Below are 72,089 nucleotides of genomic sequence, written 5' to 3' on the forward strand. Positions count from 1 at the left end.
AAGAATCACCTTCACAAATACAAAAGAAGTTCTGGACTTTTCTTCATGGCCGTCCGTCTTGGTCCATTTGAGCAGCTATAACAAAATGCCACAGACTGGAAGGCTTAACCAACAAACATTTATTCCTCACAGTTCAGGAGGCTAAGAAGTCCAAGATCAAGGTGCCGGCAGATTTGGTGTCTGGTGGGGGCTCGCTCGTTAGTTCTTAGATGGTCATCTTCTTGTTGTGTCCTCACACGGCAGAAGGAGTGCAAGAGCTCTCTGGGGTGTCCTCTATAAGGGCATTGAACCCATTCATGAGGTCTGCTCCCTCATGCCTAATCACTTCCCAAAGTCCCCACCCACCTAAAACCCTCACCTCAGGGAGTAGGGTTCAACATGCGAATTTTAGGGGAACACACACATTCAGTCCATTGCACCATCTAAGTTAATCTCTTGCAAACTAAGTCAAAAGTTCAGGAGGGAGACCAATATTGACCTTGATAAAGTCATAGGCAGGACCTTGGTTCTTGACCTGAGCTCTGGAGTCCTTAGAATAACATCTAAGTCCCTCTTCCTTATTAACTATGGTGTGATGTTAGGCAACTCTCTTCACTTCCTACACCCTCAAAATCTTGATCTTTAAAGTGAGGACAATATAATAATGACAGTAGCATCCACCTGTGTGGATCTCCTGAGGATGAAATGAGACCATAGGTGTAAACCCTGAACCTGTTAGAAGCCTCCAATAAATGTTGGGCATTAGATCTCTTTGCTATTTTTCTGATTCTCTTGTCTTCTCATAGTGATGAACACTGAAGGCCTTAGACAGTAAAATCATCTTATTCCAAGGCAATGAATACAAAGCTCCCCCCCCCCCCAACGACTGAGGGGAATAGGGACCCTGCGATGTAGAGTCAGTGGTGGCCACCCTGGAATGGAAAGAAAGCAGGCCAAGGGGCTGGGACTTGTGCCAAGACGAAGAAAGAAGAGCAGAGAAGCAGCCCTGAGGCCGAACAGTCACATACGAAAGGAAGGGACCTGATTGCCGCCAAAACAAACTTGTAAAACACGGCCACAAAATGCCACTGGGCTACCTGTGAAACGTTGGCCATACCTTCAGGGAAAAGTAGAAACAGCTATGCAATTTGGTTGCTTCATTTTTCTCTTGCGTGTCTGGTTTAGTTGTGCGGGTTTTTTTTTTTTTTTCCTTTTAACAGAACTTTGCTATTATCTGGGCCTACAAGTTTTTCGAGGATAGGCAGTCCTCTCCATTATTTACATTACACAAGACCTTGGCACGCAGGCCTGAAAAAAATGGGTACTTGCCATCTGTCAGGAGTCTTCAAGAGTGCGTATGGGGCAGTGGGTGATGAAGTCAGGGCTGGACTCCTGCATTTGTTTCCCGGGGCTGCCGTGACAAATTACTGCCAGCTGGGGACCTTACGACGAGAGCTGGCAGTGAACAGTCAGCAGGCTGTGCTCCTTTAGAAGGCTCTGGGGAGGGTCCTTCCTTGCCAGTTCTGGTGGCTTCTGGTGCTCCTGGGATCTTTTGACTTGTGGCCACATAACTTCAGTCTCTGCCGCCATCTTTACAAGGCCTCCTCCCTACGTGCGTCCTCTGTGTCCTCTCTTCTTTGATAAGGGTACCTTCGTTGGATACAGGGCCCATTCTTATCAAGTCAGATCTCATCTTAAGACCCTAGATGAATTACATCTGCAAAGACCCTGTTTTCAAATAAGGTCATATTCTGAGGTTTCAGGTGGACGTCAATGTGGGGGAACATCCATATTCAACACACTCCCACTTGGGAGCCTGCGGCAGAAGTTACTGAGGGGCATGGTGATGGGCTAAGGGAGGAACTGGTCACTCAGTAGGAAAAGAAACATTGAAATAGTAAGTGGAGCCCCTGGGTGCCCCTTGTGCTCACTGTGTTCATGTATTATCTCACTGCGGGCTCACGATAAACACGTGGGGTGAGTGTTGTTGCTACAGCTGCTCTGCAGGGGAGAGGGAGTGAGGGCTCGGCTGGATGATGCTGTGGGACTTGCCCCTGACCACCCATCTAATGAGTGGCTGTCAGCACTTGAGCACAGGTCCATGGGCCTTTGACACCCATGCTCTGTGACTTTGTGCAGAGAAAAGCCAGACACCACAGTTCTTTGTGGCCTGTTGCAAGTAACGCAGAAGACCCAATGCTAAATATTTGGTCGATGCTTGGTTAACTGTGTAAGACTGTGTAATGCTCACCTATAAAGCATTTTCTTTATGCTGCTCAAAAGCTCCCGCCCCTTCTTCCACACTATCGCCAACAAACATTTCCTCTACATCCTCCACAGGCCTAGCACAGAATTTATGTTTTCCAGAACATTGTCTAATTTGAGATGAGCCCTTGAAAGTCTGTGTGAGTAGCACCATGGCAAAAAAAAAAAAAGAAAAGGAAAAAAAGAAGGGAAGCAAACAAACAAAGAAGCAAATAGGCTGTTTTGGGACAGGCCGTCTGGGCCCCAGGCTTGGGGCGGTCACAGAGGTGTGATGCAAATTTTTCCAGGTGTCCGGGTCTCCATGTCCTCAGGTAAAAACCAGAGGCTTAGACAAGAGTTTTCCTGAGGTCTGGCCCAGCTCCAACCTGCTGTGGCTCCCCCCCACTCTCACGGCTGTGGTATCTCCAACAGGAAGCAATCTCATGTCTCAGAATGAAACTGGCTCCCAATTCTGTCTGGCCCTGCTGGCCACAGGCCTTTCTTCTTGGCTTTTCTCTTCCCTGTAGACATCTCAGCATCCAAAGAAACTCACGGTCATGTTGATAGAGAACTTTACTTTTCAGTAGGATATTGACTCTCTCTATATTTAAGATGATTCCGTATTACCGTGTACTCCCCCTTGCTGTCCCGCGCGTCACCTGCCTGGCCCTACCAGACCTCAGCAGGAGGCAGGAACCGGGGATGGAGCCGGCTACCAGCAACTGTCTCAGCCTTGATCGTGACGGTTTAGTGCACAGTGGATTCCATTCCAGATATTCTGCTAAGACTTTAGTCCACTTGTAGCTCCCCCGGTCTGAGCTCAGGTGCAGGTCTCTGAGCTGCTGTGAGGGAACTACAGCACATTCGTTCCTGGACCAAGCTCAGGGCTCTCTGACAGCTGACAAGTGATTCTTCCAGCAAGTGCCACATGCTGCCTCATCTCCACCTTGGACTTTCTATTTTGTTTTTAGTTGAAAAATGATTCGTACCCCCACTGCCTCCCCATCGCCTGTGGATCTGCTGCTCCTCAATCATTAGGAGTTGGTAGACTGTCCACTCTGTATACGGAATCGGCCACTCTAGAATAAGAGCAGTGATCCCGTGGAAGAAAGAAGGGCCCTGTGAAGGTGAAGGGCGAGTCTGGAAGGCAGTCACTGTAACTGTTCTTGCCATGCATGGTACCGCCCTCCTAGGCAAGGGACACTGGGAAGGCAAGGGCTGGGTGGGCAAGCTTGGGAAAAATGTCTTGGATGCCTGATTCCAGCTACCTCTTGATATTTGCTTGGAAAAGAAAATGGGGGAAAAGAAGCAGGTAACAGTAGCTGAGCCTCCTTGACATCCCTTTGGCCTGAGTGTTCTCTGCCATTTTGTGGACTGAAGCACAAGGGGCCAGGGTGACTAGAACTCTCATGGATTTGAGAAGACGGCATTTAGAGAAGACAGTCTGTCCTGCTAGTGACGGAGTCATAATCTATCCACTGATGGACTGACCCGTCTATCCAAAATACTTATTGTGTGTCTACTATTTGGCAGGTCATATGCTGGACTCTGAGGTCATTGTATAGGTCAGAGATCCGCAGACATTTTCTGTAAAAGTCTGGGAAATGAGTATTTTAGTCTGTGGGTCATAAGATCTCCATCACAACTCCTCAACTCTGCCATGTAGTGCAAAAGCATTCAGAAAGGATGTACAAACAGATGAAGGTGACTGTGTTCCAATAAAGCTTTATTTATAAGTATACATAGCAAATTGGATTTGGCCATGGGCCATAATTTGCAATCCCTGATGTACATGAGTAGGCTAGGGCCCATATTAATTGGGGAAGACATCCTATTTTCTGGCCATAATTTGTTGTGTGCCAAAGTGGGTAGAAAAATGAGGGAGTTAAGAAGCAAGAGGAGCAGTGACAGCTTCTCGAAAGAGGACATACTTTAGCTGGGTTTTAAAGAATGAATAGTAAATCACTAGGCTAAGAAAAGAATACATTTGAGACACAAAAAAACATTAAATGAGGGTCTAAATGTGAGAAAGAGCATGACCTCTTCTAGGGGCCAGAAGAAGCTCTTGATGCACTTAGAAAGATGGCAGAAAAGAAAGAGGTATTTCTGTAGCAAGTGCATTTCTATAACAAGACTGATGAAGTTCCTGTCTTTCCCCCTTGTGTCAAAAAGGATAAAACCATCCTAAATCCAGGGGTAGGAACCCCATGTTCAAGCTACCAGAACAAAGTTCTCAGCATTGATAATGATAATTTGATGCACAGTTCATTCTGATGGAGATACCATATAAGACTATAATCCATTTTTAACATTCAATCCCTTTGAGAACACTATGAAGATAGTATTATCAGACCCATTTTACAAGTAAGGAAACTGAGGCCCATATTGGTTATATAATTCATGAAAATTCACATAGGTCTTCAGTGGCAGAAGACGGGTTTGAATTCAAGTCTGAGTGACTTCAAAGGTTATGCTCTTATGAACTATCTCAGCTACTCTCAAACTTAAATATGCATAAGAACCTGGGGGCTGTCTATCAAATGCAAATTCTTAGACCAGCCTCCAGATGGTTTTGAACCATGGGTATGGAGCAGGGCCTGGGAATTTGCGTTTTAGCCAGCTCATCCAGGTGATCTCGATGCAAGTGGTTCTTGGGAAAGACACTCTATACCGTAAGTTACTCTACCTCCTAAGCTCACATCCAAGATAGGATGGCCAACTGTCTGGGTTTGCACATACAGAGTCCCTCACACCCCAGGAACTCAGGACAGCCGATGAGCCTACATGGCTCACTCAGTCCACACACATCATTCCTACCTCGATGCCTGGCACGTGGTTGACACTTGAAAAATATTTGTGGAGTGAATGAATGAACACAGCTCACAGCAAAAGCCCAGGGTTGATTGGCAGGGCTTTCCTGCAGCTGGGAATCTGAGGGAATCATCAAGGGCTAACTCAGAGGGACAGCTTCTCGCGCTCCCCTGAGGAGTTAGTCACAGCCCTGGAAAAAGTGATGCCTCATCATATTCCTATTTGTGCTTACGTGTTCAGGCGATGCTTGTCCTTAATGCGAGAAGAAAGGAGAAGGAGGCAGGAGTAAATCTTTTCTGTCATGACTACTCTTTCTGCCATTCTATTGTCTTCTCCCAAACTCACATGGTCCCTTTCCCCTTCTGAGAGAGACCTATCCACTGGGCTCTGGGGTCTGTAGGAGACACCTTGATGGTGAAAGACCAGATTCTGACATCTCGTCCAAGGTCTGCTTCCCATCTGTTGGTGGCACTCCTTGGCAAGTCGGTGACACTCTGAGGACCTGAGAAATGGCATATAAAGTTGGGGGTACCAAGCCCCTTTCTTGGGTATCTCATTGGGCTGGCCTGAGGTGCCTGCATGTGGACAGGGCTATGCAAAGCAGAGGCAGCAAGGCTCAGATAATAAAATATATTTTTATCATAAATATCTGCCCATTCATCACTCACCTACTTAATGGATGTCTCGCGCTCCTGTTCGGAGGCAAAGATGGTCACAGGCTTTGGGGATCTCACTAGTTTAGAACTTAAGCTGTGTGTTGGAGGGAGTCAGGCATGTATTGAAAAATCGCATTCACAAGGATAGAATTGCAGTCATTACAGTCATGAGAGAACTCACAAAGGAAAGAAGATCAGATAACAGATCCCATAACATGGGGATGTGGCCCAGTCTTGGGGTTCATGGAAGGTATCCCTGAAGGAACGGCACTAAAGCTGAGGTGCAAAGGTTGAGTCAGAGTTAGCCAGATGAAAAAAGGGAGGAATGGCATTCTAAAGCAAGAGAACAACATGGGCAAACACGTGTTTACAAAGGGCAGCAGAACTTTCTAGCATAACCTTTCTTGTCTTCCTTTTCTCACTCTCCTCCCTTCCTCCCCCGGTCTTTTTGTCCCCTTCTCCTTCATCTCCTTCTAATACTTGTCTGATTTTCCTTCTAATGTGGTTGCTGTGTGTATCGATCTATGTGCTGCTGTTGTAGAATAGGTATCATTCCCCAGGCTAGACACAGGCTCCCAAATCACCCAAGGGCTGTACGCTTTCCTTCCAGACTTCCGTCTCTAGCTGGCCCCACAAAAATGCGGGGGTTCCCTGGTGTGAAAGAAAAGCAAAAGCCCCCGGGGAACTCCTCACTCTGTTGCAAATCGCTCTAGAACAGGATTGATGGCCCCGCCCTTGCACAGCCCCAAGCCCTCGGTGGGCTCCTGGGGGGCCCTGGGGTCTCCACGTGGGCCTTGCAGCCACGGTGGATCGGGCTCGGGCTGCGCATTGGGTGAGGAGTTTGGAAGACGGCTCCCCGGATGGAGAAACAAGTGGCATCTTCAGGGAGAAGCCGAACTCTTTTCACATAGTTCGCTCTGATTTGTGCTACATTAAAGCAAACCTCCCGAGTCAGCTTCTGGTGCGAGCCCTAGGACTCTTCTAAATGTATTGTTTTCACAAAGACGTGTTCATTGTTAATCAACGGGGCGCCATGGATTTGACGCTCTGGAAGTGGAGGGCAGGTTTTGCAGCTATTTATTTACCGGGAGGGAAACAGAACAGCGGTTGCATTTGCCACTCCTGAATTTATTGTCAGTCCTTCTGTGTGGTGTAAAATTTGTCCTCGTCTTCAACAGCCCTCAGAAATAAGCATTCCAAATATATTCGCCTACTGTACAGAGATGTGCTGATGCCTCTCCTTGCGATTTTGCTAGAGAGGATGGGAAATAGTAGATCTAAGCGGTAGGAAATGATTCTTGGGAAGAAAACAAAAAACCTGGGGCCTTTGTAAAGCCCAGGAAAGGCCAGGAATCACAGAGCTGCCACCTGGGGTGGCCCCATCGGAAGGGCCTGGGTTAACACTGCCGGCCTGGGGGAGCAAGGAAGGAGGGTGTCCCACGACTGCAGTGAACCGGTCATAGGACACACTTTCTCTGCAGGATAATCACAACCGACGGTCAAGCCATGGGCCCATCAGGTCTTCCATCCACACCTACTACCTGGCAGCTCATGCCTCTCTCCCTCCTCGGCCAACATAAAGGGAAATATCGGGACTTAGGCTGGAGAATGAGGATTGTGTAAACTGAAGCAATCTGGAAGTCCCCAAACCTTCCTGCCCAGTTGCAAGAAGCTTCCTGAAAACAAACAGGAAATGAGTCTGTTTTCCAACCATTTTACCCCTGGGCCAAAGGTACACTGGAGCTGGAAGGCCCCGCCCCCCGGGGCTGGTGGAGCCCATCTCTTCCCAACTCCATGGGAAGTCAGCCATGGGGGGGGACATTTTCACCGGGAAAACTGCTCATTGCTCCAAATCAGGACTTCTTCTTCTTCTTCTTCTTCATTTTTCTTCAGTTTGTCAGCACACTGATGCCGAATGCCACACTATTATCCATTCTCTCTCCCCCAATTGCACACCCATTGATTTATTTATTCACCCAACCCATATTTATTGAGCTCTTATTATGTCCCAGAACTTCGGAGTAGGAGATCCAGTTTCCATTTTATCGGTGTGAAAACTGAAGGTCAGAGAAGGGAGCTGGTTCAGGCAGAAAGGCTCTGTACCAGCTCTCTGCCCAGCACTGGGAATGAGGGACCAACAGAGAGGCAAGTCCCTGCCCTTGCAGACTTCGTATTCCTTCCACTTTTTAATCTGTGTGTATTATATAATTACTCATTTGCCACTTTTATAAAAGACGTAAAGGCACGCGAAACTGTATCAAAGCTTCAGATCAGTGGAAAGCAGCAGTGCCGTTAGGATGAACTAATGGCTCCTCCCCCAAAGCAAAGGCATTCCGTATGACACTGGGAGGAGGAAGTGTCTTATTGTAGGTTTGCTTTCCACTCATATCACTGATTATCAGAAAGCATCATAAGTAAACGCCTGGAGTAGGAGTTCTGGCTCCCCTTCATGTAGGAGGAATCTGTAGAGGCGAACTGGAGGAGGCAAGGTTACTTCTTCAGGAAATGGGGGAAAAGTAGACATTGCCGCCCGGAACCCCAAATGGGACTACGTAGTCCCAGGTGCTTTGTAAATAGGGACGTGCTTTCCAAAAGCTGGCCTTAACGGCCATGATTGTTAGTCTTTAGTGTTCCTATTACTACTACATTTAAAAATGAAAGCATATGACCTTGAAATACCTAACACAATCCTGGACTTCCCTTTCTGGGAGAAAGAGCTCACGTAACCTTTCAGGTGTCCCCTTCCCTTCTCCGCCCTCTTGACAAGTCTCCCAGGGTAGCAGGGTGGGGCCAGAGGGGATTTCCTACTCCAGGGGGCTGGAGAGCCCGGGTGTGCAGCGAGTACCACCGCTAGGCAGCGGCTGGGATGATAAGCCAGAGAAGATTTCATTGGTTCCCCGAATCCAGCTTATTGGGCTTTAGCCAAATCAGAGCTATCACGGGACCCTGAACAAGAGATGAGGCACATCTGCTAGAAATCGAGGCTCCTCGCCCCGTCCACACAGTAAACCACTCTCCCTAGCAAAACAAAATGTTCCCGTTTATAATTATCTATTTTATTTATTTATTTTTATTTTTTTTTTTTTAAAGAAAGTCATGCGAGGCACTAGCATGGTCCTGAAGCTGGTTGTGTTCGAAAACTCCAAAAATGATAACAAATGTTTTTATGTTATTTTCCAAACCATATGGGCTTGCCAGCTCAATGCATCACTGCTTGTTGACTCGAGAGCAGCTGTCAGCACCCTGATAATGCTCTAGTATCGTTCGAGTGCAGACTGCCAAGCCACAGTATATGGAAGTCATCTCACAAATTGAAGGAAAGAAAAAATAATAAAACCCCACTTCAGATTCCAACGGTGAACTGCTGTGAGGAAGAGGGTCGGGTAAGGGGTGTGGAATCCTATAAATAGTCTCGAAACCCAGCATTGTTTTAACCAGCATTAAGTGTGACTCGTCTGGTTCCTCGCAGCTAGCATTTGACCTTTACAAAGGTACAATTTATGTTTCATTGCCAAGTGCGACTTGGTGTTTTCTTCTTTTAATGACTAAACTGTGATGCGAAAGTCAGCCGGCCGCAAGAACACAGTTTAGAAACTTGATTCCCTATAGGTTTTAGGCACTTTTTATGTATTTATTTGTTTTGACCATGAAAAAATAACCACTCATGACAGGGGTAGCCAGCCAAACACACACATCCTGGCCTTGTGTCCTAGGATCACCCGAAAGTTTTATTAGAGTCAGTTGACGGAGTCTGGGCCCTGTGTCCTACATAGAGACGAGTAAGTTGAGCAGAGAAGTCCTAACCCTCAGCTGGGAGGAAGTGGCTCTGCCAGAATGCATATGGTGGTGTGCCTCCATTTGTCCTGTGGACCCAAATTCCACCTACTAGAACTTCCTTCATCGTTCACATATGACACTGGAGGCAGCTGGGCTAGAAAGGAAGAGGAAGACAGGTCCTAGGTAAGCCTTGGGCATACAAGGCACTGAGCCTTATCTCACCTAATCCCCAGCAGACCTCAGTGAGATGGACAAGATTATCCCCCTTTTACAGATGCAGAAGCTGAGCCTCTAAGTCCAAGACTGTAGCGGGTTGCACTGTGTCTCCAAAAGGGATGTGGATGTCCTCACTCTGGGACCTGAGAATGTGACCTTATTTGGAAAAAGGATCTTTGCAGACGTAATTAAGATGCAGGTTAGGATGAAGTCACAATGGAGTAGAGTTGGCCCTTCCTCTAACATGACTGGTGTCCTCACAAGAAAAAGGAGAAGAGGCACAGAGACAGACACACAAACAAATGCCACCTGAAGACACAGACCCTCAGAGGGGAGACGACGTGAAGACCCGCAGGGAGAACGCCATGGGACCGCGGAGGCAGAAATGAACAAGGGAAACCAAGGAATGCCTTGCCAGCCACAGCAGAAGCCACGACAAAGGCACAGAACGGATCCTGCCCTCGAGCCTTCAGAGAGAGCAGGGCCCTGCCGGCACCTTGATTTCAGACTTCGAGCCCCCAGCACTGTGAGAGAATAGATTTCTGTTGTTTTAAGCCACTTTGTGGGAATTTGCTTTGGCAGCTTCGGGGTACAAATACGAAGAGTTAAGATGGTTTGGACACCTTCCCGTGGCTGGATATCCTTTACAGGAAGTGATAAAGAGGAATCCTCTGTGTGGGAGTCCCAGCACATTTCGAAGAATCCCAAAGATAAATGGGAAACACGAAATGGGGATGGGACAAGTGAGGAACTCCCTCCCTGCCTCCAATTCCTCCTGATGGACTGAATGTTTCCTCCACACCACGCATTCTACTAGATGCCCAGGATTCAGAGATGAGTCAGAGATGAGTCTGCCATGGTCCCTGCCTTGGGGAGCAATGATCCAACGATGTTAGCATGATTATCCCCAACGTACAGATGAGGTCCCTAAGAATGGAGATCGAATCGTGAAGGAGATCAATGGAATTTGGATGCCCAACATTTTTTTTTTAGAATAAGGCGGTGTTGAAAGCAGTGTGTGATGGCTACCTGCGGTTATATCAAGGAGAGGAAGGGGTGGCAACTGAGAAACAGCTCCAAATAAGGATCTCTGGCAGTGACGTCCACACTGGGGAAGTCAGAGGGCACTGACACCAGCTACAAAGGCTAGCTGGTGCAGAAGTCACGCATTGGCAAGAAGTTCAAGCCCTGAGCCTCCCTGCAGGAAGGCCTTGAACAGCAGTGTGAGTAGTTCTGAGGGGTTCTGGTAGTCCACCGCAGGCTTTGCAGAGAGGACAGACAGGCAGGGTGCCCTAGCTGGTTCTAAATGACTAACCCCACGGGAAAGGAGCTCGAGCAGCCCACAGCTGTGCCCAGACTCCCACGTGGGCAGTGGCTTTCTCAGATCAGTTAATTCCTCTAGAACCGGTCTAGACAGTCTGGGTCCTGGGTCTCCACTATCATGTAGCTAAGCCTGTGGGCCCCCAAGTCTTGATATATCTATTCTCTTATGGGACATGACACCACCTAAGCACCAACACAGATCATTTTGATCATGTGCTCCAATATCTCATTTGGCAAGAAAAATCCTGCTAAGGAGAAACCATACCCCTGCCTGTGGGGACCTCAGAGAACCTTTGAGGTTCTCTGAAGTCTTAATATTCTCTTAGCAAATAAAGCGCATTCCTCATTGTGTGTTGCAGTTCTGATTTATTCTGGATTTAAGTCTTGCACCAATTAGTGTAAATAGTTAAATCTCCGTGTTTTTCAACATGCTTATTAAGTGTCTGGTTTATGTCATTTTATGAAATATTTATTTTGTCAGACACTTAGACTTTTACATCATTTTGCACATTTGTATCTCATCTTGTCTAATCCTAGCAGCGTCCAGTATTATGATCCCCAGTTTGCAGATGAGGAAACTTAAGGCCCAGTGAAAGCAAAGGATTCCTGCAAAGTCAACTAACTGGTTGGTCTCCAATACCGGTCTCTTGATTCCAACCCCTGTTTTGTGACCCACTATGTTACTCTTCCAAAAATAAAAAAGGTGAATGATGTCCTTTTTTTCCAGGACCATAAAAGAACAGACCCACACTCAGTTCATTTGTTGGCTTAGAGAGGGAGAAATCCCCATCAAAATCCCCATCAAGACATCCTGGTCCTCTGACCCCCACTTTTGCCAAACACATATCTACACCCAAACACCCACAACTGAGCCCATAATAACATCCTCGCCCTTGAAAAGGGCCCGAGACACAGCTTGAAATGAAGATTGCCAGTCTCTCAATGCTTTGATCCAAGAACGTGTGGTGGGTAGAATCTTGGCAAGGCATTCCATGTAGCGACCCTGCAGGTAGCTCTTGCTCTAAGTAGTGATCACTTTGCTGAAAAGTTGCATTAATTGATTATTGGTAAATCCATATGATTTAAAATTCAGTTGCAGAACTTCTATTGAAAGTTGTTCTGGGGATGCCTGAGTGGCTCAGTTGGTTATATGTCTGCCTTTGGCTCAGATCATAATCTCGATGTCCTGGGTCCAGTGTCCTGCATCGGGCTCCCTGCTCAGTAGGGAGTCTGCTTCTCCCTCTCCCTCTGCTCCTCCCTCTAGCTTGTGCTTTCTCATGTACTTTCTCTCTCAAATAAATAAAATCTTAAAAAAGAAAGAAAGAAAGAGAAAGTAATTCTGCAGCAACTTGGTTTATATAATGAATAGTCCTTTTGTAACTTATCCATTTACAAATGATAACTTTTTTTAAACCTTAGTTGCACGGAAATTGTGACCACCTATCTACCAAAAGGGGTTGATCATTTCTTTTTTCCTTCCCCTCCTAAGATGCATCTCTGACTTGAGGTTTATCAATCCCCAAAGATTAAGAGACGTAAAGCTTCTAAATCTATCAAACATTTAACATAAACTCTCTAAAAAATTCACCTCCATGGTGTACACAGGTGGTTCAGTCAGTTAAGCATCTGCCATCAGCTCAGGTCATAGTCCTGGGTTCCTGGGATCAAGCCTCACACTGGGTTCCCTGCTCAGCAGGGAATCTGCTTTTCCCTACCCCTCTTCCTCTGCCCACCACCCCCAGCTCATGGTCTCTCTCTTATGCTTTCTCACATATGCACGCTTTCTTTCTCTCTTAAGTAAATAAATAAAATCTTAAAAAAAAAAAAAAAGCTAAAAAGTTCACCTTCAGTTAGGTCTGTGCATTCCAAATGTTTGGGTCTCAGTTTTCTCATGTAAACAAACTGAACTAATGCTCTATGCCTTCTGCTTCTGAAAATCAAACACTCTCCCATCTCCCAGGCTCTCTAAGACAGAGTTTGTGGATTGTGGAAGTCTCGCATTAAGCTAGAAATGATGAAGAGAGTCCCTCTTTACAAACACACAAAAACAATGAATTCTAGCAGGAAAGAGAGAAGAAAATAAACAGATTACTGACCAGTACGTCAAGCTGTATGGGCATCATTCATTGGAGTCTGCACTGAGAACTTCAGCTACACCCAGAGAGGGACAATGAATCCATGCAAATAGCAGCCATTAAAAGATAATCCTCTTTCTATACTTGACCTGACTCCAGATGGAGGTGGTGAACAACTTGAAGGAGCGGTTTTTGGGGGAGGAAAGAGTGGTCTTCCCAAAGACAGACTAGACCACACCCAGTGGAGTGTTGGCTTACAAGCGGCTCCACACTGACAACTGACTTCCCAGATGCTGGTAGCTTACCACCAAGACCCAAACACTGGGCAAAACACATGAAATACCAGACTTGGTTAGGATTGCTGGATGAGACTCCAAAGACTGATCAGCTCCACAAAAGACTGACCCAGATAGTGAAGGTTTGAGTTTTATTTAATTCTTTAGCTGTGCTCAATTTTTCTGTATTTGTCTTCTCTGAAATAGTTAAAATTAATGGTAAAAGGAAAACTCCATGCTTTAGTAAATATATTTCCTTCAGAAAATTTCTAGAATTCTCTAAACCTCCCTTTTCTCATTTAAAGAAAGCAAATTGTTGTGTGAGGATTAAATAAGTACACATCAAATACTACATCTGTTACACAGAAAGCACACCATAATTTGGATGCCCTTGTGGTCTTGGTTGTAGCAGTGCTGAGGGGGATGCTGATGGTGCTAATGGTGGTGGTGATAAGGATGGTGATGGTAGTGATGGTGATGATGGTGATGATGGCAGTGGTGATGATGAGGGTGATGATGATGGTCATGGTGATGATGTTGACAGTTATGGTGGTGGTGGTGATGATGGTGGTGATGGTGGTGGTAGTCATGGTGACAGAAGCTCTTACTGTGACAGCCTTCGAACTAAGACATTTTCTCATTCATTATCCTTGATTCAGTATTCACTCTCCTATTAATCTTTAGATCCACTCAATCTCTAACCATCATTCTTTTCTTGGTGTCTACATATGTCTATTCATCTAATATGTCTATCTTGCCATCTCCCTTTCTGCCTATTTTCTTTCCAAGTTGAGTTCTCCAACCCCAGACCCTCTCCACTTGCCCCACTAAGCCCAGACATTATACTAGTAGCTCTATTTCTCTGCCATGTGTCACCATTTTTCTACTCCTTTTCCTCTTTTAGAGCCACTATGGCTCTTTTCATTTCTAATCAAATCATGTCACTGACCCCTAGGAGATAGCTGGTATGAGAGAGGTAGTTCTAGCTATGCCCTTATGGGCATATGTCTCACAATGTACTATGACCCGCTACATCCTGGTATGGGCCACCTGCATGATGACCCCCGGATGTCCTACATCAGCATTTTACATTTCCACGGGGTCTCTAGCCCAACTAGAATAGTAACAATCACTATCTGCTGGTGGCAGTCATTTCATTTTGGTTCCTATCGCATTGATAAACATCCTATGAACTTAGGATCCCTGGCTGAGAGCAGCCAATGGTATTTAGAACAATACGGTATATGAGAATACAAGCTTTGAAGTCAGGCCAAGAGTTACATTCTGACCCTGATGCTATGGGATGACCTTGACCTTGACTAGTTTTAAACTCTAAGGAACAGTTTCCTCATCTATATGGTAGAGATACCAGAACCGACCTCTCAGGGTCAACTGAAAATTAAATGAAACAATATATTTAAAATGCTGATGTTAGCACTTAGCATATAACAAATGTCCAGTAAATACTGCCCACAGTTATTTCTCCTTGGCTTAAAAATTGAAAGTATAATCCAGCAATACCTCATTAAAGGTCATTCTTCTTGTCTAACTTCACAAAGATGCTGAAGGCCAAGGTGACTTCGGATGACAGTCCCAGCAGTGGAGGCCCCAGATGAAGATCCTGAGGCCTCTGTGATAAGCAGAGGCAAGGAAAGGTACAGTACATGGAGATGAGATCTAGAAAAATAAGAAAATTAGGCCCCGTTTAAATTACCTTTACCCAGCATTAATCACGATGAATGCAGCATCTGGTCTATTTTTATACCAACGTTAGAGGTCAAAGCCAGTGGAGATTTTGAATTTTTTTCTCCTTCTCAAATTACTCAGGTCTCAAAGTGGAAAAGATGACCTGTTGGTTTGCTGACTAGATATTTTAGACAAAGTCATGAGGCACTGACTTTTCTCTCCCTGGGATGGAATAAGGTGATGCTTTGTCAACCACCTGGCTAATTTCATTGCTGTTGACAGTTGATCCTAATAATGTGGTCAGCAGAGTAGGCTGGGGGCTCCTATATGATCTACTCTGGCTCCTGGATTTCCCATACAGGCTGTCTCCATTGATCAGATATAATCGAATAATGGCTAAAATTCTGCTTCTCGATGGGCCCTATAGGCCATTTCTTTATGACATGACCAAATTGGCCATAGCGCATTCAATTTGTTTTAATGGCCAACACAGAGGCAATTAAGGGGATTGACCGTGCAGTGATCCAAATTGTCCATTAAGAAGGTGGCCAAAACAACTGGACCAAAGGCATGTACGCCCCATCCCCTTATTTGGGGATGTCTAGACTTGGCTGCACCTTTCATTTTCTTAAAACCCCTGTTAACTAGTTCTCCTAAATGTTGACACTACAGTTCTTTAGAATGAAGCAAAGCAGTTTTGGAAAATAAAGAGGGATTTCTTAGGATGATCCTGAGCCTTCTGATCTGAGAGAGGTAATGGGAAGTAAGCACCTCATTCGAGCTCTGAAGATTTACAAGGATATGCAAAATTAAATGCACTGGTGCAGATTGCTACTAATACTCGTTTTATGAGGAGGGATTTATCTTTCCACTTTAGCAGCCCCCAAGGTTGCGATCCGTCTCTATAATACGTACCTGCATTTGAACAATTGACAATTGACTTCATCTGTTCCTACTTTGCTAATTCACACAGCAAAGGAAAACTACTCTTGCAGGAATTTTAAAGATGAGAAACACATTCATTATTATTGAATACAATTGATCTTTGAGTACACTTGCATTTAGATATACACATTTGATTCCTTTGTACGAATATCAGAGACACCCCATGCCGGAAGGCGTGTGCACTAGGCAAGGGTAAGAACGGTCTGCTAAGATGTTTTCACCAAGAAGTTTAGTGGTAGAGGACTAGTTTAATTGCCAGCAGAAACAGGCAAAGATAGCGGGATCACCCAGAACAATCCTCGACTTTCATACTGTGCCTGTCAAAAGTTCCTATTTTCCATTTCAGTTGGCACTTTTCCTTTATACATTCGTCATCAGTAGTCACTGGGCAAAATCAAAAGAGAGCGTGTCAAAGTAGAGTAAGCAGCGAATGCATACATACACTTCAATTTTATTCCAAACAATAAATTTCTCCCACCGTTTGCTAAAATTAAGAGTATCTTAAATGGATGTTATGTATTTTGGCTTTCAATACACATTTTCATTACGGTTTCATTTTAGTCTCCAAGGTTCCTCCCGAGTCAAGGGTGGCTCTCTCTGTTTGACTGATAGTGCTTTACTAAGGTAGTATGGTTATTAGTGGCAAACAGAAGACCCCAGGCTGTTGGCTCAGAGCCTGGGATTTACCTGGGTCCTCTGGCTTCGTAGCTATCTGACTGATGTTAAGGAATGACTATAGTCACACTGACCATCTATGCCAAGTACTCACAGACTTGGAGGACGGCAGCTCATCTCAGCCACCGCACCCCAGTGTGTCAGTTCCCCTGAGCCCACACGATTTTCTCAGAGGCAATATGGTGTCAAGGTTGAAAATGAAAAATACCTGAATTTGAATCCAGTCTTTGCCATTCATGAGCCACATCTCAGTCCCTCCTTTCCCTTAGCTATAAACTGAAGATAACAACAGTATCTGCTTCGTGGTGGTTGTATGTTATCTCCTGACCGGGTTTGTGATGTCTCTCCTGTTGACTGGTATATAGTGATTGGACCACTGTGAATACCCAGCCCTCAGTAAATGTTTGTTGAATGAATGAATGAGGCATAAATGAGATAAAAATGTCAAGTGCCTGGCATATGGTCATAAATACTCAATACGCATTCGTTATTAGTAACAAGACTCTTAGTAATAGATTATATCAGAGCGATAGAGAGACCTAGTGTCTGCATCTTTAAAACGGACAGAAGGGTATTGCTCTCTGAGGATTGTTGGGAATATTGTAGAAAAATCTGTGAAGGATTTCTGGCATGGTATTTATTCTTGCTGTAGGCTATGATTATAATTATTATTTATATGTTCTGGGATCCCTCGAGACTTTGCATATGGGCAGAAAAATGGAAGAATCTGATAGCATTCCTAGATGTTCACCATATGCCGTAAGTTTAACCTACAATGCAATAACTAGCCTATGTGAAGAGCATTTACATTCCCATTTTCCAGTCATTGAAACTGAGGCTTAGACCTCTAAAAGGCATGGCCAGTGGGACTGGGGTGGCAGTCTGCTTTTCTCTAGTGTTTTCGCTTTTTTCAGACCACATGTCAGCTCCGCTAGTCACTTCTGTCCCTTACCACTCTGCCGCATCCTTTTTCTCTAGAATCAAAGCGAGAAAGAATTCTGAGTGCAAAGGCCCATGTGAGTACTACTCTAGTTGCTTCCCCATTGGTTTGAGGAAATGGCAGGAACTAGCATCCTAAACCATCAGGGACTCACTGAGTGTCTCTGGAATGAGTGGAGAGCCTTCCTCAGAGGCAATGTCAGAGGCACAGAGTCTTAAGGCCTGGTCACATTCCTTGGTCCCCACACAAACTCTCAGAGGCTCCATAAGAAACCAGCAAAGTCGATCTTTGTTACGCTATCGCTACCATAAATACTTTTGAGGAGTTATCTCATATTTCCTATCAATTTAGAGAGAAAGATCAGTTTTGTGGCCCAAAGTTAACACTATCCTTGGTCCATTCGACATTCGAACAGCCCCCTGGTTGGTCCCCATTTATAGTCTACGGCAAATCTAATAATACCTGTGAAACACGAACCACCTTATCTACCCCTCTCTTTTCTGTGATAGCACAATTAGCCAGATGATAAAGCTCTTTAAAATGAAAGAAAACACTAAAAAATATTGATTTTCTACAGAGCCATAATATTAAATGTATCATTCCAAACTGAAGTGGGCACTAATTTAGAAGGGACACATAAATCTAAAACTATCTTGGTGCAGTGACTTTTTTTTAAAAGTGTAGCAAAAAAATTGTATATATGGAAGCTTGTCTATCAGTAAATTACTCAGTTTGAATTTCCACTAATAAAATATAAGGACTTGTTACTATATTAGGCAAGTCACTCCCATTATTAATTTGTTAGATAAATGGCTTCTATATCTTGGAACTTTAAATGAAATGGAATTCACTAATCCTAATTGCTTTGCCTTCTACCAGAGGTTTTTTTTTTCCCCCCATTAGTTCAGCATAGTTGTGTGTGTGTGTGTGTGTGTGTGTGTGTGTTGTTGTTGTTGTTGTTGTTTTTTCTCCTCTCTCCCTCTTTTCCACTTGAAGACAGGAGCCTTCCTCAACTTAACGCCTTAGGGTGTATGTACTTCATGGACTTATTAATTATCAGGTATTCATTCAGAGGGGTTAATTAAGCAATAGCTTTTTGTTGACTGTGGTATACAACAGACAAAAGGGTTGGCTTTGCTTGCTGATGAAGCCCCAAGTGATTGTGGCTCCGTGTCCCTCCCTGTGGTCGGATGGAATGCAGATCTTTGACCAGTTCTGGTCTTGGGTTGCCAGGCCGCTCAGGAGGCCAGTTAAAACCAGTTTACATTTATAGTTCAAGCCACCTTGACATCATCCCAAAAGGAGTCAGGCCTCCTACTCCTTGGGGTTTCTGAGGGGAAATTTCATTCCCGGAGTCTTCTGCAATAATCACTATTCTTTCCGTTCAGCCCCAAACTTAACCATTTGCAGATTCCCTCCTTTCAGCTAATTACTCAAGACGCTTTTCTTTTGCCATAGCTTCAAATAACCTGTGGCATACCTTTGAGCAGCAGGAGATAAAGAATCAGTTCTTCCCCCTCCCTAGGGAGTTTGGGGAAATCGAAGTAAGTCAACAGGGTAACTCCACAAACCAGGCAGTGGTGGTGGTATTTTGGAATTTTTATCTCTAATTTTAATTTCAGAGTACATCTACTAAGGTGTATGCTCAGTGGTTGTAGTTCTCAAAAGCAAAGTAGTGACAGAGGCACCCCACGCAGGCAGGGACTGTGGGCTCCTTAAAGGCTGACCAACAGATCATCAAGCAAAAGAAAGACATGAGTGTCCACTCATATAGCTCGATTCATCCAGCCTTTAGTAGGGAAGAAAAGGAAGCACCACCGTCATTGCCAGGGTCTTGGAATGCTCTACAGTGTTTCTTTGGGAAGGCACAAAAAGTGCATGAAAACCCTATTCAGTAGAGGCTTCTAATGCTCTAAGGAATACTACCTGTGTATTAGCTGGCCACGGGAGATGGGAAGCCACATCTCTGGCTGGTCATCTCATTGTCTCCCCCTCCCCTGTCTTCCAGAATAATTCAAACCAGATGACACCTTATCTGGGAAGACATAGAGCCTATAGGTTAGTGGTCACAAACATGGATTTGGCATGGTTTGCACATGGATTCATGCCATGGCTCTGCCGTTTATTAGCTGAGTAACTGTGGGCAAGTCCTGAAGCTCACAGAGACCCACACACATATGATCTCATTTCTTCCATGTACTATTTGATGACATCGGTATTTCTCCATACAATAGAGGAGGAAAAGGAGGCACACAGAGGTTAAGTAAATTATCAGAAGCCACACAGGTATCTGAAAGGTCGATATAAAATCAAGTAAGATGTTGGTAAAATCCGTGGTATGGGACTGAACCAGTCTGAACAGCTGATATGTGCCAGTGGGTGCTGTCATTGTTAATGATGCATGCCAATTTAGCTGACGTGTCCCTAGCTGATACCCTCTCTTTCTAGAGAGAGAGAGGGAGAGAGAAGAGAAAAAAGGCCTATATATGGTGACTACACCTTTTTTTTTAAGCTACAGAAATAAATCTATTAACTTTTCCTTGTGTAAAATTCTGACCTCCCAACACCTACACACACACACTTCAAAATCCTTCTCATAACATTCTCTGTGTTTTACCCAATTTACAGAGCATCAGAGTAGTTAAACAGGGCATCCGTCCTCTGTGTGTGGAACTGTACATGCCGAGAACCACAGAACTATTGCTGCCATATACACCCTCCAGAAAGGACTTCACCACACCCGTATTGGAGAACAAGAATAGAGATGCCAGAGGGACTCTCTTCTAAAGAGTGCAGTATGGAAAGAAGGGCACAAGTCAGCTGTAGGGGGGGACCCTGACAGGGTCAGCCAGGTTGTCGACGGCAGTGTGGGCAGGCATAAGTCATGTGTCTTTGGTGTGACACGATGTGCTGAAAATGGCACTTTACCTCTGGGGTCTTCCTCCCCCTAATCCATGGCCCCAGTGTAGTCATGAAAAAAACATTGGACTAATCCCGACCAAGGGACATTCTACAAAATACCTGACCAGCACTCCTCAAAACCGTTCAGGTCATCGAAAACAAAGAAAGGTCTGAGAAATGGTCCACAGCCAAGAAGAGCCCAAGGAGAGTGATAATTAAATATAACGGGGGATCTTGGAACAGAAAAAGAAGGTTAGGTAAAAACTAAGGAAATGTGAATAAATTATGGATTTTACTTAATAATAATGCATTTGATAACAGTTCATTGATTGTAACAGATGGGTTATTCTGGTGTGCAGGGCTAATAGGAAGACTGCACGCAAGAGACAAGGAAAGGGTCATCTGGAAGTTCTGTACTGTCTGCTCAATTGTTCTGTATTTCTAAAATTGTTCTTAGAGTCTATTAATAAGGATTTATTAAAATAAATTTAAAATGTTGAAAATGCATATAACAAATAGAGCCCTGCCTTGCTGACTATGTGACAAGCTCTTACCACTATGCCTATACCAAGAGGGTGGGGGACCACAGTCACACAAATGCAGGAAGATGAGCATTCGAGCTGACAGTCCTCAGCATGTTCACTCCCTCGATCTGTTGACATTCTACCCCCTCGAGCCCATGTTGCCAGTGGGAACATCCATAGCTTTAGGGTCCCCCAAATCTGGCTTTTTTGGAAGAGAAGAGTCCACCCTGTCTCCAGGTGTGTGTCCTTCTGCCGTGCCTCTCGACTCCAGCACTGGGTTAGAGAGGCTGAGGGACGAGGCCATGCTCATCTATGAAGTATTGTAACAATAGTTGCTAAGTGGTTACTCTGTGCGGGCTCTGTGGAGCAACTGAGACGTCAGGAAGCCTCCAGTCTCCTGGAGAAGACAGGGGGGCTGCCGCAGTGGTAATGAACACCAAAGTCTTAATCTGTAAGGGAGGCCAAGAGACTGAGCAGGGAAGGGCAGGAGGGAAATATAAATCCCCTTAAGGACCAAGGAGAAGGGTCTAGAAGGTCCTAGAAGGTCCTAGAAGGACCCATTTGGGGTCATTGTGGTACACAGAGCTGGGGTCCCTCCCCGGAGCCCACAGCCCTTCTTCAGATGTTTCATTCCAGGCTGATGGGGAAAAAGCAAGCCTCAGTTCAGCGTTTAGGAGAACAAAGGAGAAGCAGGGGTGACCCAGAGACTACAAATGTTTTTGTTAAGCAACCACAAGGGACAGCCTCTTTGGTGAGTGCACTTACCAGATGGCTGGGGCTTGTCAGCTGCTTCCAATCAAATCTTGCACCACTGAGTTGGTGCATCCCACACACTCAGCGAGATTCTGCTGAGTGGAGGAATTAAAAAAAAAAAAAAAAAAAACTTATTTTGCTCCATACCTAGAAAGTGTGCTCTTGGGGTTTTGGGGGACAGAATCCAAAACCAACAAGAAAGTATCAGAAGAAAGCAATAGACACTGGAGACAGCACCTTGTCCTGGGCCATGTGTTTTCAGTTTCCAGTGTCGGAGTAAAGGCGAGGACAGAAATTGGCTCTTCTAGTTTAAGTGGGTGTGGGCAGAGCCAGGCAGGAAAGAGCTGGAAGGGGCCATGAAGGCCCTGCTTGGGGAGACACAAAGGAGGAAGAGAGGGAAGGAGAGAAATGAGGACCACGCAAGACATTCACAAGGTTGACAAGGTGCAAAACCTCCATTTATTATTACTATTTTGCAAATTACAACTCCTCCTGCCTCATTGGAAGTATGAAGAAAAGCAATGACTGAATTCATTCAGTTGCATATCTATGAATGTCATATTTATGGGTATACATCCATATAGGTGTATAACACACACAAATATATATATAAATAATATATTAATATATAATTATACAAATACACGTCTGTAAAATCGGCACTCACCGTAGGAGCTTTGAAATATACACTTCAGTGGAAATTTTCTAAATCCTACATATGCTACCTCCCTAAAAAGAAAGTGGTTTCCTTGTAAAGAAAGTGCTGGAACAACTGTTTTTCTGAAAAGGGAAGGAGGGCCTGTGAGGGACGAGACAATTTCTTGTGAGATGGCTGAATATGGTGCTGTTGGGTTTTCACACCTCCCTGCCAGCCCCCGCCCCCTACCCCCCCCTCCCCCCCAGCCCACACGCAATAAAACCTAGCTCCTGGGTTTGAAATACTCCCTCTCCTGTGTGTCAATGACCTGTTTTACCTTCTTCCTAGAAACAGAACGTCCTTTGGGAACCAGGACCATGCTTGCTGAATGAGAACCCCCCCACACACAGTGCACAGGCCCTTGTGAACTGGGTTCTGCAAAACTGCCCACGCTCACTGGGGGCGACCAGTGTCCCCCAGCTCTGCGCAACTAGCCGCGTCCCGCAGCCGCCAGCCTTGTCACATTAGCTTCTCCTATCAAGACACAGAGCAGGCATGTCTGTCTTTACAAGACACTCAGGAAAAAGAAGAGGCACAGCTCCGCTGTGGGAACCAGTCTTTTATGGGCCCCACGCCAAGCCGCTCCTGCCCACCACATCACACACACCCGAAAGCGAACCCCAACAATCCTCGTACGAATGCAAGAAAAACTGATTTCTTAGGTTGGCCACCTCCCGTCCTCCGAAGCTCTCCCGCAAGGCCCTGAGACGGAAATCCCTGAAGATTCCGTTCCCGCATCTGTAAAATGGGAGGCAGGACACCGGCTCGGAGAGCGGCGGGAGGTGGAAACCCCCGGTGAGCCCCGCAGGACGCCCGGAGCTCGCGCGAGTCCCGAGTGCGGTGCGCAGCCCTGGTCAGGTAGAGCAGGGTTTGGCGGGCCCGTGACATTCTCCAGGTCTGGACTTGGGTCCTGTCGGGCGAGAAGATTAAAGCGCGTGCATCTGCGGTGGAACCCGGAGCTCAGGAATGATCTGGCAAAGAGAAGCTTGGTTTGGAAAAGTGCTTCTTAGTTCTTCCCGTTAACCCGGCGTAAAAGCGCCCCCAGAAAGGATCAGACGCGGGACGTGCTGAGGTTGAACATGACTGTTTTTGGAGCAAGTGGCAACTTCAGGAACCTTCCAGTCTCCCGGAGAAGACAGGGAGGCTGCCCTGGGAGGTAACGCAAATCTGCGCAAGGACCAAGGGGAGAAGTCTGAAAGGTCTACGGAGCCCAGTAAAAGCCCTTGGGAGGACAGACGTTTGGAGGACAGACAAAGGTGGGGCCGAGGGAGCCAGAGGTAAGCGTTGCTCTTTCCGGAGCGGGAATGGAACGCCACCTTCCAACTCCCGCAAACTTCTCTTTCCCTGGGGGGGACTTTGGAACTTGCACGTTCACGCAGCCAATGGGCAGTTAGGAATCCATCCGCATAATGTGTCCGGAAAGCTGTAATTTTCCCTCGGGGAAGATTGCCCCATTGTGTTGAGATTTTGCCTGTTTGTTTGTTTGTTTTTATTCTGGTAAGATGCTAAGAATAGCATGAGGCCCCGGTTGACAAGTGTAGTGAAATGTTTCTATATCAGGATTTCAATGAATATTGCTACCCTTATATGTGAGCTTTTTCTAGAGAAAGAATAAGTAGGATGAAAAGGGCCAGGATGCAAATATCCTATCTTGTTTATTTTTTTTTCAGTTCAGTCAAGACCTTCCCCAGTCATTTAAGCCTCCCAAAGGCATTTTAAATATTACAAGATCCCAGTGTGCCTATATTATTATTATTCTTCACGGGGTCCCCAGTGCCTTTACTAGTGTGACTCCTGGTTTGTGATACATAACCAATAAGTGTGAAAAGGATAAAGGAATGACTGCATGCGGGGATGATGGAATTAGCGGGAAGTGGTTCCAAGGTTCTAGCTTTTTCTCTCGTCATCCCACCACTCAAAGTTCTGTTTCCTAGAAAATACTCAAATGGCACAGGTGAGCCTGGTTTTAGGCAACCGCTAGGCTAACACTGGTTTCTCTCCACAGTGCTCCCTGCCCCTTTCTCCTACAGAGTTTTCAAACCCCTCTGATCATAAGAATCACCTGGGATGCTTACTAAGCACACAGCCTCCCAGGTCCTTCCTGTGGATCTCAACCTCGGTTGCACATTAGATTCAGCTGGGGAGCTCTTAAAACTGCTGAGGACCAAGCTGTCTTCCAGACCAATTCTATCAGAAGCTTGGGGTGTTGTGGGATCCAGGCATCAGTAGCTTTAAAGCTCCCTGGGTGATTCCTGTGTGCAGTCAGGCTTGAGTACCACTGTCAAGATCGTAATTCAGCAGGTCTGTTTTGGGGCCGTGGGGAATGCATGCAAAGCGCTGTGGGTGATCGTCACCATCGTGAAGGGATTTGGGAAATACTGGGTTATAGTCTAGGGGCTGGATCAAGCACTGTTTCCGAAAGGCCAGTCCATTTCCCATATGAGTGGTCAGTTGAAACTCACTCCCCTATGCACAGTGTCAAACACCTGCCTAATCTTGTTGGATCGATCACATGCCCCCACCTGGTATACTGGAAGGTGAGTCACTTGGCAGCAGGTGGTATCCTTTGTAAGAAAAACATGTAAATAGATTCGGGATGGCCATGTTTTTCCCGTTGCATGGTGACACTGGCAGAAGAAGGGAAGGAAAACCTGGGGCAGACCCACTGAGGGAAGAGAAGATGCCATGAGAAGAAATAGGGACGGAGAAGGAGAAAGAGAGAGAGAGGGGGGGGGGTCTCCTTAGATCCTGAAAGCTTTCTTTCCATTTCTGGTTCCTGATCCTCATGAGGTCCAGGCACCTGCTCTACCCATAGGTTCCTGAAATACTCCTTATTTTTTTAATGTGTTCTATGTGTCTCCATCTATTTCTTTATATTTTTAGATTAGGTGGGTTTTTCTTTCCGCAACCACAAGATGCCTGAGACACCAACTGCCTGATAAGCGAGATTCACCAGTAGCAAAGTCCAGTTTGAAAATGCAGGACCAGGAAGAAGTGCATGTCCCAGAAATCCCCTGTGCTTTCCACAGCCACTTCCAGTCCTGTTTTTGCTAAGTCTTTCCTATTTGATCATTCACAAAGCTTCGAAGGTCAGACATTGGAGACAGATGACTCATGAGCTGTATAGACTCGAACACATTACTTGGTGTCTCTAAGTCTCCATTTCTTCTGAAAATAGTTGTGTCCACCTCATCTCATCATGGAAAGGATGGAATAGGGTAATAAATAGAAAGTAACGAAAGCAGGCCTGAGTTTACAGCAGATCTTCCTCAGATGTTACTCTCTTCCCTTCTGCAGAGTGAGTCAGAAGCAGTTTCCCAAGGTTAACCTGCAGTGTAATAGTTTTATGTGAGAAAGTCAAATAAGTGAGGGGAACAGTAGATTAAAGGAAGCAGAAACAGGTTTCTTTCCTGCAGTCCTTATCAGAGCACTTAGATGCTAGTGTGCATTGGGGATCTCCAAGACAGGGATGTGATAGGTAGAGTTGCCACGTATTACTTAGCATTACAGAACCTTCTCACCCGTGGAGCATTTCCAGGGCCCGGTATCCTACAGGACACCCTCTGGGGTAGTCTCATCAGCTAGGCCTGGCACTTCCAGACTGTGCTCCATGGAGCTTGGTAATCCTAAGGAATAACATGCAGGAGGTTTTCAAGGCGGATATGGATGGCAGCGATGACCATGTTGAATAAAGCTCTAATGCGTGTACTTCCACTGGGAAATATTCCCACCCTAGAGCAGGAACGTAGGTTGCAAGTTTGTAAAAATTTGAAGGAAAAGATACGCATATGTTTAAAAATCATTGACCTTCACCGGAGCTTTCCAATAATTGCGATGAGACACAGTCACCTTTCTTCCCAAGGTCAAATTAACAGTGTTTCCTTGTGTATCTTCAAGCTCCTTTCTCCTAATCACCAAGGTTTTGGTGTTTGGTGTTTGGTTTTGATGTTTTTCTTCTTTTCCAGTCAGGTTTACTGAGCTATAATTTATAAGCAATAAAATTAACGTTTTGTGTTCCTTTTATGAACCTTCACAAATATGTACAGTCATGTCACTACCATTATATCCAAAACATAGAATATTTCCATCACTCAAAACAGTTCTCTTATGCCCTCTTTCTAGCCTTAGCTTTTGGCATTCACTGGTATATTTCTCTGTTGCTTTATTATTGTTTTTCCTTTCCAGAAGGTCATGTAATTGGAATCACACAGCAGGTTTGCTTCTGAGTCCAGCTTCCTCCACTTAATGCAGCGGAGACTTCGTTCGTATTGTTGGCTGTGTCAGAAGCGCGTTTCTTTTTGCTGCTGGGTTGTGTTTCGTCATATGGATATACCGTAATTTGTTTATTCTTCCTGCAGCTGAATGACATTTGTGTGTTCTGTTTTCTGGCGATTATGTATAAATCCACCATAAACATTTGTATGCAGGCTTTCGTCTAAAAGCATACGTTCCTTCCTCTTGGGTAAATACTGAGGGATGGAATTACTGGGTTGTATGTAAGTTTATGTTTAAATTTATAAGAAAGTGCCAACTTCTTTCCAAAGTGGCTGCATCATTTTGCAGTGCAAGAGAGTTTCTGTTGTTGCCGGTCTTGCCAGCACTTGGCATTGCCAATTTGATTTTTTTAAATTATCCCAGGCATTGTGATAGGCAGTGTTGTCTCGTTGTGGTTGTAACTTGAATTGTCCCAATGACTAATGAGGTTAAGCGTCTTTTTATGTACTTATTTATTATCTCTGCCTTCCTTGGTAAAGTGTCTTTCAAATAGTTTGCCCATTTTTAAAATAATATTATTTTCTTATTATGGAGTTTGGAGGGTTCTTTATAGATTCTCAATGGAAATCCTTTATCAGACACGTACTTTGCAAATATTTTCTCACACCTTGTGGCTGGCTGTGTCTTCTGAAGGGAAGACATTTCTAATTTTGATGGCATCCAACTTATAAAAATAGATTGTGCTTGTGTTGTATCAAAAAATCTCTGCCGGGGCGCCTGGGTGGCTCAGTGGGTTGAAGCCTCTGCCTTCAGCTCAGGTCATATTCCCAGGGTCCTGGGATCGAGCCCCACATCGGGCTCTCTGCTTGGCGGGGAGCCTGCTTCCCTCTCCCTCTCTGCCTGCCTCTTTGCCTACTTGTGATCTCTGTCTGTCAAATAAATAAATAAAATCTTAAAAAAAAAAAAATCTCTGCCGGGGCACCTGGGTGGCTCAGTGGGTTAAAGCCTCTGCCTTCAGCTCAGGTCATGTTCCCAGGGTCCTGGGATCGAGCCCCGCATCTGGCTCTCTGCTCAGCAGGGAGCTCTATCTCTGCCTGCATCTCTGCCTGCTTGTGATCTCTCTCTGCATCAAATAAATAAATAAAATCTTAAAAAAAAAAAAAAACTCTGCCTAACCCATCCTTTCTTCAGATGGTTTGCATTGAGGTCTATACTCCATTTAGAGGTAATTTTTTATGTGGTGTAAGGTATGGACAAATATTCATTAATTTTACATATGGATTCCCCATTATTTTTCAACACCATTTGTTGAAAAGACTGTCCTCAATATTAACTCATTATTTATACTTATTTAACTATTTTTAGTTTACTGCATACATCTTAAAATTATGACAGTCAACCCACAAATAACATTTTAACCCTACATGTATAATGAAAGAGCCTTATAAAAATAAACTTCCATTTCTTCTCCAAGATAAGCCTGTGTGCCTGGGCCTCAACAGTGGGTTTGCTGGATGTCCCTGCTTTCCTTACCTGTGGCAGCCAAACACCACCTTGACTCTGTGGTAGGCAGTAAACTGTCCTTCGCCCAGCAACAGATCACTATTATGCCCTGTTGGTAGAGGGTGTGGATCCCAGAGCTCTTTCACTGCCCAGATATAGAAGGATTTTCTCTTCATCCTTCCCCAGCCTTCATGGGTTTTCACCTCTGCTCTGAATATCACAGGGCTTGCTGGTCTTCTCCAAGCAGCTTAAGAGGGTCCCCAGGGCATTCCTGCCTTCCGTGGTGGCGGGCCGCCCCCCTCCAGGCCTGCACCACCAAAGGAGGCCCACTCGGTCCAGTGTTTGCCCCCAGTCTTCCTTGAGAGCATCTGGTGGAGGTCCGTATTGAAAATCCTGCAAGCAGGTGAGAGCTCACATCAGATCTGCAGCTTCTGTGTCTATGGTCCCACACTCTCATGCTAGCCTATGCTTACTCTTTAGCAAGCCATTAAACATTTTAAGATGCTCGTGGTGTTGCGTCTTCCCATGGCCTGTCCTGTGGGAAACTTATGCTCCTGTCCCAACTACCCTCAGAGAGGCCTGTCTTTACTTGGAAATTGCCCGGTAACCTCAACTCTCTCATGGACTCAAGGAAAGTCTGTTCATCTGGATTTTTCTTTTCTTTTCTTTTCTTTTTTTTTTTTTTTAAAGATTTTAAAAACTTATTTATTGGAGAGAGAGGGAGCACGAGTGAGGTGGAGAGGCAGAGGGAGTAAGAGAAGCCGACTCCCTGCTGAGTGGGGAGCCCAACACGGGGCTCAATCCCAGGACACCAAAATCATGACCTGAGCTAAAGGCACACACTTAGCCATCTGAGCCACCCAGATGCCCCTGGATTTTTCTTCTTGTTAGGTTAAGAGCAATACTCTGTCCAGCTTTCTGTACCAAAGGTGAAAATGGGACCCCCCTTCTTTACACAAAGATTTTAAGCTTCTATCAAATAACCCCTTCTCTCTTAGACATATACAGGATATAGACCAGGTCAACAAGTTTCTTCAATATCCAGTCAGCCATTCACAAGCTAATCAAATTAAGCTAAATCTTTCTGAATTATGTACACAACTATCGATGGGGTAAACCTCGTGAACTATTTGTTGTTAAACAGACATACAAATCTCATTTTCGATATTTCTTCGAATACATTTCTAGACAGACAATTTCAGCTTAGAATTCTTCTAATGCTCTTTTAATGCTTGTGTCTCTTTATTGTTTAAAGTATGGTAAAATAATTTAGTACTTGTATTAGTTTCTTAGGGCCAGGATAAATCTTCACGAACTAGTTGGCCTCAAACAACAGAAATTTATTCTTCCACAGTTCCAGAGAAAAGCAGTGCAAAAAATGAGGTGTGGGCAGGGCTGGTTGCTTTTGGAGGACCTGGAGGGAGATTCAATTCCATGCATCTCTCCTAGCATCTGGTGCAGGCCAACAATCATTGGTGTTCCTTGGTTTGTGGGTGCCCCGCTCCGGTCTGTGCCTCTACCTTCACACCACCTGCTTCACTCTGTCTCCAAATCCTTTCTTCTAATAAGGATACCTGTCATTGGATTTAAGGGCCACCTTGAGTCCAGGATCATCTCATCTTGAGGTCTTTAACTTGTTTACATCTACAAAGACCCTTTTTCCAGATAAAGTCACCTTCACAGGTTCTGGGGGTTACAACTTGGTCCTTTCATTTTGGGGGCCCTAAGAATTTGTGTTTACTAGTTTGCACACGTGTTGTTTTTACAGTTGTAAGTTTTGTGTTCCACTGAGTCGCTCTAGCTTGATGAGAAGGGGAAGGCTGGAGGAGGTATTGGTTGTGATGATGGCTGTCCAATATTTGCCAGTTTCACCTAGAATCAAATGCTTGACTCAGTGAGGCCGTGTGCCAGTAAATGTTTTCTCTGAAACATCAAGCAAATCATTAGACTTCTATTTTGCCTGGACTGAGATTTTCAGTCCCCATCAAATGAGCTTCAGGTTGGTCTGTAGCTTCAAAGTGAAAGGGGCACATCATCGCCAGAGAGCCCACCAAAAACTGAGACAAAATTGAATTAAGAATAATTAATAACCCAAAGTTAGTTGAATCGTGACCACAACAGACTTCTGTTTGGAAGGTATAGATTCATTTCTTTAATTTACACTGTCATTAAAACAAACCTCCATGGGACCATGACGATTTGAATAATTTAATTCTTCCATTCAGGAATTAGGAAGAACTGAATTCATATCTTGGCTACTCCACTTACAAGCTGAGAGACCTTAGGCAAGTGATACCGCAACTCTGTGCCTCACTTTTACCATCTGTTCAATGAAAATAGCATTCCCTACCTACTTTCAGTGTTGTCCTGAAGGTTCCATTAAATGAGACCATGTAGGCAAATCTGGGGCAAACACCAAGCACTGGCAAACGTTAGTGACCCCTTTAACCCCATATTGCTATTCATTAAATTAACACCTTGTCCCCCCTTAAACGGATGATATAATGCTTCATGCAAAAATAAAAGCAAGAAGGAGGCCTGGAATGGAAGTCAGGAGAAGTCGATTCTGACCTAAATATCACTGCCACCCAGCTGCTTAAACTGAAGTAAGCAGGCTTCGTTCTCTGGGCCTCAGTTTCTTTAAAAACAAAGTACTCCACTGTTACTGGCTGTCTCAGAACCCCTTCCATCCCCTACAGTGCATGATTTACATGTTGGTTGGCAAAATAAAGTGTCAGGGACACATCCAGACTTCCTTCTCATTTATTCCAGACTTTCACACCATTGGTGATTCATGGATAATCTCTTAACTCAGAGAGTAAAATCAGCACAATCCAGAGAATAAAAACCAGGCCTCTCCTTGACAGGAAAGAAGACTCTGATTTGGGAGGGAAACAGATGCAACAGTATGTGGTTTTTCTGTCAGGCCCAGTGGAGAGTGCATTCAAAGCTTGTCCCCTCCCGGAGGACTTGGCACCACACCAACCTCACTCTCACATAGACCAGCGTTTACGGCCACTCTAAAACCTCCCAAGTATGTATTTCATAAAAGCAGGGCCTGGTTCAAATCCCCTGTAATGTCTCCAAAGGGAAAGAATCGAGTCAATAATCAAGCCTGTGTCTGTGTGTCGTAAATTCCCCAATCCCCTATTCCCTGGCCCGGCTAGGACACACAGGCGCACGCACACACATAAACACAGCCATAAATATATACACTCCCATTTAATAGACCAGGGATTCAAATTACAGTTACAGTGTAATAAAACTGACTAATCCGCAGGGTGTGTGCAGAAGTCTAAGTGTGTGTGTGTGTGTGTGTGTGTGTGTGTGTGTGAGAGAGAGAGAGAGAGAGAGACTTACAAGCTTCTTCCTATACTTGAAGCCTAAATCCCCCTAATGTGAAATTCCTCTGAGACATTTAAATAAGCTGTCTTCACAGAACTATCCTAGACGCCCTTATATCTGGATTCAGGGCTGGCTACATAATTTGCAGGCCCAGTGCAAAATGCAAACAGAGTTTCTTTTTCAAAACTCATTAAGAACGTCCAAACAGCCACCCGAGCGCATGAAACCAAGTGTGAGAAATTCTGAGTGCAAGGCGCCTTGTGATTGTGCTGGTCACGTGCCCATCAAGCCCGCCAAGGCTTGGTCACAAGCAGGGTGTTGCGATCAGACCCCTGCCACATCTCCGCTTCTGTAGGATCCATCCCAGTGAAATGTGCCTGGGGAGGCTGTGACAGCGTGGAAAGGGGTGCTCTGGACCAGCCTGGGTTTGAATGGTGCTAGACCACGTACTAAGAGTGCCCCGGGGGACCCTTCCGTTTGTCATTTTGACCTTCAACTTCCAATCTGTTAAAAAGAGACAGGGAGACCCGAGACCATTTCCTGGAACTGCAAGGACTGAACACATGAGACCAGCACCCCCTTCCCCTAGGGATGAAACCCTGGCACACGACAGGCGTTCCAACAGCCCTTCCTCTGGGCACAGATCTTACAGATCTGTTCCAGCGAAACACACTATATGCTAAGAGTGGAGCTGCTGTGGTTGAGGTTTGCAAGTGGTCGCTGGTGGTGAGGTCCGAACGGGACCTGAAAGTTTGTCCTCTTTTTCCTCTAAGGAGAGTCCCCCCGCCCTTGTGTGGGAAGAGCCGGCCTTCGGGAAAGGGGGCTGAGGCCAGCATCAGCGGAGAGAGAAGTTACCCCAGGAAGGGGCTGGGGGAGGGAGAGAAAGAACGCGAAGTCCGAGCTCAGTTTGGAGTCCCGGGTCTGGTTTTTTGGCAGGCGCAGGCAACTTTTTGGCAGCCCAGTGGCCGGAGCGGGGCGGTGGCTGCGCTGCCCTTATTGGTCCGCCCGCGGCTGTTGCTACGCGGATGGACCAATGGCGCGCGACGGGAGTTGGGGCTCCTCCTCCCCCGGGCCTGGTGGGCGAGCCCCGGGACGCGACCCGCTCCTCCTCTTCTGCCCGGCCGGTGGCTCCCCTGTCTTTCTTTTTTTTTTTTTTTTTTTAATTATTTTCCTTTCTTTTTTTCTTTTTTATTTTCTTTTTCTCTTTCTTTTTCTTTTTCTTTCTTTCTTTTTTTTTTTTTCTTTTTTAAGGAGGGGTCGGGAGTGAAGTGGGGGCACAGCCCGGGCGGGGCGGACGCCTCCCCACGCCTCACCCAGGGAGGCTGGGCCCTCTGGGGTGGCTCACCTGTCAGACTCGTTCCTCCTCTCCCTGCTCCCTCACCCTCCTGGCTTTGCACAGCCTGGAGGTAAAGGGCTGGACGCGCGGGTTGTTTGATTTTATGCACTTTTTTTTTCCAGCCTGGTGCATGTGTGTGTTTTATGTTTTAATAACTTTATCAACTCGGTGAACTTCCGCGAGTGCTGTCGCTGCTTCTCTTGCCTCCCTCCTTCCGCGTGTGTAACCGGCTGCTGGGACACCTCCCAAGGTTGAATCCCTCTACCCTGCGTGCACACTCACTCGTGGGATAGAGCGGTTGGCACTGAAGGGCTCCCTAGCTGCAAAGCAGGGCCTCCGTTGAGAAAATGGGCATCGTCCAGGAGAAAAGAGAACTGAGATGGGCGCAGCTCTGGGTGCTTTGGCTCCATAATAACAGTTAATAAAGTATTAAGAAGAAGAGCTATCATTTGCTGTACCAGACGCTGTACTAAGCAGTTACCGTGCTTCACGCCGTTTAAAACTGGGTAAGACCAGTGAACTGAAGCAAAGGCAGTGCAACACTGCTGAGTCGGTTCTACCTACTTCCTGGTGTTGGTGCATAACTCTAGGACAGCACAGGTGGTATGGAGATCCTTAGGTCCCCCAGCTGGGCATGTGTCTCAGTAGAGTCCCATGGGCAGCTGGCAGCGCTCCCAATGGGGACGTCTTCACCCTAGGCCTGTCCCCAATTTTAGTGTTTGCATGTTACGTGGATCTTTCTTAAGAATTCAAGAATCTAGTAGAAAAGATGTATTCTCTCTCTTGTAGAGAATGTCGTATCTTCATGCCACTGGACACTTCTGTCTATGCAGCTTCTCTTTAACTGGTTCAGGAACTACCGCTCAGAGAGGGAAAGTGACTTGATCAAGGCTACACAGCTTGTAACTCGGCACATCCATCACACATCAAAGCCAGCTGTCTGCACAGGAAAGAAAGCCTGTAAGAGTGCTGCTCTGAGAAAGGGCTGCAGACTTACATAAACTCAACTGCATGCCGAGAGCCACTATTTTCAAATTTTGTGGACAACCATCCAGTTGGGTATATGTAAAAAATGTGTTTATTTTTCCAAAAGAGTTTCCTTTTTTTTTCTTTTTTTCAAGGCACTTCCAGCTCGTCTTTTACGGCTTCACCATTGTAGTGATGGGTACAGCGTGCAAAATTAACCCTATTTGCAGGTGAGGGCACTCAGGCACAGAAGCAGTGCCTGTAGTAGCAGATCCAAGGCTGGGTGCAGATTTCCCCTTTTCTCCCAGCGAGGGAGCTGGCTTCTCTGCTTTCCAAGAATGCTTGTGATTTAATTATGAATTTAAAACAACAAAATGGGGTGCCTGGGTGGCTCAGTCGGTTGAGCATCAGACTCTTGATTTCGGCTCAGGCCATGATCTCCGAGTCAGGGAGTCGAGCCCCATGTAGGGCTCCATTCATGGTGGGAAGGCTGCTTGGTATTCTTTTCCTGCCCCGACCCCAGCTCACATGCGTGCTCTCACTCTCTCTAAGATAACTGAATAAATCTCTAAAAACAACAACAAAATGTAGGGACTGAGAATTTTAAAAGGAAGGGAGGGAGGGAATAAGAAAAAGAAGAGAAAAGAAAAAAGCCTGAGTGAGTCAGTGAGAAATGAAATCTGTTCTACTTTTCTGTTGGAAACGGCCTGGAAGTGGCCCCCCGGCTGGGAGCAGGATTGACCGGTGGAGGAGCGTCTGCTGGCAAGGCTGGTTTCCACCTGGCAGACGGCTACCTACCACCCTAGCCCTTGTTCTGAGCCTGGCACCAGAGGGAAGCGTGTCTGTACTCAGTCTGCTGTTGCCTAATAGACTCAGCAGAAAGGCCCCAACTAGCCTTCCCTCTTCTCTTTCCAGAGGGAGAGGGACCTGGGCATGCTTAGCTCTCTCTCTCTCGAATACAGAAGGAGCCTAAGGGGTGTTTCTTTTCTGATGACTGAAAGGAGATGTGTTTGAACCTCTATACCCAGTATTACCCAGCCGGTGGGAGCCTTTCCAGCTCCACCCATCCCCAGAGACTCTCTTGGTCCCAGAAAGATAGTACTGTCTCCTTCCTTAAATCCCCCTAGCTTAAAAAGCCTAGCCAAAACCCTCCTCATAATCTTTTGCCATAAAGTTTATCTGCTAAAACTTTTCTTTAAAACCTATGGAAAATAAAAATTGGGATTGGAGCAGAACAGATTATTATGTTTGCAGAGGCTGATATAATTGTTGGCTGTTTTCCATGGTACCCACTGTAACGCTTTAGGCAGCCCTGAATTTGAGAGACTGTTTACAAAGCAGCTTTCTTCCTGAGCACTAACCTAAATCCCTCCTGTTGCAACCTCTCCTCCCTCAAGCTTTGCCCAGGACAGCCAGCCACCTCCCTACCCGGTGCTTTGTCTCTCGTGCTTCTGCATTCTTGTAGCCAAGAGCCACGCAAGCTGTCCTTTCCTTCCTGCACGGTACTTCTTGGAGTGTGCTCTGCGTCTGAGCGAGGCACTGGGGACTCCCGCCCCCATGCTTACAGTCAAGTGGGAGCAACGCTATGACTCCAACCCCACCACAAACCCAGATTGACACCATCAGCTTTGTCACAGAGGGGACATACATGTGTGATGCAATCACAGGGAATGATAAAGGAACTTGAAGTCATTTGGAGCAATCAAGACAGCCCTAACGGACAGCTGTCCTCTCCTGGGTTCTGGCATCTGCATATCCACTGAGAACAGTTAGCTGAGCCTGTGGCAATCCAATGCACTTTCCATGGACGGGACATTACGTTTTATTGAAACTGGTAAAAATTAACTTCTCTAAGAACATTGGTCTTTCCCCTAAGACAAGAAATTGGGACCATATGTTTAGGCCTGGTTTTGTGAGGTGGGCGTACAGCTCACCAAAGGGATAAAATCAACACATTTTTCACTGCTTCCATAATCAGGGAGTGGGAACATTCGAGTCCTACTGATTTCTGCCTGGGCCCAGTGTAGCTTATTAAGAAATGTTTAAACTTCCAGTGCCTTTGAACCGAAAGGATTCAGATTCAAATGACACCGAGAGTTATTAAGGACTGAGCGCAGCCTTGTATTTGCTAAGTAAGACACCCCGGGAGCCCTCACAGCAGTAGCTCTGGCCGATAGAGCTTTTCAGCCCCTTCAGCAGATGAGACAAAACAAGGCCCAGAAAACCCTTAGGTGCCGACTCCAAGTGTGTATCTCGAAACAGAATAGGATCAAGTATTCTTGAATGGCAGCTAGGATGAATGTTTCACACCACGTGCTCATGAAAGATCCATTTGGGTCAGTACTTCAGAGCAACCACTTCTGCTTTCTCCTTGAAGTATGACCCAGAGTGAGATAGAGATAGATGTAGGTATAGATTGACGTGTCCAAATTCCATTTGTATCTCCCCTCCAATGGAGACTTCCCTGGCTTTTTGATGAAGCCTGGTTGACTTTCAGATGTTGGATTATTCAAAAAAGATTTCCAACCGGACCAAATAGAAAATATGACCTTTTTAGGAAGGTATCGATGGAATGTTTAAGCAAAGTCAATGGGCATAAACAGAATCAGGTGTACTAACAGCAAAGCTCCTTACCTGGCGATGACACCAACCCCGCAAATGAAGGAAGAAGGCGGAATACCTTCTTAAAGACCCTGATCGAGGTGTCCAAGAGTCCTTGGGGGCTACTGCATTGCTCTTTATGACCTCTCCTGCATTCTTAGGAGCCTCAACTATGATGCTAAGATAACTGAATCTAGCATTCTTCTCAGTGATCTTTCAATGGAAACCCTTCTGGAGTAATTCCACCAAAGTGAGGCTCTGAGTTTTACCTTTGCAGGCTTCTGTGCCTGGTTGGTGGGAAAGACAATGGAGTTGCCATTTTCAGAGTGCCTGGACTCAGTTTCCCCCCTCAACAGGTATCCTGTACTCTACTTCTTCTTGCCTCTCACTTGGGTACTTAACTGATTAATACCAGTTAGCTTGTACCTCTCCGAAGTGTCTATCGTAACAGCCTCCTCAGTTAGAGCCTTTCTTAATCCATCCATGCACCCATCCAACCATCCCACAATATTTACTGAGCACCTACTATATGCAACACAGGGAGGATGAAGTTAGCAAATCAATCCTTTCCTTGCTCTCATGGTGTTTATAGTCTAGTGGGAGGGAAAACTATAATGTCTAAAGGACCCACAATGAAATGTGAGATGCCAATGATTACACATGGTCATTTTTTTTCCCCTCAAAAGAATCTCTGTGGCTCCCGTGAGCAGAAGGGGAGATAGGAAAGAGGACCTTGCCTAAGTCAGTTGCGAGTACTGCTAATGCTTGTAGTCACTTATCCTGGTTCTTTACTGCAAGAACCACTCATGCCCTGACTTTGTTTCCTTCTGGACCAGTCGACCGTCCGTCTTTGATAGAAGCTCCATCAAGGCAGGAACTTTCCCCGGCTTGCTCACGTCTGAATCCCCAGCACCTAGCCGAGTGCCTGTAACTCAAGGAGAGCCTATCGGGTTTTTTGAGCCGGTGAACAAGTTTTTCCTCAAGCCTGAGTGAGGCAGGAATGCTAGAAGCACCCGAGAGAAGGTGAGCGGGGTCTTCGGGAGGCCGCCAGGCCCACTCCCACCTATTGGGAACGCCTTGCTGTTCGTGCTGTCCTCACTCAAAGACGCTCCAGTCCGCTCCCCTAGGAATCCTGTGGGGGTTTGGAAAGAACCCTCTTCTTTGTTTTAATAATGTGATTCCTGGTTAACCATTAAATCCAAATTCAGAGCTAACTTCTTGTGTTTGCAACTGAGGAACTTTTTTTTTTCTCTCTCTTACTCCCCCCACCACCCACCCCTCTCTCTTCCCAGAAATAGGTGCCCAGCATAAAACCCGGGTACTTAGCAGCTGGCTGTGGAACCGTACGAATAATCTCTCACCTTAATCGAGGAAGAGAGAAATGGAAAACCTGATCCCCAGGTGGCTTCATAAGAACTAGAAAGAAAAAAAAAAAAATGGAGATGCTGGCATTGTCCACTGCTTACAATATTTTCCTTTTTTAAAACAATCATTACTTTTGTGCTTGCACCATGCTTTGTAATCACTTCTGATCATCATTCTCTACATCAGCACAACATTTATCCATTTTGAGGAAGCTGCAGTTGAGGTCTAGAGGGGAAGGCCTCCTTCTTGAGGCCCAGCACAGACAGCTCAACCCCCGGAATTATTTGACATTCAGAAGAGTCTTTGTGCCCTTGCTAACATTTCCTCTGAAGGTTAAATCTCCCACGCGATGAACTGCAAAGTGGGACATCACTCTGTCCGTGGATCTTACCCACCAAGAAAGGAGCAGCATCTCCGGGAAGTGTTGTCCGGTCTAGAAGGGAGGGCGGTACTCAGACCACCAGACCCCCCACCCCCGTCTCTGTGGTTTGGCACTAGCAATTAAGGATGTCGTCTCTCATCCCCAAATCACAGACAAGGAGGGGCCCGGTTAGATGTCACTAGGCAGAAGACAGATAGCCTTGGGAGGTTCCTCTGTCCTATTGATGCAGACACACCCGTCTCTGTCTTACTGCTTATATCACCTGCAATTTGGCCAGATGGACATCATGGGGGGAAATTTCGTCTGGACCAGGAATCTTAAAACACTAGCAGAAAGAGCTGGCTCTTGGGAGACATGAGAATGGGGCCATTAGAAGTTGGGAGTTGGGGCCATTAGGAAGCAGCCAGGCTGTGTGGATGCACAGGGGGATTTCTGCTCGATAACGGGAAATGTGAACACAGGTTAGTGCTGTGATTACAGCATCCTGGAGGGGGGCCCTGAGAGGCCAAGAATAGATTAAGACTCACTCAAGCAAAGGTTGGGGGAAGAGACGAAGGTCATCCCTTCAGATTCTGGGGAAGGTACCGAGGTGTTCAGAGACCTCCTACTCCACCGTGCAGACAGGAAGGATCCTGTTGGAATGTCACACTGGGCAGTGGCCCATATTATGTCCCCAGACCTGGGAGAACTGGGCCCTTGAGGTTAGGCCAAATTAAAAGCAAATCCAGCACAGAACTCTTGAGAGAGTTTAGTAAAGAATTGTTGCTACACCCTGACGTGGCTAGATGGCTAAGTCTCCGTCTACCTTCTGGGGGGCAATTTGGCAAGGTCCATCAAGAACCTCAGAGAACAGGAGTGCTGGGGGGCTCAGTTGATTAAGTATTTGACTGAGTTTTGGCTCAGGTCATGGTCTCAGGATCGTGAGATCGGGCCCCGAGTGGACTCTGCACTCAGCAGGAAGTCTGCTTGGGATTCTTTCTCTCTCCCTCTGCCCCTCATCCCCCCACCCCACACTCTCTCTCTAAAATAATAACACATTTTTAAAAAAGAGGAAGAAGAACCTGAGAGAACAGACTCAAAAACACACAAATTTATTCTGAAAAAAAAAAAAAAACTATTTATTTATCCACAAAGGTTTATAGATAAAAAAGAACATTAGTGTGATATTTACACTGGTACAAAACGGAAAGTGATCTAAAGGACTAACAACAGAGGAAATCGCTAAATCAATTGTAGTGCATTCCTACAATGGCACTTAGCAAACCTTTAAATATAAAATCATGCTAATGACCCGAAAGAATGATTATGTCATATTCAGTAGAAAAAAATGCAGGTTGCAATATGAAAGCAGGTGGGGTGGGATCCCAACTCAATATGGAGCGAAAAGTACTAAAGAAAATAGGCCAAGGAGTTAATACTGCTTATCTCTGTGTAGTAGGGTTATGGGTGATAATTCGCATTCTTTTTAATAGTGTTCAGTGTTAGTGAAGGTATCTACACACTAACATAACACACTAACATATCAATATATATGCATACATGTGACTAACCTATAGATTAGTTCCTCCGGCTCCCTATCTTCCTTACCCTGCTTGCTTCTTCTCCACGCTAGTGTTTGCTGTCTGATGCCCAATGCACTTAGTTATTTGTTTGCTGTCTGTCACTGGGGCTCTGTCCCCTAGAATATAAGCTTCTTAAGGACTGGGACTTTGTCTTATTCAGTGCCAAGCCCCACTCCCCTCTGCTACCTGGCACATGGCCTTAGACAGAGTCCAACCCATATTCACTGAGTGAAGTGATATTCAGTTTTGATCATCATAAAAAGAGAATATGATAAAAAAATAGAAGAAATAAAATTGTAATTGCACTCACCTTCATTTTCATGACTGTGACAAAATCAAGACTGGGTGTAGAGGATGTACCAAGCTTCTCCTCTGTCATAGCAACTAATCAATAGTAGTCATCGATTGGGTCCCAAATCGGGAAGGGGAGTAAGAGGTAATCCCAACAGTAGAAAGCTTGTATTGATGACCCCAGAGTACCTGAGACTCCACTAAGAAGAGACTCAGTTCTCAGAGTTGAGATTTCCCAAGTAAGGTCAGTATTCACTGAAGGCTGACTTTGGCTGTTTGAATTTGAACAAGCCACCCATAACGTCCAGCTTTCCCCCTGAATGACCGTTGTGCCAACACAGTAGACCCATGTAATACATGAAGACAAAGAGTTAGAAGTCGCATGGCATAACGAAAGGAGTAAATATAGACTGACTTAGAATCCTGACTCCAACACTTCTTAGAAGTATGATCAAGATATTTAAACCTTTCCTCATCCTTGGTTCCCTTACCTACAAAATAATACTAGTCTCACAAATGTATCTTAAGTATGAAATGAGACTATACTAAAGGTCTCCCATAGTGCTGAGTATGTATGACTTTCTCCAAGTTCACATGGGACCGCCATCACGAAAGCAGATTTTCTGAGGACACTAAGTGATACTACCTACATACCACCGATACCAATCTCCACATCTGTACAAATTCAGGGCAGAGGGTCCTCTCATTCGATCTGCAAGTTCCACTATCCCACTGTGGTCTACAGACCACTGACATCCCAGCCACGGACGTGCTTATGAACACAGGACCCAGGTTAACAATACAGATTCCCTGGTCTCGCTGGCTTTCTGAGTGACAGTGTCTGGGAATGAGTCTGAGAATCTCCAGTTTCAAAGGGTCACCAGAGGGTTTACTCACATTCATAGGTGAGTTCCACCTGAAGCGGCTTTTCTACGAACGCGCAGAGGAGCTTTGGTTAACCACACAGTAAACCTGAAAGCCCAGTTCCCAACATGGACTCAAACAGCCTCCGTTTTCCTTTTTAATTTGCACAAATGATCTTATGGAAATCTAAATCAAAGAAAGAAAAGATCTGTCCCTATGTTCACACCGCCCCGCGAATTAATCTCTTTTCTCTGTTCCTCCATATTTCTACTTTCCAGTCTTTGAATACTTAAGTTTTACAAATTCATAATCATTACACTGATATGCTTCCAAGATACAGTTCTTTTAATTTCATGATCGATATCTTTCCCACTTTCCCTTTTCTGCTGTTCCTCCCACACTATAGGATTTCTTTCTTTGTGATAATTAATTCTTAACCTTTATGTGAGGCTGTGCAGCTCTCAAAAGCATTTTCATGCCCATTATCTTATTAACAGAACCGGATTCATTTATTCAAATGATAGCTTTGTTCTTTCTTATGAAAACTATCTCAGTGGAGACTCATCTAGCAGAGTGCTTAGAAGCATGGGGGAGATCCAAGTTCAATTCCTGACACTTGATAACAGCGAATTCAGACAAGTAATGTCATCTCCCACTGCCCAGTTCTCTTGTCTATTCAACGTGGATAACCACAGTGCCTGGTCCATAGAGTAGCCATGAGGAGGAAATGACATAATCACTTATAAAATGCTCAGTGTGGTGCCAGAATAGAGTAAGGTTTCCATTAACGGTCCGTTTTTATTGTCATATTCGTTTTTATTAAATATATTAGATAAAGGCTTTTAATGACTGTAGGAAGTGAGAGGAGGCCAGCTTGATTTGGCCTGACCTGACCCCCAAATTTAATTCAATCCAATTCATGGTTTTTAACCCAAAATAGGAAGGAGAGGACTACATTCTGTCCTCTGCCCTTCGCTGATTTTCTGTTGAATTGGGAGAGTATGACTCCATATTATGGAGCATCCTTGCCTGAGACAGAGAGAAAATTTTTGAGATCTCATCCTTCCCTCCCCGCAAAAGAAGCAGATACCTGGGTATGACTGGTTCAATTGAAATCAAACACATAGCTTAGAAATGTTTGGAAACTACTTTTCATAGTCGTCAGATGGGATCCTTTCAGCCTGGAGTGGGGATGGCGGGGGGGGGGGGTTCTCATTGCAAAACTTCTCGTGGGGATGCATGTTCTTGCAGGTCTCAGCAAACTTAGTTGGTTCCAAGAGTTCAGGCTCAGGTAAGCTTTGGACAAACACCTGGGGCTCTGAGAGGCTTAATTGAAATGAGCCCAAACTTAAATGTTTTATGAGGTACGCCCATCGCTAATTTTCTTGGCCAAGTTTGAGTCTGTCTCGTTGGGAACACGCTCCTGTTAGCACCTAAGAAATGCATCTTCCCTCTGGAGCCTTTGGTTTGGTTTTACTTCACCACTTCTCCAAGAGAGCTGTAGCCCATCTGTGTGTGTCGCTGCGAATGGCAGGACCACACCAGGAGCCATCGTTTTGGCCTGGGGGCCATTTCTCCCTTGGTACAGCTTGTCTTGAAGTTCCAGAAAAGCCAGGCCTTACCTCCTCCTCAGCCAAGTCCCCAGGCAGGGACCAAATTCTCCCTCGAACATAACAAGCCTCGTGAACAAGGGAACACCTAATCCAAGCATCTTGCCAAGCTCCCGTGTGAATTGCAAGTGAAACAGAACCTGTCTTGGGAAAGGAGACGTAAATATGCCCGCCTAATGGGGCGATCTGAGAGAGGAGCCAGCGATTCTACCAAGATTGGCCATCTTTTAAAATTCAAACAGGCTTCTCTCCACCCAAGTTCACAATCTTCTTGGAAATTTGTCCTCAGTTACCCCCCAACCTCCAGGCTGTAAATCCCTCAGGATCTTATTTATTTTTTATTCGTACTGAGGATCACTACATACAAAAATATTACTAGGAAACTCGTACCCTGAGAGTTTGAGTGGAACGATATCCAAGAGTCCATGTAATTTCCAGAGTGTTCTTCGAGCCAGCAGGAAAGGAACTGAAAAGGCACAAGTCAGAAAGCGGCCCATGGAAGTTCCAAATTGCACATTCGTGTCCCCCTTCAGAATGTCCTGGATCAGCCACACTCCGGGCAGAAAGAGTCGAAACCAGGGAATCCAATGGCAAAAATTGAACACGGGACACCCTATTGCAAAGTACAAAGGTATTGATGAAAGGTCAACAGGGTATGAGGAAGCAACCCAGGGATTAGTAATGATTGGGACCTATTACCAACCCCCAGGGCCAGAGAGACCAAAGAAGGCTATGGTTTTATCAGCACTCCAAGGCCAGAGCTGTGGGATTTCCTCGGTGGAGCCGGACCTGTGGAGGAGAGAAGCTTTGCTGCTCGCGCTCATCAGAGCCCCCAGAGAGGGGGAGAGATACTCTGGCTTCTCCGTTCCGCCTGCCCCTGAACCCCAACCAGGGCCTCCCGCTGGCGGAAACTAACCAGAAGCCAGGTCCCAAGGAATCTGGGAAATACAGTTTTTAGGACTTGATGCCTCCAGGAAATGGGTCGAAGAGAAAGTCGGTGTTGAAGCAGTACACACGTATGACCGAGGCCGTTTCATGTCATTTTATGCACGTTCCATCAGAGCAACCTGGAAATTCCCAAAGCTGCAGTTACTCAGCCATCCCTCCCCCTGTGTCACATCTGTCCTAGCGATGTCCTCTGCTGTCCTAGACACCGTATGTTCACACGGCCGTATCCACTGCATGTAGTCAAGTCTCCCTACATGTTTTTGATTCGAGAAGGAAAGTAGGCCAAGTGTGTCGAGAGCACCTTTTTAATGAAAAGGAAGGGTGACAGGAGCCTGGGAGGTGAGGAGGTTCCTTCACAGACAGACGTAGGGATTCCCCGAGATACCAGGTCCGAGGAGCCTTGTCTATGTGAGGCTGAGGCGAACTCACACTCCCGTCGTTGGCTCTCTGTGCCCTGTGTGCCAGCGACACGGCTCAACAACTCTTTCCAGGGCGATGTTGACGCATGTCAAATACATTAACATTCCTGCCGCGGTGACTCATCTGGAGGGAGCAGTCAGCTCAGAAAGAAGGGAGCAGAGGGCTGTGAGAAGCAGGTTACAGTTGTGCAAGGCATTGGGACCCGCTCATCTTTATTTGGCTTTTGTTTTTTAAAGAGAGCAATCCCGGTGTGACAGTGGTGGTGTCCTTGGTCAGTAGTTGTCAGAGTTGAAATGCGGATGCTTCATTTGCTTCACCCATTCAGAAGTTAGAAGGGGGTCACTGAGCCCGTGAGTGGATGTGACAAGGCCTCCCCTGCTGGCCACTGTCCCCCTGCCACCCTTACTTTCCCCCTTGGGCAGCATATCAGGAGCTGAGCCCCCCCGTGCCTTCGGCATCTGCTGTGGCCACCGTCTCAGCTTCCTCTCTCATTCCTCTGCTTTTCCCAGACCTGGGTTTGTGCCCCTTAGGCAGATGCTAAAACCACCTACCATGCACGAGTTCGGGGGCACAGACTCCCTTCCCCTCAGAGTCTCCTCCCACAAGGTTAGAACTTGATTTTCACGGCTACTGCTGCTTGCTTTGCTTTGTTTGGGTCTTAGGAAGATTTGCCTGTGGTTTCAGCCATCCGTGAACAAAGAACCCATCTAACTACAACAGCACGGGACCCTCTTTAGAACCTCAGGTGTGGAGTCTTCCTTGTGAGGCCTCCACAGAGCTGCCTGCTGTGTGCCCACCCAACCTCTCTGTGCATGGAGAGTAGCTTCTCCCTCTAGGGAACAGCCTCAAGTGTGTCTCAGCCCCAGTGTCCATGCTTGACCAACCTGGGACCCCAGAGGGAGGAAACTACATGCTGTGCACCCAGGTTTAGACCCCCACCTTCTACCTCTGCCCTCGTGCTGACCTTGTCCCAGGATGATGGACCGTGGGGTTCCCGTTCCCTTCACGAGCATGTGTCTCTGTCCCTATGCTCTCACTTCCACATATACACAGAACTCCAAAGACGTGATTAGGATGTGGTTGTCTGATGCCCAGACAATTCTCCAGGCCTGGGTCATTGCCTACACAAGGACGCTTCACACAGGTTATCAGCATGGTGCTGCAGGGTGCTCTGTGCCCAGGGGGTCCTCTGTCATGGCGGCTGTCATGGCGGCTGTCATGGCCGCTCTGTCAAAATGAGATCAGCATGCATTCCACAGTCCTCTTCTGTGTCCCGTCCTGTAACAGAAATGCACTTCTATCAACGAGGACAAGCCACCGCTCATGGGCACAATGCAGACTTCATCTCGGGGAGAAAAGAATCTACCAGCCCCTGCTCCCCAACAAAAATACTAAAGTAGAAACAGAACTATGGTTTGGCCAAACATTCTGCTTTAAATTACCAAACTTTTTCTCCTAAAATGTCTGCATTCAGCTTCCTGGCTCTTCACAGGTTTTCCTGGAGAGCACTGGGTGATCCTGGTTTTATACATGAAGCATGAAGGGGCCTGTCCAGGTAATCTTTCTCACATGAGAGAAGAGCACGGATGCTACCCCAAAGAGGCAGTCTTTACTAGAGAAAGACTTACAGATTTGAAACGATAGATTCTCCAGCTTTGACAAAACCTACAAAGAATGCCAAAAGCAGGGCTTTAATCATGCCATGAATTACGTGATGACTGTCCACGTTTGGTGGCTTTTCCAACACCGCTCTGGAGTGAGGCATCATGGCCATACACCCTCTCTCCACGGCCCCCTGTTCCCACCCCCGGCGCACACCCAGAGGCACACACCCATCAAGGAAGGCCTCTGCAGGCAGGAATTAATTTAGACCAGCTGCCTTCCCCGTGTTGCTCCAGATAAACATGCTCCATCTAATCGCCCATGTGAGAAGAAATTACAAATCAGCCTCTCAAGACTGGAACATTCTTTCTTGTGACATTTGATATGGCTCCCAAACTTGAAATCGTTGGGTTTTCTGTTGTTGCTGCTTGTTTTGTTCGGTTTACAGCATCCCCAATATCCATGGCATCTCTCCTAGCAGGAGGTCACAGGGACTTTCCCTGACCTTCAGTTTCAGCTCCTCTGGGGGGGGTCACTGTCTGCTGCTTGGGAGCGACTGCAAACCCCACACTAACCTCTTCACGTGCCTTATCGTTTATATGCGATGCCGAGCCATCCTAAGGAAATCTCACACGCTTAGTCATGTTGTCAACTGTCTTTACGTGACGCAGTGCCAGCCAGGGGGCTTTTGTTGTTGTCGTTGTTGTTGTTGTTTTCAGTGGATGCATGGTAGAAAGTAAAGGGAGAAGCTCTTATTGGAAACTGTAACTCTCCCTTACAGACGCTTCCTCCCAGCAGCCTACTCTGTTTTGACATCTCATTTCCTTGGGATTACAGGCAGGCCTATCTGATCTCAGGGCCTCCGCTCTTTCCACGGTACCAGGCTGCCCGCCCGTCAGCCGAGCACCTGTCAGACACCCCGACTTCTGCGATGTGTCACTCAAGGCAGCGTTTTGAATTCTTCCATCTGTTCATTGAGGAAGACGGCCGAGAACAGACAGAACGAACTTCCTCCCTCCCGCAGTCCCTCCCCTCTCTCCTTCCTTCCTCCTTTCTTTCCTTTCCTTTTTCTTTCTTTCTTCTTTTTTTTTTAACTCTTCCCCCTTTCTTTCATCAGTATTGGCAATTATCTGAGCATTTCTAATTCCTACAGAAACTGAATCAACTATCACCCTTTACCCAAGATCACAAAAATTGATCTTTTTGTGAGAGGAAGTTACCCGCCACTCACTTCCTGAACTTCTCTTCCAGGTGCTGTCAGATTTCTCTCACTTTTTCTTTGTCCTTTGCAGCCTGAGCCTAGTTTAGGGGAAACTTCTGAACCAGCTCTACGATATGACCTCCCTTTCCTATGGACTAAAGAGAGCTAAGGCTAAGGTAGAATGGTCTGTTCCCCTGTATGTGCCCATTGTCTTTGCATGTTTCAAATGTGCCTTTCATTCCAAAATATGCCCTGATCTTCTGATAAATTATGCAGTTCTTGTGTTCCTAAGGGATCTTTAAACTTGGTTTAGACTCCAATTTCAGGGCTTCTGACAGGCAATCTCAATCCCTCTCCAAGGTTTTCCAGAAATCTCGGAGTTCCTGAGGGTTTTTCCCTTGTGCTTCTCTATAGCTTCCCGGATTCCCTGTTTTTCTCAGGCATCCCCCTTGATGTAGGATCCAGTTTTCGCTGGCTGACTCAAAACTTCCACTACCCTTAATTATATGAACATTTTGGTAGACTTCACTTAAATATACAGTCCCATAATTCATTAAATAAGGGGAGATTGCTGGGAGTGGCCATATTGTTTTGTCCCTACACCTGCGCCTCCTGCTCCCTTATCTCCTGCCTCTGTGAAGAGTAACAAACACATTCCTCTCTCTGCCCCCTGCAGAGTCTTGCTGTTCAGATCAAGCTCCCTGGAGGCCTCAGCTTGTGTCCCTAGTCCTTGCCAAGGAAATTTGCTAAAGAAATATTTTGTTCTTCATGGAAGAAAAACTGAAGAGTACACTTCCCTTCCTGTACTTAAATCTAACTGTCCTACTATATTCCTCTTAATTGCCCTTATCTTGATTCTCATGCGCATGAGGACAAAAGTAAACTTTGGCAAAAAAAAAAAAAAAAAAGGGAGAAAAGAGAGGAGATGAAAGCATAAAAGAAATGAAAGTCATGAAACAGGAAGAAAAAAAAAAAAGAGGGGGCGATATAGAGAAGGAGAAAAAAAGGGAAAGGGGCCAGATTTTAAGACTTTATCCTCCTGAACAGTGGTTTTAAAAACTTGCCAGCAAATGGGTGTTCAATGGTTTAGATTTGTGGACCACACTTTGAAAACTCTTCTAGAACATTCCTAAGCTTAAGGGAGACAGTAAGATTATATAAAACTGACGTAGCTAAATCAGGGAGGATTATGATTATTTTTCCTTACCGATTTATTTGAACTGTTTGGAGATCATGCTGTCAGCTTTGACATCTCATTTTGGCCTGCGAATTGAAGGCATCTTAGGTAGCAAAGTATCGAAGCCTTAGAATGTGCTGGTATTTCTCAAATCCAGGCTTGACTTAAGCAATATACACGTTAGCCTCATCTGGTATCTTCGCCCACAGTTACATAGTCAGACCATCCAGGAGAGTGTTGGCTAAGTTGCTGGGACATTTGTTGAGCTTCGTTCATTTAGAGAGCAAGTCAGAGAAATAGTAATATGGAAAGTGCCTACTACCTTTCCTGGGACTGAGTATTATCATAATGAAAGAGACAGCAATTTATCCATTAGAGATGTAGAATGGTGAGCTACCCAGCATGTGTTGTTCAAGGTAGTCAGTGCCTTGGTGATGATGAGAATGCTTGATCTGAGCTTGATCTGAAAACAGGATAGCGTTATCAAAACCAACTTTATCTGTTTGAAAGCTGCAGTCTCAAATGCTCTGTTGTGATCCTGGGTCTACTTTCATTCCTTCTACACCTGCCATTCACACAGTCGTCCCCAGCTCCTTCATGTGTTTTCCATTTCTGACCCCCTCCCTCTTTCATTGACAGAGGAGGGCCTGAATGGGGCTGGCCATTTAGGCAATCAGCGCTCCCCAGTGAAATATTAGCAACATAAGACAATGCCTCTTATCTTACTTCATTTGGGCTGATATAACAAAATTAGCATAGACAGGATGGCCTAAACAACAAACATTTATTTCTCTCAGCTCTGGAGGTATGAAGTTCAAGATTAAGGAACCAACAGATCTGGTGTCTGGTCAGGACCTGCTTCCTGCTCTATACACAGCCAGTCGTCTTCTCACTATGTCTTCACATGGCAAAAAGGTCAAGCAACTGTCCAGGTCTCTTTTATAAGGTTACCAATGCCTTCCAAGAGGCCTCCACTTCCCAAAGGCCCCCCTCTCCAAAAGCAATCACATTGGGAGTTAGGTTTCAACACATGAATTTTAGAGGGACACACATTCAGTCTATAGCACCTTAAAACTCTAAGGGCCCGTACTTGGCCATCAGAGTAGGACTAAGGAAAGAAACCTCACAATGAAGAGGCTATATGAAAGCAGTTCAAGGCATAGTATACACATCCTGAAGGATCCCCTTCCAGTTGACAACTCTTGGTCTGCCATCTTGCTGAGTGATTCCGATTACGGCTCCAAATCCATGTCTTGCTCATGACGTCTGCGTTCTTGGTTACCCCATCTCGGTTTTCTCTTTAGAGCTGACTGCGGCTCCATTTTCTTCAACGTATGTGCCCATAAGGGTGGGGGGAGTGATTTGCATCCATCAACCAGAGAACTATACATTTTTTTTTTTCAGGGAAGTCCAAAGACCTCTGTAGTACTGTGAAAGTCTTTCCACAGTGCTTTCTTCTTCACGCCTCCATCAAGGCCCCTGCGGGTCAATCAGCTTCATTCCCCAGGGATTAGAAAGCCTCCTAAGACCTTCAGGAAGATCCTCAAGCAAAGCCTCTCTCATTTCTCACAGGATAAAACGAAAGAGATCATCAGCTTTCATCTTTTTTTTAAGTTAATGAAGGCAGCTATTGTTCTTCCTGTGAAGGAGAAGTTGAGTGTCTTACTTGGGGCCAACCAATGACTTTGTGTGAGATCAGATCCGCACAGACAGTTCTATAAAGGACTCGTACGAAGGCTCTTTCTCTTTGTATCCACTCCTGGTCTGCTGGCACTGAAAACAAGTTTGGGCAAGATCTACTTCACAGGATCTTGCTAGTTCAGAGGCCACTGGGCTGATGACTTCATCATCTTCCATACAGATATTAACTTTCAAAATCCCTGGGCAATTGTAGGAGAATATGTATTTCCAGGCCCATAATTCGTTGCATTTACATTGATAATCCCAGGGGGAAATAAAAAGCCTCTTGGTGTGAATCTAGCTCGGTGTGTTTTGAGCACTGTCTGATTCATGGGACTTACTTAAAACAGATGACAACAGAACAATGTGCCTTTTACAGAGATTGTCACACTCGTTTGCTCTGTAGCTGGTTAATACCTGCGTTTTAACCTGTTTCAGCATTTTTGAGATCATATTGAGAAGGCCTGAATTATATGTTTCCTCAGGACGTGGACTTCCCCTTGGCCGGGGATGTGAAAAACACACAACAGCCTCCACCATATTGTTTAACTCGCCTTGGGATCCTCTCTTGAATATTGGTGGTAGCCTAACATGACATATCTGCAATTAGAGGGTGATGTCAGTTGACACAATGCCACAGAGGCCAGTTAAACATTGTTCCTTAGAAAATAAGAGCAGGATTCAACCCTGAAAATGTTGGTAGTGGTCCAGGGACTGAGTCATTTGGCTCTCTCGGAGCGTCTAAGCTAGCTGGAACATGTCAAGAAGTGCAAGTTCCCTTCACACCATGGAAGCAGGAAAGCAAGAAGCAGGAAAATGTAATTTTAAAATAATGCACTGCTCTAGGGATCTACTATTTGCCTCACAGTTCGGGTCTAACCTTATTCATGGATATTAACCCCTTGTACTGAAGTTCACCAGCTGTGCTGGGTGGGAAAAACAAGAGCAGCACATCCATATTATTTCAATATTCAACACACTTTTAGGTGCTCATTTTTTTTTTCTTCTTTGCTTCTTGCAAAAGAGCTGGGAATTGAAAGATTAAATCTAATTTAATTTATGGGCACCTCCCATTTTGATGGGAATACTTGGCATGTGTTACACATGTATATTAAAAAAAAAGGTCTTCATGAAAACCCAACAATAGACCCAAGTGACTCTGCACTCATGTTTGCATGATTGAAATGTCACACAAAAATTAAATTATCTGGTATAGAAGAGAGACAGTATGGCTGCCCCTCTAGGAGAGCATGGTTCCATTTCTACATTAGTTTTCTGTTGCTGCAGTGACAAATCATCACAGACTTGGTGGCTTACGGCAACACGAATTTATTATCGTAGAGTTCTCTTAAGTCATGGCTTTGACACACGTCTCATTGGGCTAAATCAAAGACAGCAGGGAAGCAGCCGTCAGCAGGATTGCATCCTTTGAGGTTCTAGGGGAGAATCTATTGCCTTCCCTGCATTCTTTGGCTTGTGGACCCGCCATCTTCCAAGGCCATCAGGGTGGGCGAGTCCTCCTATCTCTGTTGCCTCCCTCTTTCATTTTAAAAAGACTTTTATGATGACATTGAGCCCACCCAGATAATGCAAGATAATCTCTGTATTTTAAGGTCTGCTGATTAGCAACCTTATTTCCATCTGCAGCCCCAATTCTTGTTCCCCATATAAGGTACCATAGTCACAGGTTCCAGGGATTAGGACACAGACATCTTTGGGGAGGGCAGTTATTCTTTCTACCACAGTTTCTGATTTATTCTCTAAAACATATGCAAATGAGTCCTTCTTCATCTGTTTCTTTACCAAAGGAAAACAACTGGAATTGACTTCATACCACAATTACATAAGTGAGCATGGAGTTATAAATTTGTAGTAGAAGGAGAAAGGTGGGGTTTTTTTAATGCATTTTGGTTAAGAGCCAAAGATTCTTAACTAAAAAATTGCAGAAAGCACTGCTATAAACAGATGACTATTAAACTTAAATAGTCATCAAGTTAAGTTAAATTCAATTTAACTTAAATATTTATTAGGAGTGAAAGCAAACATAAATGTTGAAAACGCAAATCTTTATTTCTCAACTGTCTTCTCATTTTCCCACAATGTATATCTGGCTGTTTGGATGTAATTTCCTAGATTTTATTAACCTGTAACAGAAGGGCTTTACAGCTAAATCTATTCCAGAGAATAACTCATTTGTAACCCAATTTTGCAGCTTCAGAACCAAAGGGGTTAAGGGAAAAAAGCACAAACTCAGAAAACCTTGTTGCCTGGGGGCTGAAATAAGTTGGAGGGAGGTGGTCACGTCCGGAAATGTAGGTGACCTGACCCATTAACAAGATGTCAGCTTCCTCGATGAAAATCTCTACATAAATGGAATCTACACATTCGAAAATATTTGTAAGCACCTATTCTATACTGAACATGGTTTTAGGCACTGAGGATACAGTCATGAACAAAGAAGGCAGAATGTCTCCCTTTGTGAAGTTTACATTCTTACAGGAAGAGGAGAGAACAGAAATGTAGATACTTAAAATAATTTTAGAGAATGTGGGATAACACACGCACACACACACACACACGCGCGCACACACACACACATATCAGACTGCACAAACTGAGTAATTAAGGAGAATGTCATAAAGGGCTATTTATAATGGTGTGGACAGGTTCGAGGTGAACCAAGGAACCCAGTAGGGAAGGCGTTGGGGAAATCAACGCTCTGACTCACAGTCCTCTGACCCTTATGCCTGTGAGAACTTCCTATGGCCAAGTCCACATCACAGCCTGAGGCCCAGAGAGCCCCTTCTGTCCTCCATAAAGACCAGCTTCTCAGAGCACAGAAGATGGTGGAGAAAAGCAGAGACTGGACCTAGAAGAGCAAACTCAAACCTTCCAGCACCTTCTCCTATGTATCAGTGCTTTGGAATGATGAAATGGGGTATGATAAGGCATTGGGATCTAGTTCAGATAGAGTTCAAGGAAGACCTTTCTTGGGTTGTCAGGAGAGAACATTTGAGCTATGGCTACAAAGCAGAAAGAATTCACCCATGTGTGGAATGGGGGCAGATGGTTCTTGGCAGAAAGAACCAAGTGCAAGTGCAAAGGACCTGAGGTATATGAATCAACTTGGTGTGTTCAGTGCAGATAACAGAGTTGGGTACAGGACAAGTGGTAGCAGATGAAGGCAGAGAGACAGGTGGTGGTTACCTCAGCAAAAGGCTTGTCTTAGGTCAAGTTTTCTCAGAAGAAAACCCTGAGATGAAGGTCTGAATGCAAACAAATCAGGAGGCACAGAAAGGGGAAATGAGAAGGGAAGGGAGGGATTCCAATCCAGGGGATGCTATTACTTGACTGCCCTGTGGGCAAGTGCGGGTCCCAGGGGACTGGGACCTTATGTGGGACCCACAGAGGAAAGCTTTGGAGGGGAGGAAGCAGGCTGCTTGTGCTTCAGCTCCCAGCCATGGTCTTCTGGGGGCAGCTCCCAGGAGACCGTGGATGACTCTTTTGGACGGGAGAAAGTGGTCAGGTGGGGAGTTCCAGTCGCTCCCAGGAAGCTGTGGGTAGTGGTGCGCGGGAAGGGTAAATGCCAGGCCATAGTGGTGCACTGCCCTCAGAGTCTGCTAACGGCTGAAAGTCATTTGGACTTCTTCTAAGTGTGATGGGAAGCCATCAGAGGTGATAAATTATTTACATTTTCTCTAACTGGGCTGAGATGGGAGAGGGCAAGAGTGCAAATGAGTTCTTTAAAAAAGAAATTAAGATATAATCCACATACCATAAAATGTACCCTTTAAAATATACAGTTCAGGGGATTTTAGAAGATTCACAGAATTCTGCTACCCTCACAACTACTAATTCCAGGGCATTGCCCCAAAGAGAAACCTGAGCCCATTAACAGTCATCCCCCATGGGCTGGGAAGAGCACTGGCTTCCGAGTCAAACCCCCTAACTTTGACTGCTGGACCTCTTTCCAGTCCCATATCCACAGGAGAGACCTCTTGGTGTTTTACCTCTAAAACAGATGCAGCGGTACCTGCCTTGTGTTGTTTTCCTGATGATCTGAGGAAGTGGCCTCATGCGGCCCTTTCCCTACTGCAATTGTCATGTGTTCCATGTACCTGTGGGTCCATGGAATGCGCCCCTTGGACAGGAACGATGCTCACGGGGCGGGGGTGGGGGGGGGTGTGTGCAAACCTCTGTGTCTGGGAAGAACGCCAGAGTTAAAAACACAAGCAGAACATGAACTTAGAAGGAACATTTTGGTGACTTGAGGCAGAAAGTAAAGATTTCTGAGAAGGGCTAGTTGGGAGTGTGTCTTCCAACTGAGCAGCCAAGAGACAGACAGAACTACAGAGATAGAGAGTGACAGACAACAGCAGCCTGAGGCAGTTTGCCACTCGTACACCGGAAGGCCAGAATGGGCTGGTGACCAGCCATGGGTGATCTGGCTTTCTCGCAGGCCAGACCAGCACAGGCAGAGAGCGCTGACCTGACTGAGGGGAGGATGGTCAGGTCTTAGGAAGAGGAACACTCAGACAAGCAGCGGCAGGCTCTGGGCTGTGCATCCGCTGTTTGCAAACCTGCACACTTCCCTTCTGTGGGTCTAAATGACCAAGAGTGGCCAGAAGTGATGTTCCAGGTGAACTGACACCGAAGAAAAGGGAAGACCCCAAACAAAATGGCAAACAGCTTTTTTGTTTTGTTTTGGTTTGTTTTGCAAGAAACAAAGGAAGAAAAAAAATGTGGTCAGGCACCTAAAAGTTAAAGTAGTAATAAACTTTGATATGCGAAGATCAGGTTAATTTCCTGTACTCCGGGAGGCTGGAAATTCTGAGATCTGGGTGCCGGCATGTCTAGATTCTGGTGAAAGCCGTCTTCCAGACTGCAGACCACCAATTCTCATGGTATCCTCTCATGATGGGGAAGAGCAGAGGAAGCAAGGTCTCCGATGAGTCTCAAAGGGCACTAACCCCACTCCCGAGGGCTCTACCCGCATGAGCTCATTTCATCCTAATTACCTCCCAGAGGCCCCACCTCCAAATACCATCACCCTGGTGAATAGAGTTTCAACATATGAACTTGGGGAGGACATACTTGTCCGTAAGTCTTGTCTTTTTCACTTTTCTTTGTTGAGGATTTTCTGCATCCATATTCACAAGGGTTATTAATCTGCAATCTTCTTTCCTTGCAATGTCTTTGACTTTGGTATCATAGAGACTCTGGAAGGTTTAGGAAGTGGTCCCTACTCTTCCTCTTTTTGGAAGAGTTTGAGAAGCGTTGGTGCTAATTATTCTTTAAACATTTGGTAAGATTCACTAGTGAAGCCATGTGGTCCTGGGTTTTCATTGTTGAAAGTTTATTTTGTTTAATGACTGACTCGATATCTTTCTTTTTCTCCTTGAGCTTTGGCAGTCTGGGTTGCTAGGAATCCGTTCGTTTCATTTAGGTTGTCTCATCTGTTGGCATACAGCTGCTTGTACTATTCTCTTACCATCTGTTTTATTTCTGTCAAGTTGGTAGTCATGCCCCCGCTCCCGTTTCTGATATTAGTAATTCGAGTCTTCTATCTTTTTCTTCTTGGTTGTTGTAGCTAAAGGCGTCCATTCTGTTGATCTTTTCAAAGCAACAACTCTTGGTTTCATCGGTCAGTGTTTATTTTTGAAGAGAGATTTTCATTTAATGTTATTTGCTTCCAGTTTGGGGAAGTTTATACTGGTTTTTGTAAGCACAGATGTACTTCACTCACTGGGGTGCAGTGTTTTAAAAGTGATGGCTCTGTTTGTATTTGATGAATGGAGTTATGCATGTATTGACTTACACAGAAAATTCTCTCCCTTTTGGTTAAACAGAGTTGGCTACATTCTGACAGATGCAGCCTTGGGTTGGTAATAAGGGAAAATCATTGCTAAGGACACTGAAATTTGTTACAATCATTTTAGTGCTTATCTTCTCTGCCAAAAACAAGTTAAACCAAATATAAATCTTCAAGTGTAAACATTTTCTTTATGTTGTTGCCCTATTCTGAAATTCTTTCTCAACATTTTAGCCTCTGCATACAAAGGGTATGCATGCATATCCTTTTTTCTTACAAAGCCCATGTTGTCTCACTCTGTAACCCCATGGAAGTGACTGTCTGAGGTAAAACCAGAAAAGAAATCTTGCTGGATAACTATGTAGCCATTCTCTTTCCCATATCTAAGACTTAATGTAGTCTGTTTCCTGTCCCTTCTCTGTTTGCCCTACCATCTGGCCAGCTCCCATCCACCGTCTAACGTCTTTCAGAGTAAAGAAGAATCAAAACTGTTAGACTTGTTTGTGTCAGAAGAGTCATTATGAAGGGCAGTAGGTGGGTGGACCTTGATCTGCTAATTGGGGAAAAGACATGGTCTTGTGCACAAGGCAGGTGGGTCATGCATGAGGCGTGTCTGGGCAAAGGTTTAGGGGAGGAAAAGATGCACTAGAGCAAGGCATCGCAGGACAGCCCAAGATATGAATTTAGAGTCTAAAATAACCTCCATCTCACTTCCAGATACACACTGCTGTGTGAGTCAACATGTACATACTTGGGTCCCACAGAAGCATATTTATACATTTGACCCCAGGCCCTTTTCTATTGTATTTTCCTCCAGTGGGAATGAAAATGAAGCAAAGTGGAAGGACTCAAGGTCTCTGCTCTTGGGGATCCAATGGGCACCCTGTGGCAGAAACCAGGGGTGACCGATGCTCATCCTGAACTTTATGTTACCAGCCATGAACCCTACCTTTTATGACTGACCTGTGTGGGTGTGTGTAAGAAAGAGAGAGATCATCTACATGACAGACACCAACAATTCCTCACATTCCTGTACACATGTGACAATATTCAGTCAGGCGGAGGAGTCCCCTTGACTTGAAACTCAGCTTTCCTTCTGACTTGTAATGACCAACAGAATGCAACAGAAATGGTCCACAGGGACCAGATCATCACGTAAAGAAGATTGAGCTACACTACTGAAAAATGAGAAACCATGAGGGTGGGAGGAGTTTATTTGTTTAAAAAGTCTTGTTAGAAAACAGCTTTCATTTTGCAATGTAAGTGGAATGGCTGTGTTTGTGACTGTTAGGGATGGGAGTGAATGTTGGCCTGCAAAGTCACATGTGTACAGCCTGTACATAAGATTCTAGAAACACTTGGGGCACCTGGGTGGCTCAGTTGGTTAGGTGTCTGACATAAATCTTAAACAAACAAACAAAAAAATGAGTCTAGAAATACTCTTTCAAGACCTTGTTCATGATGCCTTCCAACTGTCTCTTTGTTTTCAAGAAGAGAAACGTGATGCTTCTTAGAGAAAAGGTGAGTCAGGACGTGGGTCATGTGGTTATCACCTACGGTCTTGACCACTTCTTGGTGGGGGCAACGCGTCAACTGTCAGGGCAGAAGTTATACTTAGAGACATCTCATGTCCTGCAGTCAGCGTTCTACCAGGATTCCAGCAGAGCCACAGAGTAAGTGTAGGTCTCATCCACAGTCCATTTTCCTCTCACACTAATGCCTCCAGAGGAGCGAATTCAGGGACAGGGCGTGTTCCTTAACTTTCCCAAGTTCCCAGGTAAATGCCAACAGAATGTGAAATGGGACCCTAGTGAAGAGAGAATAGGACCCTCCAGAGCCTGACTCATCCCAGCTAAGAGGGATGAGACTTTTAGGGAGGACCCAGGCTCACTGATTCACTGATTTAGATTTATTTCATTCATACTCACCCCTCGCTCACTGAATCAGCCTAGATCAGTTGCCAAGTAGGCGTTGACATTGGAAAATATCTTTACAGACGTTAATCTTCACCGTTAATATACCTTGTGAGGTAAGTAATTTTGCGCCCATTTTAGAGCCAGATTCAGAGAAGACTTGCCGTCGGTCACACATTCAGTCACTATCAGATCTAGCCAAGTCTTCATATTTCAAAGATCATGTTGATTATGCTGCCCCGGTGTTTCCAAAATGTAAATAGGCTGCCATATCCAGGTTTTACATATGTTATAATTTACTTAATATTTTTTAAATTTAATCACTCTTTAAATACGTTTAAGAAAGTTTGCCTGAAAACAAGCTAGCAGAGAAAAACCAACATTACTTGCTACAGATATCAGGGAGCAACGAAAATAAAGCCCATTTGTGGGATTCCGGCTGCACAAAAGAACCTTTCCAAGGGCTTGAACTGAACCTAGAGCCTGAGTCCTCTTTTGAAAAGGGAAACTAGCAAGTGTTACCCAGTGGTGTCAGAATACTGACATAGTGACAGCTAGCTTAGACCATCCCCTGTGTGAACTGGAATTGAAAAGGGCACAAGCCAGTGTTTTGGGGTGTCCTTCTTTGATGTACCATTTAAAACCAATTCCTCTGCCACCTTTGGACAGTACCACACTGTACAGCATTCCTTCCCTCGGGAGTTTCCTTGGAGGAGGTCTCAGAGGAGACAGACAAAAACACATAGGACGCAGTGTGAAGAGTATTACGGCATTATGTTCCCCAGACTTTTCTGAACGTGCACACTTATGAATTCATTGCCCGTACTTCCCTGTACATTTATATTCCTTTTGAAATTAGTATAGGTGCAATGGTATGCTAATATTTTGTGTATACCATAAAACATTCAAAAGTAGGAATTTAAAAAATAACGTGTTCATATTTTTCCCCAAATGCCCGAAAGAAGGCCCAGCTTTGCCCCACTTTGGAGACTCCAGTTTTAGGTGAAAGTGCAGGGAGCACAAAGAGAGGGCACCCAACTGACCCACAAAGACGACATGGGGGCTGTTTGGAGGGAATGTCCCATGAAATGGTCCTGGTGTCAGCAAGGCAGAGAAAATGAAGTTAAGGAGCCAAGCCTCACAGGCATGGAAACACATCACATATTCTTTAAAGGGAGTGGCAAAGTGGGATAAGATATGTCTCTGAAGGAGGAAAGCAGGGCAATTCACGAAGCACCTTATAAACTAAGTGGAGTTAGGGCTCTGTCCAGGGGGCTCTGGGGAACCACGGGAGGGTTTTAGCGAGAGCAGTCTAAGCTCCCAGAGATTCTCCCTCCATTCATATACACACATTACCTTACTCCCCGATGTGAACGTGGTAGAAAACCACAAGCCTGCCACATGATTCACTTTCTGCACCCTCTTATTCATTCTTTCAACACAGTGAAGTGTGAGCCTACTTCATGCCAGGCACAGTATTCTTTTGGGGTATCCAGTGGTGAGAAAGATGGACCCAAGTCATCAGAGCGCTTTCAGTCATGAGGAGGGGATAGACTAAAGCAAGTAAATGAGCAAATTCATTCATAATCTCCACTTATGGAGATGGATAATGGAAATGCTACAGAATAAAGGCAACTGCAGTAGTTGCATCCTTAGGTCAACTTGTTGAGGAAGGCCTCTGGAAAGGGGACACATAGGTTGAGACGTGAACAAAGAAATAATCATGACATTACATAAAGAGGTTGGGGAAGAGTTGTCAGGCTATGGGAAGGTCATAGATGAAGACCATGAATACATAAAATCCCGGCATGTTTGGAAACAACAACAACAAAAGGTCCAGAAACATGAATTAGAAGGAGGGAGGGAGGGTGATGAGGAGCAACGGGGTTTTCACAAGATGAGCAGGCAGCTCAGGGAGCAGTGGGAAGCCAAGTGAGGGCTTGGTAGCTGTTGCAAGGGACACACTTCCCATCACAGTCTTCAGACCTCACTTGGGCTGCTGGGAAGCCCAGTGATGCTAAGGCTGGTCTCTCCAGGGAGTTGGCCCAGACTAGTGTGGATGTGATAAATAAAGAGAGGCAGACATTTGAGTGACACTATTGTCAGAACTTGGTGACTTGGGGAAAGACGCCAAGACCAAGTTCGTCATGTCCTGGGGAAAGTCTGATTGCATAGGACAGGGAGACATTCAGCCCCCCAGGGCTGTACAAGGAGACAGCTTGTGTCAGGCAGCAGTAGCACTCCTCGCAGCTTCTGGAGGGAGAGGACCCCTCAGAGGATCCAGGGTGTCCTCAAGTCCAAACTCAAAGTGTGGCCTCTTAACATTTCTCTTTGTCTCCAAAAAGTTATGCCTGCCCAATGCTGCCTTCCAAAACAGCATCGAGCTATTAAAAACTAATGAAATCTGGAAATGTGGTATTGATCAAGGGTGTTTTCTTCCAGTTACCACCGGGCTCTGGAGTGACTCAGAGGGAGCTCAATGCAGACATGAATAATCTTTTACATCATCCCTGTCCCCTTCAAAGAAGCCATGTCTGTAGGGCCACTCACCAAGAACTTTGGGGACCACCTTGGAAAGGGGTGGGGTGGACTTCAGTTGGTTACTCAAGCCAGACCACCCCTTGGTGGGAACTGAGAATCGGAGACTCGTTGGCTGGCCCCACGAAGCTGATCTTCAGTGAGAACCAGTCCCAAAGTTGGTTTGTTTCTCTGTTTCCCTCTTCTAATTCCTTCCATTGATCCCAAGTGCCTAGTGCTTTGAGCTGCCTTGAACAAAGGGAAAGGGAACTGGCCTGTATTCAGCCAGAAAACACCTGCTATGACCAAGTGCCTGAGTTAGCAGCTTTATGTGGCTTATCTCATCGGAGGCTCATAGCAAAGTTTCAACACAGAGTATTACCTCTGTTTTATTAACAGGAAAGATGAAGTTTGGTGATGTCAAGAGATTTATCTTGAAGTCAAGAGTCTCACGGCTAACAAGTCCTTATCTCAGATAAGGAAATCCTCAGTGTACATTTATGCAACACGGCCTGTGCCGAGCAGGACCCTACTGATGATGGGAGCCTCACCCTGAGTCCCCAGTCAGGAAGCAGAAGAGCCAGAGGAACCCCTATAAGGAAGGTGTTCTTACTGTTCCTCGTAGCCTGAGGCCAATTGGATATGAAGAGCTGGGTTTTGAACTCAGACCTTCTAGCTCTTCTCCCTGCCCTAGATTTGCCCAAATGTATATCCTTTTCATTGTAAAACTTTGAACACAGAATCACTTAGAAGACAGTAAGTCTAAAGCCAGTGTAAAGACCCTCATTGAGGGTGAGGAATGAGAAATAATCAAACAAACGTTTTCTATAATGAATGTCACACGGGCCTAGCTGACGGGGTTCACATGTGCTCACATATGTCATCCATGTGTGGGTATTTCAAAGGGCAGATAGCATGGAGTCTTGGAGACCTGTCACACAATTGTGTGTGATCTATACCACATGGCTTAAGCTTTCTGAGCCTCAGTGTCTTCATTGTTAAATCGAGGCTAATCGCTTCTACATGAGCTCCGTCCATGGAAGATTTTGTAATACCTAACATGCAGGGCACTCAACAGATGTCAGACCCTGTCATCCTTCCAAGGAGTCGGCATAAGAAAATGAGTTAGAGAAGAGGAAGGTGAAGGAGAAAGAGAAGTGACATGCAGAGGTTTTCCTTTTGTTCAAAGAGGAGGTCCTTACTGAAGACAGAGTTGCTAAATGGAAATCTAGAGAATGGAAGAGAATCTAGAGATGTAAGAGAATTCAGAGGAAACAGGCAATGCATGGGAGAAGAACAGGACAGCAGAAGGAATATTGCAGTGGAATAATCCCTTGTCAGTCAGAGAGTAAGAGGAAGAAAAGGTTGGTTTGCCATTTTGTTTTTGTTTGTTTGTTTGTTTGTTTGTTTTTGTTGTTTTGGGGGTTTTGGGGTTTTGGTTTTTTTGTTTTGTTTTTGTTTTTGTTTTGTTTTTTTTTTTTACGACCCGCGTGTGCCCCATTCAGACACACTGCAGGCCCCACGCAGGGACCATAGGCTGTCAGGCTAATAAGAGTCTCTTCTCAGGGGTGGGGGTGTGGAGTTGGACACCCAGACACATCCACTTATCTAGAGTGGAGAGAGATGGAGACATGGAAAGAGAATGTCCCCACCCGTCACTGGGAAAATTGGCCAACGAGCAGCAGAGATGGGATGAGGGGAAAGTATCCAAGTGTAACATGAGGAAGAAGATGTTGCAGGACAGAAAGCCAGGAGGGAAGAATGAGGAAGTAGAAAACTCATCCTAGTGAGGGAAAAGACGGCGGGGCAGAGGACGCAAGGTGGCTTTGGGGTGTTACGGTTTATAAAAGAAGCAGCAGCAAGGAAAAAAAAAAAAAAACATGAACCAGAGTTTGAAATTCTTTTTTTTTTTTTTTAAGATTTTATTTATTTATTTGTCAGAGAGAGAGAGAGAGAGAGCACAGGCAGACAGAGTGGCAGGCAGAGGCAGAGGGAGAAGCAGGCTCCCTGCCGAGCAAGGAGCCCGATGCGGGACTCGATCCCAGGACGCTGGGATCATGACCTGAGCCGAAGGCAACCGCTTAACCAACTGAGCCACCCAGGTGCCCCCAGAGTTTGAAATTCTTGAGAGGTCTCTCTTTCAGGCAAAATGAGAGTAGTAGGGAGCAAGGCTTTGTCTGACGTCTGCAGTAACTGGCTAGTGCAGGATGGCTTCGACCGTAAAGACCTGTGTTTGGTTTATCTGGTGATCCCTGCTGCCCAGTATGGCACCTGGCGCATAGTAGGGATTCAGGTTGTGTTGAATGAAACCATATCTATGGCCCGAGGGTAGTCATCTTGATCCCCATGGCCCCTGCTATCCTGCACCATGGATGGAACCCAGAACCCTAGCAGCAAGGTGGGGATAGAAGACTGGGTGGGGAGGTAGGAAGCACCCAAGTACTGAAAGGAGATGCTCCAGGGCCCAAGAGAAAAAAACTTCCATCTCTTTGCACTGCCTGCAGACACCCAAGCAGCCCGAGTGAAGGTGAGGGCTCTGTGCCATGGTAGGAGAAAGGGAAACAGGAGGAAAGTCATGGTGGGAAGCTATCTCTCAAAGGGTGTTAAGCCTGCCAGGATCCCTTTTTTCAATCCTGTGCCCCGCCAGACAGTGTAGCTTTTCACCTGCTCTCACTCCCTTGGTTGGATCCTTTTTGTCTTTCTCTGAAGGTGGCCCCTGCGTTGTCAGTCTGGGCTAACCAGTATTTTAGCCTAAAAAGTTCTGCCTGGGGTGGGAGGGGGGTGCCTGGGTGGCTCAGCCATTTGAGCATCTGACTCTCGGTTTCAGCTCAGGTCATGATCTCAGGGTCCTGGGATCGATCGAGCCCCACATCGGGCTCTTTGCTCAGCGGGGAGTCTGCTTTCCCCTCTCTCTCTCTGCCTCTCTGCCTACTTGTGATCTCTCTTTCTGTCAAATAAGTAACCAAAGAATCTTAAATAAGAAAAAAAAAAAGTCACTTTAAAAAAAAAAGTTTTCTGGGGACCAATCACAGACCTAAGTCACGGGACTGTTTCTGAGCACTCATAACACGCCCAGCTCATGCTAAGTGCTTTAGTGCCTCCTTAAGTAACCAGAATAGATGTTGTCCTGGGTCTGTGATGGCTTACGTGATGATCAGAGAAGATTCACAACTCACTCAAGACCAGCCAGCTAATCGGTTACAGTCTCTGTGACCCTTAAACCACGCCCCCAAAGCCGCATGGGCGTTCAGCCATATCAGTATTAATTGCTGAGCTGATGATGGTGGTACTGGCAGTGATGAGGAAGATGGCACTGATTACATACTACTCCATCACAACAATGCTGACCTGCTTTTAGGTAAGGACACCGAGGTGGAGAGGGCGAGAAGTTTGCCCAAGATTGCCAGTTGATAGATGAATCTCTTAAATTTACCAGAAAACTCTAAAAAGCAGTCGACTGCTGATGCATGACTTAAATGAGATTGGAGGGTGGGGGTGGGGGTGTGCGTTGATGTTCTCCCTTCACGCAATTAGTTGCATTCAGGCAAATTGCCCCTGGTTATAGTAACCAGTAACCAAAGCAGTGAGACATGACTTATGGCTCTTCTGGTGCCATCTTGCAGGAGTCTGTTTGCCAGCCCATTTCTCTTGTGCCTTAGCATCCCATCGCAGATGGCAAGAAGGGAATGCACAAGCCTGACCAGAGAATCAGCTTGGCAAAGAGCACCTGGAAGCAGGGAGTAAATCTCAGCCATTTAATATCAGTTTCGTCTCTTATTGATCCATTTTATTTTCCTTTTCCAGAACAGGCACGTCCCTGCAGTCTAGCTCATCAGTGGCCTTTAAAGGTTTCTTATTGATCTGTGCAACTATTGTCTCGGTTTGCATTATCCCATCTGGAGACATCCTTTGCTTTTCGGTCATGTTCTGTTTTTGGTTTGCATCCCAAACATGACTTCTTTTCTGGGAGCAAGGAGCAGACATCTTGGGCCCAAGGTGGCAGATGGATTTGACTCCATTCTGCTTCTGGCACCTTTCTGGGGCTCCAGGAAGTCTCCACCTCCAAAGAGCGCTGTTGGCAGAGGGGTGAGAGTCTAGCAAAGATCTGAGGTCCTCATTCCAAAGAGCAAAGAAAGAGTGAAAATAAGAACTTCCATTTCTTGAGCACTTTCTCCATGATTCCACCTCACAACAACCCTGAAATGTAGTTTTTTATAGGTGAACAAACTGAGTCCAGACACACTCAGATTTGGATCCTGGATTTATTGGCAACTGCCTGCACGTTGACATAATCTGGGCAAAAGTTTAACAGCTTTACTTTCCCCATCTCCAAGATGAAGATCGTGATAGAACATTCTAGGTTTGCTGTTAGATTCCCATGAAGTATCTGAGGCCCTTAGCAGAGTGTCTGCCACAGAGAGGGTAACCCGTGAATACTTGGTAAATGAGGGGGAGGTTTCCATCAACCCATTTCCTTATAAGATCTGCCTGTCTGCTCTGCTCCCCATTATTAAAGGAAAACCTGTTTCTTCTTTCTAAAGGAAAACCTGCTTCTTTCTAGAGTTAACATTTCATGTGAAGTTTCTGTTTCAAATGCAGAGAAAATGTATTTGAAAATGGCTGGAATAGTGCCTTACTTGCAGTAGGTGCTCAATAAATGTTGGCTGATTCATTTATCCATCCATCCCTGGCCCCTGAGGAGCTATGTCTCCAACATCCCAACATCTTCACACTTCTTTCTCCTCTTGACTTCAAACACAATTGTCGCCCTAAACACTCCTTTTAACCGCTTTCATATATATATATATATATATATATATATATATATATATATATATATATGTTTTTGGGTTTGGGTTTGTTTTGATTTGGTTTGGTGAGCAACCGGAACCTTCATCAGAATTGTTCATTCCTGACTGCCTACTCTTTTCTTCTCAACTCCTGAAAGCTACAAGCTACCCTTGGACTTTTCCAAAGCTTGGATCTTCCCAAAGTTCCAGTGACCTTCTCTTTCTCTGTGGTCATCCTTGTCTGTCTCAGCCTCCCTCTGACTTTCAACAATGTACATCATCCTCTCTTCCTCCAGAAAGCACTTTCGACCCTTGGCTTCTGGGTCACTTCATTATTTCCTGCATTCATTCACTTGCTTACCAGCTTCTGTGTGCCTCTGTGTGCTGGATGAAGGCACTGGATTCTGGGGTGACTTCTACTCCAGGAGTGTTCAGACACAATAGTAGTTTCTGGTTCTTTCCTGTCTCGTCCACACTTACCTATTGGCCCACCCTGATTAATTCTTTTAACCTCTGCTTAGATGTCATCTTCTCTGGGGAGACAGCCTGACTACCCTTAAACAGGGACAATTATTTATTTTTCTCATCACAGTTTTCATTCCTTCACTTTACTTCCATGATTGCCTGTATCCCCTTCGTTTGAATTATTTTCACATTGCACCTGATTTGCACTGTGAGTTTCTCAGGGACATGAAGTAGGCAAGGCTCAATAAATACCTACTGAGTTGAATGGAAGATTTGTAGTAATTCCTTCACTCTCTCACTTGCTTCCTCTCTTATGCTGTCCCACAAATGGGTTCAGACCTTCAGAACCTCAACAGTTGTCTATCCATGCTCCTTTGGCCCATTAATCATGAAACAAGCTTGAGAAGATGCAGTTTCTTCTACCAGGGTCTTCAACCATCATCTTGCATGCAACCATACAAAATTACATTTATTCTTTCTCACCCAGGCCCTCGAGCCCTAGGTCAAGACTCGTACATCCTTTAGGCTGGTGATCTCCTTGACTCCAGTGTGTTATCCATACTAGTTCCCTGCATCTCCTGTAGAGAGTCCTAAGTCTCCTGACTCCAATTCCTTATCTGTACTAGTTTCCTATGTCTCCTGTAACAAACCACCGCAAATGGGATGATTTAAGATAATGGCAATTTGTTTTCTCACAGCCGTGGATGCTGGGAGTCTGAAGGCAATGAGTTAGCAGGGTCTAGGGGAGATTCGTTCCGCACTTCTCTCCTAGCTTCTGGTGATAGCTAGCAATCCTTGGGGCTCCTTAGCGTCTAGCTGTGTTACTCCCATCTCTGCCTCTGACTTCACATGCCTTCTTCCCTGTGTGTGTCTGTATCTTCACAAGGTCTACTTAAAAGGGCACGCATCATTTATAAGTATTTGTTTATGCCCCCACCTCAATCCAATATGACCTCATCTTAACTTCTTTTATCTACACAGATTTTATTTCCAGATAAGGTCACATTCTGAAGTTCTGGGTAGACGTGAGTTGGGGAGCGGAGGCACTTTTCAACCCAGTACATTGTTCCATCCATCTTGTCTACCACCACCAAAATCAGATTCCCAAACCACTGCCTGGTTATATCCTTCCAGTTCTCAAAGATCTGAAGTTTAAATTTCCTCACTTCCTTAACCACCCTAAGCCTTGAAAATAGCCTGCTTTCCCATTATAATACACATTACCTTTATTTTCAGTACTTTTAAAAAATTGTGACCCCGATAGACTATAATCACATGGGATGATAGTCTAATCTGCCTTCTTTATCCCCATTTCCCAGGATACTGCACAGTTCATGCAAGGGTGTTCAGTGGCTAACTGTCAAGTGAATGCGTGGTGAGCTGAGTATCAGTTTCACATCCTCTGACTTTGAAGAGTCCTCCATTACCTCTCACTGCACCATCCTCTCCAGTCAGCATTTGCTGAGTAAAAATTAGGTGCTCTCAATAAATACTTGTTGGTTGATTGATTAATCCATCAACTAGGTTTCCTGCTCTGAAGCTTTTTTAATGTGGGTCTCCAGGGGGCTAGAGTGGGGGCCTCAGAGAGTCCGGGGATGGCAGTGGAGACACTTGATCAGCACTCCCACCTTTGAATTTCTGGGTCCTGCCCAAGGTTTCCATTTGCCCAAGAACCCACTTTCTAGGCCTTCAAGAAGAAATAGTAACAATAACTTTGGGAACTATAGATGTCGGGGTTCAGGTCACAGAAATTAAGATTCAGATTAAGAGCAGGTAATAAAGTTCCTTTGGTGTGCAGAAAGTGTCCCAGAAAGGCTGGGGACTGACCCTAAATTGGAGAGATACCAGGTGCCTGTCCTCTCTCCTAGATCACCGATGGGTCTGTATCAGTGAATAGTTTATAAGAGCAACACTGCACGGTCACATATCTTCCAACACACCCCAACTGGGTGCAACCTGCACCCACATCTCTAGAGAAAAGGGGTTCTAAAATCAAGATGAGGGGCGCCTGGGTGGCTCAGTGAGTTAAAGCCTCTGCCTTCGGCTCAGGTCATGATCCCAGGGTCCTGGGATCGAGCCCTGCATCAGGCTCTCTGCTCAGCAAGGAGTCTGCTTCCTCCTCTCTCTCTGCCTGCCTCTCTGCCTCCTTGTGATCTCTGTCTGTTAAATAAATAAATAAAATCTTTAAAAAAATAAAATAAAAAATAAAATTCAAGATGAGGTGGCCCCTAGAATGAAGGTTGGACTGCAGGAAGCAGTTGTTTCTGATGTAGCTAACTGTTCTGTGGACTGGCTCCAGTAGCAGAATGTTCGTGGCTAGACAGGATCTTGACAGCAACAAGCACTGTCGGGTGGTTGGGGAATCAATAACTTTAGTATGGAACTTGGTCATAGGCCCTTGTAATTGCTACCCACACCTGAGTCACCACTACCTCCATCCCAAACTGATGTGATCTGAAGGAATGAGGGTCAGGCATCTAGTAAATAAAAGGCCAAATGGATCTACCACTTTATTTTTCTGTGTTCTTATTCTTTTCTAAGGGTCCTAAGTCACCCATCCTTTTAGTATGTATTCCTTTGGGGATTACAGAACTAAAGCAGGTCTTGATTTTGTTTCAATTCCCTTGTATCCGTTTCAGTAGAATCCCTAATACTACTCATTTTCAGATTTGGTGTGCTTAATAGATTGGGAATATGAGGTCATGTGTCCAAAAAGATAATTATCATTCTGCGCACTGATTGAATGGTTTCATTGTCCTCAAAATATATGAAAGGCAAAAGGACTTTTGTTACGGTTTTACCTGGGGTGGGTGTGTGTGTGTGTGTGTGTGTGTGTGTGTGTGTTTCCTGAAACTTCACATGACTTAATTTGCCATTCCAAAATAACAGAAATTTAACTTGGCTCTAGGGAAGGTAGAAATGTAGTAGCAGATCAGTTGTATTGTTAGGACTCCAAGCCATGCAAAAGTTGTGTTGAGCTCTATCAATCTGTTGGAGAGCTTATCATACTGTCACCTAAACATAGCCGTTCCCCAAATTCTGGACACTTAGAACATGAAAGATGAGCAGCACATTTCTATGATTTTCCACAATAAGAACAGTGGTCAACAACATTTCTTCCATGGACTCTCTTCATACCTGGAGTCAGAGGGCCCCAGATTTGTGCCCTCCCATCAGAATGCGGATGTGTCTTAAGGGTCACCATTTCCATAACTCTGCAAAGACCCAAAAGGACTGGCATGAAGAACTCAGGGAAGGAACATCCAGCCACAGACTCAAAGTAGGAATCCGCAGATGCCTAGAATGAGGATCATAGATCATATAATTAGGACAGCCCGGAACTTTCCTTTCATGCGTTTCAGCTCTTCATGGATTGATTGCTTCTAAGCCAGATGTGGGGATGCCAGCAGTAGCCCCACCTGGAAGTGTGCCTGGAGAGCACCCGCGAGGAAAGCCTCATCTGTATGGCTACCTGGCTTCTGTATGGCTACCTGGCTTCCATATGGCTCCAAACTCCCCACTGCTCTTGAGCTAACCACCACTGCACCCAAGGCCACCGTGGACTGTGTTTAGGTCACCATTTCTGGCCAGCATCCCTTCCTGTTTTTATCTTCCCTCAACACCCCCACCCCAACCCCTCATGGGCAGTATGCATCAATATAGCATTATTCACTCAGTAACACTCAAAGAGTAGTTCACTCAAATCAGAAGGCTGGATGTGGAGTGGTGCCTGGTTGGCTCGGTCAGTAGAGTATATGACTCTTGATCTCAGGGTTGGGAGTGAAAACCCCACATTGGGGGTAGAGTTTACCTTAAAAAAAAAAAAAAAAAAAGACTGGCCATGGAGACACACAGGCTTGGGTCTGAGTCTCACTACACCACTTACTAGATACGTGAACCTTGGCAGGTGAGCGAACCCCCCCAGCTCCCTAGCCTCAACGTCCTCATGTAGCAAACAGAAATCCAAGCTGTTGAGATTAAAGGTGGCTATTCCTTGTGCCATGTGACAGTGGCAGGGTAGGAAAACCACCTTCTCTGCCCCAATTTTTGAATATTGTGTTTTTGTTCAAACATAAAATTGATAAAGCATTATCTGCATAGTCTTTATAGTTAATAACTGCTACTGCATTTTTAAAAACAATTTTAAGTTTATTTACTTATTTATTTAAGTAATCGCTACACCCAGCATGGGGCCTGGCCTCACAACCCCTAGATCCTGAGTTGTACGCTCTCCCGGCGGAGGCAGCTGGGCGCCCCTGCTACCTTGTTTTAATGTCAGTGATTGCAAACAAATTGACACTTAGAATACGAATTTGATTGGCTCTACAAATGAGAAAAGAATTAAGGGGACATAAGTTCGGTATCATGCATTACTATCAGACTAAGCTACTTCACAGTTTCCAGTATAAATGAGGAACCCTATGTATGAAATTCTACATGAAAAATGGCCCACAGAAGGTGCAGAAGGAAAGCTGTTTCTTTTTGGGGTGTGTGTGGTGTGTGTGTGTGTGTGTGTGTGTGTGTGTGTGTGTGTGTGATGGGGGTATATTTTCAGCATGGTGGAAGACACAAGATATAAAGAATAGGAGAATAATTAATCATAAATCTATTTATTCATCACTTCCTGCGTGTGCCCAGTTACATGCTAAAGATGCTGCATATATTATCTTTCTAAACTTTCAGGGATTTTTTAAAAAGATTTTTTAAAGTAATCTCTATACCCAACATGAGGCTCAGACTCACAACCCTGAGATCAAGAGTCATGGGCCCCACTGCCTGAACCAGTCAGTGCCTCCTGCACCTTCATGTATTTTAAACCATAGGATGTGCTTTATACTACCTTCCTGCCCTCAAGAAATTGACCATCTACTCAAGAAATGATTCAGGTCAGGCATATAAAAAATTAATAAAAACTTATGAGTGTCAAATGCTAAAAGAAAGTTATGTGTGAGTTCCAAGGAGGACGTTTCATGAGTAAGGGTCAGGTTTGGATTGACAGTGTTGTTGCAATGTTCCAGGTGTCCCTCAGATTCACTGTCCTCCTCCTGAACACTGCTGGGGACCCCTCCCTCCCAGGAGGTGACAACAACAGCTTCTCTTGCCATCTGATTTCCTTTTGGGTTCTGCAGAATGGTGCCATCTTGTTCCATAGAAACTTGGGAAGAATCCTTCTTCTGAAAGTCATCTGCTTCTGGAAGTCTTTCAGTGAGTTTCATGGTATGATCACCAGTGGGACTAGATATGCAGGATGTAGAGTCCTCTAATGGTGCTTTACAGATCAGTCTTAAAATAAATTTCACATTTAGTACGTTTAGGCTCTAGGTTGTATATCATGCATTGGTGTAGCCATGGGTGTCCCTTTGGAAATGTGGCCTTTATCTCTTGAGCATGGAACTGTGCACAGAAGATAGCCACCCAGGAAGGTCAGAAAATATCCAGATGAAGTCAGTCAGAAGAGAAACCATGCCAAGATCTGGCAAAGGCATGAGCAGGCTTAGAGGATAGGAACAGAGAGGTCTGGGTTTATTCCTTAGCCTCCCCCTCCTTAGCGAGTTGGCTTCCCTGCCCCCCCCCCACCATAAAGGCCAGAGCCCCTGCCCCAGTCAGGCAACCTTCTCCATACCACTACCCTCTCTGGATTCTTGTACTGCTCCTTCCCCTTGGCCTTTCAAGCTGTGGGGAGAGCTGGGTAATGGTTCTTTTCAACCTCTATCTCCACTATTGCTACCCCTGGGGCCTTGTGTTTTCCTTTATGGACTTCCTAAACCTTGCCATTACCCCGGTGAAAAGTCCCTTTATTAAATGCTCCTCTTATTACCCAGTCTGAGTACACATCTGTTTCTCCCCAACATATTTGAATGGATGTGGTGTTGGGGGCCAATACGGGGGACTTCACGGTGACTGCAGGTTCTTCTAGGCAGGTACAAGGTGTGTGTTATGACGATAGGACAGTGAATACTGAATACAAAGCGTAACAATTATTGGCCTGGGCATTAGCGAGCCTGCTTTGTGCCTGACCAGAGGCCAGGATCTCTTAGTTCCTTAATTATTAGCCATTGCATTTCTATTCCCATCGCCCACAGGCAGAAACAGAGCCATGTCTCCAGTCTGAGGCAGTTTAGCTATTAAATGGCAAGGTTAGAATTCAACCCATGTTCTGTCTCTCTGTGCTCGTTCTGACTCTGCCAACCTCTCAGTGACTGGACCAGTCTGATGAGGCTGAGATATTGGGCTCACATACCCAATTTTCTTTTTGGGGGAGCATGGGGGCTGCTGCTCAAAAGGAAGAAAAGGTCTTATGCCCACCCACCCTTAGATCCTATGGGGGTCTTTTTTTCATCGTGCTCCTTAGAGAAGCCCAGGGGATCTGCTGCTTTTGTAGGGTATACTTTCTTGAGCTCTTTCCAACTCCAGAGAATACCCTGTCGTGTTTGCTGGAATGCCTTCTCCACATGCAGCCAGAATCGGACTTGAGAACTCTCTGGGCTCCTCTAAGTTAAGAGCTGTCCATCTTGCACCTGGCTGGTTTGCATGCCCCTAGGCCCTGAACCCAGGCCAGCTGCTGTATCCGAGCTGGAACCCACCTGCTCCTCAGAGAGCTGAAGCCTACAGAATGAGCATGTGCTAATGTGATTTCCTTGTGGTTAGGCTGCTGAAAAGGTCTAGTGTGGCTATAGGAAAAAATCGGAGCATCAGGCATGTAGACCTGGCAAGGAATGTGCTGGAAAACCTGGCCGTGTGACAAGAAGCAAGGGGAGGGAAGATCGTTCTGTATTGATAAAATTTATTGCATTTTTTCATGTTTTCTTTACATGTCCATTATTACATTTTTGAGAAAGATTGAACGTTTTAGTGAGGAGGGAGAGAAACCACTCACAGTCCCTCACTTAAAGGTGACTGTTCTTGAGGGTAGTCTGGGAAGGCTTTCCATATATAAGTATATATATGCATACTTTTGTATTACAAAGTGTATATCCTGTTTACCCAAAGTGGAGTCCATGAACCACAGCTCTGGAATCACCTGGAAATTAGGTAGAAATGCAGAAC

Source organism: Martes martes (assembly GCF_963455335.1).
Source record: "Martes martes genome assembly, chromosome: 17".
NCBI lineage: Eukaryota > Metazoa > Chordata > Mammalia > Carnivora > Mustelidae > Martes > Martes martes.